At 37.1% G+C, this 55,020-nt stretch overlaps 9 protein-coding genes across 9 annotated transcripts; 1 reads left to right on the forward strand and 8 right to left on the reverse strand.

The window, feature by feature from the left end:
- Nucleotides 1-1,922: 1,922 nt before the first annotated feature.
- On the reverse strand, nucleotides 1,923-2,488 carry LOC106616946 (cuticle protein 16.5). Its single transcript, XM_014233881.3, has 2 exons — nucleotides 2,436-2,488; nucleotides 1,923-2,347 (listed from the first exon to the last, which is right to left on the reverse strand). The coding sequence occupies exons 1-2, from the start codon at nucleotides 2,445-2,447 to the stop codon at nucleotides 2,021-2,023; spliced, it is 339 nt and encodes a 112-aa protein (XP_014089356.2). The 5' UTR covers nucleotides 2,448-2,488; the 3' UTR covers nucleotides 1,923-2,020.
- A 3,819-nt stretch (nucleotides 2,489-6,307) lies between these two features.
- On the reverse strand, nucleotides 6,308-6,881 carry LOC106616990 (cuticle protein 16.5). The gene is made up of 2 exons (XM_014233943.3): nucleotides 6,810-6,881; nucleotides 6,308-6,730 (listed from the first exon to the last, which is right to left on the reverse strand). Exons 1-2 carry the CDS (start codon nucleotides 6,819-6,821, stop codon nucleotides 6,404-6,406), a joined length of 339 nt encoding a protein of 112 aa, XP_014089418.1. The 5' UTR covers nucleotides 6,822-6,881; the 3' UTR covers nucleotides 6,308-6,403.
- A 4,631-nt stretch (nucleotides 6,882-11,512) lies between these two features.
- LOC138855641 (cuticle protein 16.5-like) lies at nucleotides 11,513-12,067 on the reverse strand. Its single transcript, XM_014233944.3, has 2 exons — nucleotides 12,000-12,067; nucleotides 11,513-11,924 (listed from the first exon to the last, which is right to left on the reverse strand). Exons 1-2 carry the CDS (start codon nucleotides 12,009-12,011, stop codon nucleotides 11,598-11,600), a joined length of 339 nt encoding a protein of 112 aa, XP_014089419.2. The 5' UTR covers nucleotides 12,012-12,067; the 3' UTR covers nucleotides 11,513-11,597.
- Nucleotides 12,068-13,726: 1,659 nt separating this feature from the next.
- Nucleotides 13,727-14,430, forward strand: LOC106616987 (cuticle protein 38). The gene is made up of 2 exons (XM_014233940.3): nucleotides 13,727-13,868; nucleotides 13,943-14,430. The coding sequence occupies exons 1-2, from the start codon at nucleotides 13,857-13,859 to the stop codon at nucleotides 14,339-14,341; spliced, it is 411 nt and encodes a 136-aa protein (XP_014089415.1). The 5' UTR covers nucleotides 13,727-13,856; the 3' UTR covers nucleotides 14,342-14,430.
- A 3,955-nt stretch (nucleotides 14,431-18,385) lies between these two features.
- Nucleotides 18,386-27,505, reverse strand: LOC106616993 (cuticle protein 18.6). Its single transcript, XM_070111963.1, has 5 exons — nucleotides 27,353-27,505; nucleotides 26,923-27,282; nucleotides 22,496-22,730; nucleotides 19,005-19,042; nucleotides 18,386-18,923 (listed from the first exon to the last, which is right to left on the reverse strand). Exons 1-5 carry the CDS (start codon nucleotides 27,362-27,364, stop codon nucleotides 18,705-18,707), a joined length of 864 nt encoding a protein of 287 aa, XP_069968064.1. The 5' UTR covers nucleotides 27,365-27,505; the 3' UTR covers nucleotides 18,386-18,704.
- Nucleotides 27,506-30,141: 2,636 nt separating this feature from the next.
- LOC106616986 (leucine-rich repeat-containing protein 15) lies at nucleotides 30,142-32,107 on the reverse strand. Its single transcript, XM_070111140.1, has one exon. The coding sequence runs from the start codon at nucleotides 32,037-32,039 to the stop codon at nucleotides 30,324-30,326; it is 1,716 nt and encodes a 571-aa protein (XP_069967241.1). The 5' UTR covers nucleotides 32,040-32,107; the 3' UTR covers nucleotides 30,142-30,323.
- A 2,358-nt stretch (nucleotides 32,108-34,465) lies between these two features.
- LOC106616992 (uncharacterized) lies at nucleotides 34,466-34,977 on the reverse strand. The gene has a single exon (XM_014233945.3). It carries the CDS (start codon nucleotides 34,883-34,885, stop codon nucleotides 34,601-34,603), a length of 285 nt encoding a protein of 94 aa, XP_014089420.2. The 5' UTR covers nucleotides 34,886-34,977; the 3' UTR covers nucleotides 34,466-34,600.
- A 2,489-nt stretch (nucleotides 34,978-37,466) lies between these two features.
- On the reverse strand, nucleotides 37,467-39,782 carry LOC138857900 (uncharacterized). The gene is made up of 2 exons (XM_070111964.1): nucleotides 39,776-39,782; nucleotides 37,467-37,963 (listed from the first exon to the last, which is right to left on the reverse strand). Exons 1-2 carry the CDS (start codon nucleotides 39,780-39,782, stop codon nucleotides 37,467-37,469), a joined length of 504 nt encoding a protein of 167 aa, XP_069968065.1.
- Nucleotides 39,783-43,000: 3,218 nt separating this feature from the next.
- LOC106616965 (uncharacterized) lies at nucleotides 43,001-43,511 on the reverse strand. Its single transcript, XM_014233902.3, has 2 exons — nucleotides 43,409-43,511; nucleotides 43,001-43,341 (listed from the first exon to the last, which is right to left on the reverse strand). Exons 1-2 carry the CDS (start codon nucleotides 43,418-43,420, stop codon nucleotides 43,069-43,071), a joined length of 285 nt encoding a protein of 94 aa, XP_014089377.1. The 5' UTR covers nucleotides 43,421-43,511; the 3' UTR covers nucleotides 43,001-43,068.
- Nucleotides 43,512-55,020: the final 11,509 nt, after the last annotated feature.

The following is a 55,020-nucleotide window of genomic DNA, read 5'->3' on the forward strand; positions in this document are numbered from 1 at the left end:
AAAATGTGTGAAATCTGTCTACGAACGATTCCAAATCTCATTTACTACATATAATAGTTTTCTATATTTTAGCAGACTTTATGCTGAATCTGTCGGTCAGTGTATCAGTTATCTTAAAAAAATTGCTTTGAAACATGTTCTCGTGCATACTTGTGTAATTGCAAAGGTTAATGCATTCAGATCATCCCCTAATATATACGCCATATAGTGATTTTTATCCAGTTTGGCTTTCCATGTGACTTTAAAGCGTCTATGTCAGTCAAAATGTGTTATATCTTAATGAATATAATGGCCTTTTTAATTACGGTATGGTGTAGTGTTTCAGACTTTAGTCTAAAAACCATATCTCTAATATAAAGGCTTCCGATTATTTTTTCTCATGTACCCCATATATTAAATTTAACCCTTTTGGTTGTGGTTATATCACACATATCTCATTTTATTAAGAGTGTATTCTAGTGTAGAATTTCGAAAAAATCGATGTTTTTATATTTTAAAAGTTTAGCTATTAAGAAATATATCTACAAGATGATTTTTGAAAATTTAAATTATTTCCTGACATATAGACATTTTACTGACCCGGCCTCTAAACTGGTTCGGCTGGATATATTCGAACAAAAGACTTTACGCGAAAATTTAAATGCGTTTTTCTCAGACCAGTCTGTTTCAATACGACATCGATGATTTCTCCAGACTTCTACTGGACCGATTTAATTGAAATTTTCACATAATCTTCTTTATAGATCACTCGAGTATGACTTAGCCTTATCCCCTTATATTTCAATTTTTAATATTATATTTTTAAAAAATACGATAATATAAAATTGCGACATCATTGCAGATTGATAATCTTTTTAACTTCCCGCTAAGAAAATTGAAAATTTTCTAAAAATTGGGAAGTTATTGGTTTCACCCCATTTTGCAAAAATCGAGTTCTCAACAGATCTCGACGTTCTGAGGGTCGAGGAAGCTTCCCCGAACATTTTTACGATGATGACCGTATGTCTGTATGTATGTGTGGATGTGTGTGCGTGTGTGTGGATGTATGTAAACCTCTTATAACTTTTAAACGGCTCAACCGATTTGAATAAACTAAACAGCATTCCAAACGGTTTCATTGCACTTGCATTTCGCGTAAGTTTGGACCCAATCGGACCAGTAGATTTCGAGAAATCTCAAAAATAAATTCTTCCAACGACTTGGCCGATCGGCACCAAAAACTAATCAGTTCTAAACCTTGAAGAAACACATCGTTTGCCGCAAACCGGGTCGAAATCGGTTGATTTGCTTTCGAGAAATCGTTAACGAAAGAAATCACCAAAATTGATTAGTCTTTGAGAAATTTGGGAAATAGTGTTATATTAAACTCCCAGCAGTGAAAAAAGTGAAATTTGAACGTTAACGTATGAAATTAGCGGGAAGTTGCAGGGATGGGTCTTGAGCCAACCGTTTTCCACATTTTTTTTTTCATTTCAGATGATAGATTGAAATCATGGGGATGCTTATGTGCCAATTTTTGGAGACTCCTCACTTCATCAGCTGCCACCTTTTCTGTTTTTATAAATAAATCGATGGTAAAAATATTGATTGCCTTTTTTTTACGACACTTTAAAAATTACCTAAACCTCATGTCTCTAGATTAAAATACCCTCTTAAATAAGATGTTTTTTAATATAAATATTCCATCTTCCGAACTTAGCCCTTCCTTACTTCTTCAATTATAATTTAAATGAAACTGAATAGGGATACCTGAGCAACCATGCGTTAAGTTAAAATGAAAATTAATATAATATCGAGAAGTCAGCGCAAACGAACGTCTGTTACCTATGTTGATCGGAAGTGCCATTGGGAAAGTATTCTTATATTATCACTCCGTAATACAGAGTTATCATAGAAGATCAATGAATAGTCCAAAGTCATAGTTCAATTTATGTTTTTACATACAAGTATATTTGCTATATCAGGTTTTCGGTTGTAATTTAATCACAGTCAGAAAAGTTTCAGCAGATTAACATAAAGCTTATTTGCGCAGTACAGCAACAGCTGGAGCAGCAGCCACCACAGGCGCTGGGGCGGCGATCACTGGAGCAGCGGCATAAGCAGCTGGGAAAGCAGCGGAGTGGGCAATCGAATGAGCTGAGTAGCTGCTGGCGTAGGGTGCGACGTAACCTGCATATCCTGCGGGGTAGGCGAGAGGGGCGGAGTAAGCAGCGGCGAATGGAGCGGCATAGGCAGCGGCAACTGGGGCAGCAGCGAATGGAGCGGAGTAAGCCAATGGGGCAGCCAATACACCGGGTTTAGCAGCACCGAAGGCAACAGCGAAGACAGCCAAGAAGCAGACAGCGAACTGTTAGAAAGGATGATAAAATATTATATATTGTACGTATGTAAGTGAGGTAATTTCATTAAAACAGAAATGAAGTTTTCAAACTCACCAATTTGAACATTTTGTTAATTTTGAGTTTTGAACTTCTTTGCAAGCGAAGAGGTAAACGAATTGTGATATCTATAGTTAGGAAACGACTAGCTTTTATACGAAATTCGGTGTTCGCGCACAGAAATGCGTGAAGTACTCAAAAGTGTGGTAAGATAATGGTTTTTTAATACTAAGTAGATATTGGTGCGTCACTCTTTGCAGTTGACATCGAATACATATTGTGTATTAAACACAACAAACCTTTTCTGCTTAACACTTTGTTGACTGTGGATAATTCACCTTATTGAAAGGAGATGACTTGGAGGCCGGCGAATAGTATAGTTATGTTAGGTACATAATAATTATGTTGTCAACATGCTTCATTTTTGTAAGTGGAAATAGTAAATTCGATCCATGCCTTGACTTAGGTAATGTATCTGCGACAGTTTGAAAAATATTATAAATTTTGTAAAACGCAAATGTAACTTTATTCCGTACGTTATAAATGTATGGTCAGATAAATTTACTTTTATACAAACAATAAATAAACAACAATTAACAAAAGGTGGCTCATAATGATAAACTTGATATATTGTCCATATTGCACAAACTAAACATTGATGGTCGTCCAGAGCGCGGTGCGTCTTAAGCGCGTACTCGGCCCGCTTTGAACTTGCTGCACCACTCATAAACTTTTTTGCGCCATAATTTGATCACAAAAGGACTTTAGCAACACTTTCAACATGCCCGCACAAAAATATGTATTCGTTTCGCAAACAAAATTTGATGCCAGTTATTTGCTCAGCTAAATTAACCATTTTAAAAATGGCATAATTCGGCTTTGGTTCAACTCGGAGATAATTATGCCTTTTTACAAACAGACAATTGGCAATTTCACGTTACTTTCGGACCACAGTAGCATATGGTTATAAATCAAATGTTGTAAGAAAATCGTCGAATTAATAATAGGTTAAATAGAGGTTAGCACGATATTTTTCCAAAGGGTTGCTATCACTAATCGTCACATTATCATGAACACGAACAAAGTCTAACCTCAGAAACTTAACATGCGTTTCTGGGTACGTATTGACGGCGACAGAGAATATTAAATTCACATGAGCAAAAAAAATATATTTTTTGTTCTATAGTGTAATGCAGCAAATACAAAATTATTTCATTTATTTTCATTAAAACTTTATAACACCCGGCTCAAATTCAATTTCGCAATAGTTTTAAGGAATCATAGTACTTTAGTACGAGTAGCGATAAAAACATGAACACCGTTAGACAGGATATACAAGTTGAGTATTTTATTTTAAATTTCGTCAATTAAATTACTACCACAATTTCCATAGACATATTGTATTAAAGTAATTAGCATTTTCAACGATAAGTGAAAAGCCAAATACTAACTCCTCCAATATTGAATTCAGCGTTGACTTAAGAGAACAAGTATCTTATCGTACACTAAAACAAGAAAAAACGTTAACTTCGGTTGCATCAAAGCTATAATACCCTTCACAAATACAAAATATTCCTTACATGCACTTGATTCCGATTGTTCAGTTTGTATGGCAGCTATATGATATAGATGTCAAATATCGGCTGTTCCGACAAATGAGCAGCTTCTTAGTGAGGAAAGGACAGGTGCAAAATTTCAGACGGATAGCTTGGTTAAATCAACTCAGCTCATCAAGCTGATCATTAATGTATACAAGTAGATTTTATAGCGTCTCCGACATTACCTTCTGCGTGTTATAAACTTTGTGGCAAACTTAATATACCCAGTTCAGGCTATAATTATAAAAATAATATTTTATGTATCAACAAACCTAGTATTATAAACGAGCGCGAAAACACTTAGTGCTTAAACACATGTTAATTTTGATTGGTGGGCAGTATTGGGAGAAAAACAAAACAAAGAAAATCCAATAATCCATTGATGTGTTAGCTGTCAAACAAACAAAGAATATTTTCGGGATTCGAACATTTATTATTTCGCTAAATCTCTGCAAAATTGGCCATTATTCCCACTGTACATTAATGACCTGATTAAAGTGCAGCAGTGTAATTTTGGACCAAGGGAAAGCCCTGAATAAAAATCCATTGTTAATGTGTTCAGGTTAGTCAAAACAACATAAAATATCCGATGATGGTTGCCTCTCAGACGTTACAACGGATATCCGCATCATTCCCATGTCCTCAAAATAGTCTCAGTTGATATTGCTGTAAATCTATAAAGAATTTGAACAGGACCTGTCATGGTTGGTACAAAATTGCACACAATATGTGAGCAATTATTTTATGATCGATTTTTAAGAATTGCATTTTCATATCGAAACATCAAACGGTTGTGCGGGGTTGGGATTTTTGATTGTATTAGTGATTTCTTTCCCTTGTCTGTAAACATTCAGTGCTTCGGCATTTTCACTGAATTTACTTTTTTATTCACTGAGTCTGCAGGTGGGCTCTTCACTATTTTAATGCTTAATCTTTTTAAATAGCAAATAATGAAAAACAATTTCGCATTCTAAACAAACAAGTTGAAATAATGAATTTAACAGTACATTATCATTAGCATAACGAATTTTATTGATAATTTAGCGCCATTTATTGTGACAACTTGAAGGTTTATTTCTTTGGGCTACCTATGATAATAATTTGCGCATATATATATAAGGTACATATAATAGTATCAGAAAACAAGTATGGAAGGGCTAAGTTCGGATGTAACCGAACATTTTATACTTTCGCAAAGTCAAATGGTATACTCGTTTTAGATTTCGTTGTGGATCTTGCAGCCTTGTTCTATGTTGACCCATATTTTCGGTAAAAAGTCAACTATAGGCACTAGAGTCCACATATTCAGTACCATGTGTACCAAGTTTCATAAAGATATCTCAATTTTTACTGAAGTTACAGACAGTCACCCGGATATCAACTCGTCTCTTCAACCTTTTAGGTGATACAAACAACCGTTAGGTGAACAAAACTATTATATTCTGTAGCAACAAGTTGCGAGAAAGATATTACAAATCACCGTTAAGTGAACAAAACTATTATGCTATGTAGCAATATGTTGGGAGAGTATAAAAATAAAACGGTTAGCTTCATTAGTAAGTAGAAAAGTGAGCAATGTCGATCGATTACAACCAGTCACCACTTGGTTTTCCATTTACTGTAAAATAGACGGGGTTTTATCCTTTCTAGATTTGTATACCAATTCTGTATAACTTCACCCAATTATAATACTCTTGCAATATGTTGCACTAAAGAATCACAACGTCGGTGGGTGGATGAGGAATGATAATAGCCATTCATTCATTCATTGATTCTCAGACATTTAGTTAGCTAAGCCAAAGAAAACGAAACGGAATATGGTTCTTGACCTAAAGAAATCTAAATTATTTGCAAGGACATATACTTACAATACTTTCCTCTTGCATATCCATTATATTTATTACTCCAACAGCTCTGAACTCAACCCTTCTTTGTTTATTTACCTTATCAATTTACAGTTGAATTTCCACGTATTTTGTATAGGTAACATTATTCTGACCCGGATTTTATCTTTCGTCAACTTACAGCCACTTTACACCAAAACAAATATGTCAGCTGTGTTCAAATTTGTATGACAGGTTACTCATTTCATTTGAACTACTACTATTTTTATATTAACGATCAATAGCAAATGCAGAACAAAACGATATATTTTCCCAGAAGCATTAATAAAATACTCGAACTGCAGTAGATGTTTACCTATCGAATAGTATTATTAACTTTCTTTAGATTTTCTAGCAAAAGCTCTCCCTAATTCTTGGTTAGAAGCATGCATTGAAATTATGGAGATATCATAGTTGATTATTGAACGAAGAAAAGCCAGAGTCATAGTTTAGTTTATATTATCACATACGCAATTTAGTAATATCGTATTTTCAATTTCAATTTCATCACAGACTCAAATATAAAATTTCACCTATTTCAAGCTTATTTGCGCAGTACAGCAACAGCTGGGGCAGCAGCGACCACGGGCGCTGGGGCGGCGATTACTGGAGCAGCGGCATAAGCAGCTGGGAAAGCAGCGGAATGGGCAATCGAATGAGCTGAGTAGCTGCTGGCGTAGGGTGCGACGTAACCTGCATATCCTGCGGGGTAGGCGAGAGGGGCGGAGTAAGCAGCGGCGAATGGAGCGGCATAGGCAGCGGCAACTGGAGCAGCAGCTAATGGTGCAGAGTAAGCCAATGGGGCAGTCAAGAGACCGGGTTTAGCAGCACCGAAGGCAACAGCGAAGACAGCCAAGAAGCAGACAGCGAACTGTTAGAAAGAATGATATAATATTATGTATACATATAACGTAATTTAATTAAAACCGAAATGAATTTTTCAAACTCACCAATTTGAACATTTTGTTAATTTTGAGTTTTGAACTTCTTTGCAAGCGAAGAGGTAAACGAATTGTGATATCTATAGTTAGGAAGCCACCAGCTTTTATACGAAATTAGGTGTTCGCGCAGAAAAAATAAAGGTGCGATAAAATAACGGTTTTGTAATACTAAGTAGACATTGTTGCTTCACTCTTTTCAGTGACATTGATTACACATTATGCATTAATCACTGTGGACTTCCAAAGGTTTTCGGTTTAAAACTTTGTTGAATGAACCAAAGTTAAATTATTATATTATAATTATATATGATGAATTTTAATAATATTATTATAATTGTTTGAGAAAATAAAATTTCTCTATCACATATATATGGTACATATATGCGTTTATGTTAATTGACAAAAAAAATATTACTCAAAAAAGTATCTGAAACTAGAAGGTTGGAGCGATTTCTTCCACTTTCGGTAAAAAACTCCCCTGTCGAAAGTGAAACTTTATGGTAATTCATATTTCAGCACCTCCTTCGACATGGCTGAAATTGGATTATAACCCTGCCCACTTCCCATATAACAGTTATGATGAAAACTACTAAATACATACGTCAGAAACATTAAATTTGACGAGCTATATGATCAGTGACGGATCTTGAATTTTTTTCTGGCAACGGTTCTACAGAAAGAAATTTTCTTCCAACCCTTTTTTGTACTCTTGCTACATGTTGCTACAGTTTTGTTCACCTAACTGTTATTTGTAACACCTCTATCTAATCGAGATAGGTATAGAATTATATTATACATGTATATAAATAATCATGATGAGGAGACAAGTTAAAATCTGGGTGACTGTCCGTCCATGCAAGTCTAACTTGAGTAAACATTAAGATATCTTAAGGAAATTTGGTACACGTGTTTCTTGGCAAAAAAAGACGACGAGTTCGCCACTAATCGAAAACTTATAAAATACCATAACTTAGCACTAAATTGAGGCAAACAATTTTAATTTGGGATAGGTAATTACAGAAGCAAGAGTAAGTCCTTTAAGGTTTATTGTTCATACCTCCGAATCCACTAAAGCTACAGTAATTAAATTTGGTCAGAACAAAGCCTACAGGAACCCCTAAGAAAAAGAATTAAGACCTGAAAGTTTCCGGAAATTGTAAATTAAACGAAAATTTTGTAATCTTCATCAATATTTATTTTGTCGCCTTCAAAATATGCTTCTTCTGAGGTGATACACATATGCTACCTTTCTGATAATTTTCTTTTACGGCCTCTATCTAATAAAACGGGTTAAACGCAGTCGTACCTTGAGTTTTGGAAACAAAAAACATAAAAAAAAGTTGCATGGGACCAAATCCTGTGAATACGGTGGTTGATTGATGGCATTGAACGAGTTTTTGGTCTTCAAATCGTTCATTCTACTCTGTAGCAACATGTTGTGCCATGAAACCAAAAAATATTACTTATAGAGAAGAAACCCAAGAATTCAATTCAGTTGGAAGGAAAAAAGTGTAGCGTACAAACAAACATTTCATATAAAATCAAACTTATTAAAATATTAACAATTTATATGGTTACCGTTAGCTAAAATAGTCCATTAATACTATATTTCTGTCTGAAAAGAAACGCTTTGTAGGAGCTGCATTGTGTATCGCGGGGTTTTCTTATTGAAAAATCCATCTGAAAACTCTGTTAAGATGCTGTTTAATAGTTCTACATAATTCATAGTATTCATTTTATGTGTTAAAAAACAAATCAGAGTTGCACCATTGTACCCGAAAGCTGACCAAACTATGAGGGATCCTCCTTGTTTCTTGTGGGCGTCGAATATGTTTCCAACTTTTTTGTCTTTAAACCACTTTTTTCTGCTTGCCGTCCCACAACAGTGCCTTTGGGCATATTGCATCCTTGCAGTTTTGTGTTTTTGTTTATATCACTCTTTGGAGACTACTTAGTTTTCGCTAAAATGATTTCGCTCTGAATGAACAAGGCGCAAATTAAACAAAAAGTAACTATACTAAAAAAGTTCTGGTAGTACTAACAGGTCATCATCAAAAATGAACAAGTACGTCGTAATTGCGTACATGCATTAATTTTCTAAAAACGCATGTGTACTTCGATAAATTCCCTTTCATAGTTTGTACACTACTTGTATATCGTGGACTGTAGCACAATTTTAAATCCCATTCTTGATTCTTTCACTTTCCAGTACACAAATCAAGCACCAATGAATAAATTCAAATGAAACTTTGCACTTTGTGCATTCGAGGTATGCCATCTCGAATCTAAGAATTGTGAAAATCGGACCATAACTGTTCAGGCCCCCACTTACCGAATATGGGGACCACAGTGCGTATGGCTGACATTTTGCCGAAAATATCGGCCAATCTGAGAGATATGTTATTGAACTTCAGGGAAAATGATTTCTCGATAATACAAGTAATATACGCTTATGTAAAAACAATACTTCACTTAGTCCTCAATTTCCAGAACACTCTATAACACATATATCATCAATGTGGGATTTGTTTTAGTGAAATTGATAGAGCGTCTTTTTTAATAACAGTGTATCTTTCTGCTTAAAATAGATAAAATCTGACGAAAGCTTGCCTTAGCCCCATATAACTGATATTTAGGATTTTGAACTGACCTGACTTTACTTTACATATATATATTTGAAATATTTCTTGAAAATTAGTTATCAAATTTACCACAGTAATGTCAAAATATATCCTATAAAATTATTTCCGACTTTCTACTAGATTTTAAGCCGTTTAAAATGGTCGAAATATGTGATATTTAATGAAACATTACGTTTAACGCTATCTTAAAAGTTACAAAAATATATTTATGATTTTGTGCTCAATATAAATGAAATTGGTTGATCTAAACCTAATATCACTACTTTTATGAATTTCGATCTTTTGGTTGACGTTTTTCACACCAACTCAATATATAAAATTTATCCTCTTCGGTTGAGTTTATGTCAGATATATCTCATTTGAGGATGATTTTAGTATAATTTTCACAAACCGGAAGTAAAATATAATATACCATAGAAATAAAACTAATGGAGCCTATGACCTTCAAAATAAGTTAATCTAAAATGCATTCACGATTTCGTCGAACAATAAATATTGAATTCTTTCACAACATTTTAGTATAAAGCTTTGCTAACACCTGAAGGTACATGTTACCCCGGCTTTGATCTTGGCTCTAATGTTATAATAGTAGCGGACTCTATGAATCGGCCTATTAACTACTTCGTACATGCAACTGTTCCTATCAATTTTTTAAGCAAAAGTTCGTAAACTAAGTTCAGAAATACCTGTTATTTTTAATACAGACTGTGAGCAACGTGAAAGTGAAAATAAGAACATGTAGAGGAGATGATCTTAATCAAAATTAAATCATAAAAGCATATGTTGTGAAGTAATTTGAAATCATGAAATGCAATTTACTGTTCTATTTTGGTCGACAGTCTGACTAAAATAAAATAAAGAAACAATATAGAATGGTTAGTATGTTGTATTTAAAAAATTTTGCACTAAATATTTGAAATAGGGCAAAGTGCAGACAAAAACTTTCATTTGATCTTCGAACACGTTGAAGAAGTATGTACTGCACTAGACACAGAACGCAAGGTACCACCATACAGTTGTCGCCAAATATATCATTTTAATCTAAAAACGAAGGCCCCAAAATACTATCGCATTGCACTTTACATCCCTTTTCTCGACAAATATATTTCTCAATTGAAGAGCAGGTTTCTAGACCACTAATTAGTTTTGTATAAGTTTTGTTTTCAAATTACGATTTTGACTAAGAAAAAACTTCATATTTTATGTTCTATGCCATGAAATATTTCTCATGAAGGTTAAGATGTGGAATCAGCGAACTTCAGACAAACATTTAAGAAACGCTCCTGACGCGTTATACATTGAAAAAAAAAAACTTCTCACCCAAATGTATTCTTAAAACCCCCGAAAGTCTTCCGCAAATCCGCCACTGTATATGATAGAGAAGAGCTGCATATGAAAGAGTCGGTGACTAAATTTTACACTGCACTACATGATAACAGCTTTCTTTTATGTCATTAATGAATAAAATCGGGTAAATATGAATGAACTAATGAAGCGGATAAAATTGGGATATTACAAAGAATTTGCATTCAATTTTGTGTGAAAATATAATTAAGTGCTCAAAAACACTAGAAATGTGGACAGTGACATACGGTGAATGTATAAGCTTTTCAAAGAAGGCCGAGGAGATGTGTATGACGACGCTCGCACATCAACAACCGATAAAAATGCTGAGAAAGTAAAAAAAATGTTACTGAGAATCGAGAGAAAAAAATGTTATCAGAGAAGTTGCAGACGATGTCGGCATATCGGTTGGTTCGTGCCAAGGCATTTTCGGAAGTTTTGGACATGAACGGGTGACCAATCATAGGTATATGGTTATCACATCGGAACCATGGTCAAATCGTTCCAATGGAAGAGCCCAGGAGAGCCAAGGCCAAAAAATAATCGCTGAGAGAGCTCAAAAGCATACCAAAAAATGCATATTAGAACTGCTTCGAAGATTGAAAAAAACGCTGGCATGAGGGGGGACTACTTTGAAGGGGACAAAATAAAAAAACCCATCAACACAGTATTTCGAAAATCTAAGAAATATGATATAATCCGCTCGACTGTTAAAAACTTTGTCTATTATTTTAAGGTTTTTAGATTTATTTAATGTTTTTGATATTGGTTAAGGTCATCACAGTTTTCAAAATATTTATTTTTTTGCAAACTACTTCTTCAACACAGCAACAGATGGGGCAGCAGCAAGCACTGGCGCTGGCGCGGCGATCACTGGTGCAGCAGCATAGGCAGCTGGGAAAGCGGCAGAGTGGGCAATCGAGTGAGCTGAGTAGCTGCTGGCGTAGGGTGCGACATAACCAGCATATCCTGCGGTGTAGGCGAGGGGGGAAGAGTAAGCAGCGGCGAATGGTGCGGCATAGGCAGCAGCAACTGGGGCAGCAGCGAATGGAGCGGAGTAAGCCAATGGGGCAGCCAACACACCGGGCTTAGCAGCTCCGAAGGCACCAGCGAAAAGAGCCAAGAAGCAGGCAGCAAACTGTAACAACACAAAAGTAAACGCAGGAATATATACCATATATGAATGGCTTCGAAAATCCTTTTTTGGACTTACCAATTTGAACATTTTGTTAGTTTTGAGGTTTTGGACGTATTTACAAGCGAAGAGGTAAACGAATAGTGTTATAAAATATCGACAAAACGTTTGTCTTTATATCTGAAATGTATGTATGCTGACAAATGTTAAAGGGACGTGCTTATGCTACAAATTGGGCGTTAATACGTCACGGTTCTTTGCTGGCTTCACGAGTAACATATGTTCGGTACTACTACTAAAACTACCTAGTTCCTGCAGTTTGCTTGGACTTTATGAAGCTTTTAATAAATGTGTTTTTGGAAGTGTCGAGGGGTAGGTTATTATTAATCTATAAACTTAACATCGGAGCAGGCTCTAGAAGACTATTATCGAAATATTAATGAAATAATGGAAATAGTCGAGTCCGACCGTCATGTAAGCACTATTTCCATTGCCCAGGAGCTAAACATTGCACAAAAGAGCACTTTGCATAGATGCCACACTAGTTAGCGCATGAAAACCTCATGGACAAAGATTAGATTGATGATCAGGAAGGTTTTACTATGTGTTTGGTGGAATTAGCAGGAAATCATCTACTATGAGCTATAGGCGAGCGGTCAAACTCTTAGTTCGGTCAGGTACTGTCAACAAATTGACCTTCTGAAGGAAGCAAACTCTTAGAAACAACTAGTAACATATTTGACCAATAAAAAGAGAATTGTGTTCCATCAGCTAAACACCAGGCTACACACAAAAATAATGACTCACCAGAAACCCGGGAGCTTGCTTGGAAGGTTACTATGCATCCACCTTGCAGTCCGGACCTTACCTAATACTTATACTTGAAATACTTATATACACACTTATACATATATTGTAATGCATTAACCAAAGCTTGATTTTCAATGCCCGTTTCTATTTGAAAGCAGATCATCCTTACTTGTTTTAATGCCTTTTTGTTTTATGAAAAATTGTGAACTATTAAAAGGTAATAAACATTTATATTCTTTATACTTGTATGGATATGTCTGCCATGTACGTTATATGGTATATACATATATGTTGTGACAGGCATTTGCTTGAACTTAATTGCGTCCAATTGGGAAATTAAGTTCATTTCAACTATTGGAAGAACGCTCTACTTTATACGTGCCAACATTTGTTAACTCTACTAAACAGAAGACAGTTGTCGTTGCAAAAATTAACGATATCAGCTGGTGCGTAGGCTTTGCAATGTGTCACGTGACCGGCATACCTAAACCATATGCACGAGCATATATCATGGTATGCTTTATTTGTCAAGCAAAGGTAAAAAGGTAAAACGTGTTAAATGTCCAAAAAACCACATGCAATAACAACAAGCACAAAAATACTAAACACAAAATGGGAATGAGAGGTGATTTGCATAAAAATTGTATTGCCGCATGCGCAACGGCCAGCGAACACAGCCGTTGCCATCCTCAACACGACAGATGGCCGTGAATATTAGCGTCCACATACACATTCGCACATATGCATGTAAACAAGTACGTGATCTGCTTTGATTACCAATGCATTTTTAGATTTATGCTCTTCACTTGAACGCTGGAATTTCGGCAATTTACCTTTGGAATTAGCTAAATACTCAAAATTGTGGGGAATTCGGTGGCGAATTAGCTTGTGAATATGCAACTAGCATTTGCTAATGCTATAAAAAATCAGAAGGAATTTTTTAAATCACTGTTTATTTATTTATTTATTTATGCGCTCATTTGCCAAAAATGTGCAATAACTCGTGCGGCGCGTATAAAAGCCCAACCAAGGGAGCCAACTCAACATATTCGTCTACAACCGCACTGAAAGCGCACAGTGAATTTCAGCCTTTGCAAAAGAATCACTCCAAAAACTCTTAACAAAATGTTCAAATTGGTAAGTAACAAAAGAAAGTACACTGCTGAGCAGTTTCGCTAATAAGAGGACTAACTATTACTTTTCCCTTTCAGTTCGCTCTCTGCTTCGTAGCCCTCTTCGCCTGTGCCTTCGGTGCGGCCAAACCAGCGCTCCTGGCTTCTCCATTGGCATACTCAGCACCATTGGCCGCTGGCCCTGTTGCTGCTGCCTACGCCGCGCCGGTAGCCGCTGCTTACTCCGCTCCCCTCGCCTACACTGCTGGTTATGCGCCCTACATTGCTCCCTATGCTAGCAGCTACACCGCTCATGGCGTCGCCCATACTGCTGCTTTCCCTGCTGCCTACGCTGCTGCTCCATATGTTGCCTCATATGCCGCTCCAGCCGTGGTTCCCGCTGCACGCTTCGTCGCCTCAGCTGCTCCGGTAGTTGCCGCTTCTCCCGCCTTTGCCGCAGCCCCAGCCGTCGCTGCTGTTCCAGTTGTGAAGAAATAAGTTTTTATTTAGCAATTGGACTATACTATTTGAATTGATAAGGATAAAGCAAAAATAATAAAAAAAAAAGATTCAACGAACTGATTTAACGATGTTTTTCAAATTTATAAGGTACAGTAATTGTATGGAAAAATTTACTACTGGGCTCCATCAGGGACACGTCAAATTTGTACTTAGAACATACTAAACACAATCTCAGGTATGAATAACTCTAGCATGTTATCATTGCCAACTGTAGCGATAATATATATAGGGGTTTGAGCTTCAATCAAAGGTATCTCGCCGGGTTTGTTCCTTGTAAATCCGGAGATTGTAAAATGTCTGATATTAGTACTTTCTCACTTGTGCCACGTAGAATAAGATAGTAGAATGATTTTTTATGAAAAATTAGGCGACTTGGCAGATTTCTTGTATTAAGTTATATTTGAGGTGTTACTAGATAAGAGATTCTCACTGTAAAAGTGATTATTTCAAGAAGTTGATATAATTTTATATAATTATTTAAGTTAGTTACATGTCAGAAATACCATTAAATGTATTGATAAACAACTAAGAAGGGTTAAGTTCGGGTGTAACCGAACATTTCATACTTTTACAACTTGTAAGGAACAAATCCGGCTAAATACCTTCAGGTGTTGGCAATAATATAAAATGTAGCAAAATAGTTCAACTTTATTGTTCGACGAAATCGTGGGATTACAATCAAATTTGGTATAATATTAACTTATTTTGAAAGTCTATGACCTTAGTTTTATTACTAAGTATATGTTACTTCCCGCCAACGAAAACTGTATATTATATAAAGTCAACCGATGAAGCTAAATTTAATATTATATATTGAATTGATGTGAAAAACGTCAACCAAGGGATCAAAATTCATTATATTAGAGTTATGAGGTTTAGACCAAGAACAATTTCATTTATATTGAGTGCCAAACCAATAATATAATGTTATAACTTTCAATAAAACGTGTCCACCTAATTTCATTAAAATATAACACATTTTAATTAACCTAATCGCCCCTAATAGGTTTAATGTGCATATCTCGCTAATGCTACAATAACAAAATTCACTGGAAGCAAATGTTTTTAGAACTTCTACCTACAGTGTGAAAATGCGTGAAATCGGGTGGCAACACCGCCCACTCCCCATATAACGGTACTGTTAAAAACTACTAAAAGCGCGATAAATCAAGCACTAAACACGCCAAAGACATTACATTTTATCTCTGGGATGGTATAAGATGACTTTATAGGAGCCCCGTTCAAAATTAGTCAGTGGGTGTGGCACCGCCCACTTTTAGGGGAAAACCCATATCTTGGGATCTGCTTAAGCGCTTTCAACCAAATTCAGTGCGTACCGTTCTTTTCATATTTTTATGTTATAGTGCGAAAATGGCCGAAATCGGACTACAACCACGCCTATTTCCCATATAACACCATTTTCAATTCCATCTGGTTCTGTCACTTTCGACAATGCATATCAAGCAAAAAAGATTGTATCGGGGTAAAACTTTGCGTGAATAATGCGTTTGAAGTATGCCACCTTGTGACCAAAAATTGTCTACATCGAGTCAAAACTGTTCAAGTCCGTAGGTACTGAATATGTGAACCCCAGTACCTATAGCTGACTTTTTACCGAAAATATCCGTCAACATAGAACAAGGCGGCAAGATCCACAAAGAAATTTAAAAGGAGTATACCATTTGACTTTGCGAGAGTATAAAATGTTCGGTTACATCCTTTTTTAGATATACTTTTCTTACTTATTTTCAAGAAATTTTATAAATACATAAATATAAACATATATGTGGAGTAGAGTCAGCCGGATGTTTCAAGATGGTGAATTACATTTATATGGAGTCTAAGACAGGATTTTGCCTGATGTTATCCATTTTCAGATCAAAGATATAACATTATTAGAAAAATACGCTCTCTGAATTTCAATAAAATAATTCCCACGTTGGCCTATGTGTATTAAGTCAACTGAAAGTTCGAAAATCTTTATATGAGGTATATTGGGGATATGGGAAGTATTGATCCGATTCAACCCATTTTTGACATAAGGGTGTATTATTATCAGAGAAATATTTTCCTCGAATTTCTATAATATATACAATATATTTCACAGATTGACCGATATTTACGGCAAAAAATCTGCCATACGCACTGGAGTCCACATATTCAGTATCTGGGGGTTTGAACAGTTATGGTCCGATTTTGACAATTTTTAGACTCGAATTGGCATACCTCAAATGCAAATGAAAGAATCATATGAAATTTAAAATTGTGCTATATGGCAAGTAGGCACGTTTGTAGTCCGATTGCGACCATTTTTACAGCGTAACATACAATCGTCAAGATAATATCACATACCGAGGTTGGTTGAAAGCGGTCGAGTTGTTCCCGAGATATGGATTTTCCCCTAAACGCTCATTGTCCAAATTTGACACCTGCTATGTGGCGAAAGGATCCGATTTCATCCATTTTCACTGTCGGTAGAAGGTCTTAAAGAATTTGTTCTAAGCGATTTTATTAATGTAGCTTTAGTGGTTTAGGAAATATGTTCATTATCCACAGGTGCCCCTTGCTACTGCAATCCCCTGTACTAAAGTACTATTTTATACCTTCATGTAGTGTTTAGTTATGGCATTCATAAGTTTTCAATCAATGGGCGTGGCAGTGGTCCGATTACGCCTATCTACGAAATCGTCCTTTTTTTTTGCCAAGGAATACGTGTACAAAGTTTTATTATGATTTTTCAAATTTTACTAAAGGTGCAGCATGCACAGACAGACAGACGGACAGACAGTTACCCGGATTTCAATTCATGTCGTCATTCTGATCACTTATATTTTTATAACTCTTTCTAGATCGATTATTTTCAGGTGATGCAAAACCGCCGTTAGGTGAACAAACCTATTATACTCTGTAGCAGCATGTTGCAAGAGTATACCAATTTTTACCTTTTAGCCAGGATTAATGGGTAGTCCGTAATCCTCAAACGACCCTGTTTAGGTGGCATGGCGCAAGTTAATGGTCATCGAAATCAACCCAAGAAACCCAAGCTGTCTTGGGAGGGTCGGACCATAGGGAAAGGGGTTATAGATGAGTGAGATTTATTGGGCATGCAAAGATGTAGTTAGAATCATGCGAGGCCACATTGCACGCAGGACATATGTAGTATGTAGTCAGGGTCGATTCTGGATAAATAAGAGTTTATCTTGGTACAGTATCTAGAAGGAAGTTGCGCAGGGTCACTCTAGGTTCGAGAGGCTACTCGAAGTGTTCCTTAACCGGAAGCACGCAGGCCCCACGATATAATTGCTCGATGGGAGACATCAAGAGGCATCCTGCTATTTGGTTCGGGTCCGTACTTTGTCTATAATCGTGGTCGAATGCCGAGTGAAAGAGTGCTGTCGAGGGTTCTCGGGTTGTATACAATCGTCATCGATTGCGATATTAATATCCAGTCTGTACTCCTCCGTCCGGCCCCCAGGAGTGAGCTTGGGTTGTTCGTTGTCTTCTAGCAGCATTGTGTGGTTGACAGTGTCAGCCTTTTGAAATAGAAATTTTTGTTACTTTATTACATTTCGTTAAATTTCACAATTTATTGTTTACTGTTGCTAATAAAAATTGTTAATAAATAACATTATATTCTGTTAACTGCTATAAAACGTAAAATTTAATATTTTAGGAAACAAGAAAAAACGCATTCACCTTTCACAGATGCATTTCTTATAAGTATACAAGTGTATAAAAGATCTTTAAGTTGACTTTGATCGGTGGCCAGTTTGTTTGGTAATATGTTATAGAGGTTCGCTATCAGCGATTCCGACAAATGAGCAGCTACCTCAAATAGTGATGGACTAGTTTGCATATACTCTAACGCTTTCGACGTCTTCTTCCGGCAAACTTAACATACCCTGTTCAATAGAAAGAAAGTAAATCTGAAAATTTGGTAAAGTAACATTACCGTCACAGTTTTAATTTTCTTACACATGATGAATCATGTTTCTTACATAACAATTTAGAAAAACACTCTTTATAATTGTGACATTTTATTTTATTTAAAAGTTTTTTTTTAGTTTTTTCTTCTGCATATTATTTTATGTGATGCCATAGAAAAGAGGCGAAGGGAAAAGTACACAACAATAAATTTCAAAGTTGAAAACAAAAGTGTCAGCTCTATACAATGTAAAATCGGAAAAAGTAGAGAATAATGATAGTATTAATTCAACAAAATAACATTACATGTGCATATGTACTTATTTCTGCAAGCAAATAAGTCAAGAAATAATATTCATATCAGTAATCATGTGTCCGGAGAATTCGTCAATTATTGCCGCTGTCGAGATGTGGCTTACCGAAGGAAAGCGGTTGAATAAGGATAACTGTATGCAGCATAGGGATAGGAGTAGGCGGCGGCATAGGGCGAAGTGTAAGCGGCCGTGTAAGCAGCGGTATAGGGGGAGGCGGCCACTACTGGAGCGGAATAGGCGGCAGTGTAGGCCACTGGTGCGGCAATCACAGCCGGCTTGCCAGCAACGTAAGCGATCAAGGAGAACAAACAAATGGCGAGCTATATGTGAAGGTGGAAAAAATTTACCTTTGTGAAATAGCAAATTAATAATATTATTTAAAATAAATCCTTAACACTTACAAATTTGAACATTGTGATATTATTATTTGTTGTATGCGCTAAGGATGAACTGCTTTAAGTTGTTCTAGTGCAACTGATGACACCACCGTCGAGTCCCAGGTATTTTATACTCAAAAATTCTCAATACAATTCCATTTTGGAACCCTTTGTAAGCAATTGCGGCCTACTGACGTTGCTTACTGCCACTTTTGTGGAACTAGTCATTACAGCAATTAAAAATTCATAGCGAGTCCTAAAAATATTGAATAATAAAAAATAAAAATTTATATTTTTATATTATATATGTAAGTATATATCGAGCACAGCTGTTTACTTGAATTTGTGCCAATTCTGTCACAAACGCCTAAAATACACGCCAATGCCGGGCCAACGCCCAGAGTTTTGAGCTGGAGCCAATATTTACTATGCTCAAGGGAATTGTTTTAGAATAATAACAAACGCACACAGTTATATAGCATTTACAAAAATGTAACAAAAAGCTTATTTAAACATTGTAACATCAACACTTTTGTTTTCAATGTGAAAATGCTGTGTACTCTATGTAAATCAGTGTATTCTGCCTATGTGTCTATGTGTCACTGAATCAATCAGTCAATCGGTCACTTACTAGTTCGCACACACAGCACACGTACAAGTATTCCCTATGCGTTATAAAAAGGCTATTGAGTAATCGCAGCTATTGACGTCGTGCATACCAAACTCGTGTTTATTATAAAAATATTCATTAGTTCTAGACAATAAAGCTTCTTCAGTTGATATCTACATTACATATTTGAATAACTACGTAACCAAGCTGTCAAATGTTTCATCATAGTGTTCCAGCACTTTATGTGATTAGGCTCCTTTGTAATTAATATCCAGTAAATATTGATTAGTTCCTTAAGTGAGATTAGGAGTCGCTCTGAGAAAAACATCAACAGCTAAAAAGCACTAAAGCTATCCATCAATTCATGTTCGCCAAGTAATTATGATCCCAACGCTTGAAGTGTTTGTACAAGCGGACTTTATGGCAGCATTCGTTTCAAGGTAAATTTTAGAATAGCAACCTCATATTTTGTGTTTGAAATAGGTATGACAAATAGGTATGCTGTAGTGTTTAGGATTTCTACACACTAACATGTGACTAAATTTAAAATATGTATATTTTATGGTATGGCTTCAAAGAGAACTTTGTTTTTTAATATTACTCTACAACTATATATCTGTTTGAAGGTTATTATAATTGTCTTCAATAAATAACATTTTTATCACCCGCCACAGGATTTAAGTTATTTATGTATGCATCCCGTTGTCTATCACAAAGAGATTTTCACCTGCTGATGCTCATACGCGTGATCAGATGAAATTAATCTGCTTTTTAAAAGTCCATGCAAATACTTCTTCTTTCCGCAACATATTTCTTGATCAAGGGTATGAGCATCTCATCAAACCTGTCATTGTCAAAACATTTTGCAACTTCAGATCATCGCTATGCATTGACTGTTCTTCATCAGACGTATACATCATACATAATTATTGGCTTGACTATGGTTTCGTAGAGCCAAAACATCACCTTTGGTGAAAGTCTTCACCTTTTCTCTATAGCTCCTCTACAGCAAAGAAGGCAACCGATACCGTTCTTTACACTCTCCTCATTATTTGGGCTTCATTAAAGCTTCCTATCAAGTAAAAGCCCTGCTAAATAGAACCATTTCAGTTTTACGACGGTTAAACCGCTTCTATTAGCCCAGTTGGATACTACGTTGGGGAACCCTTCGGTTAGCTCGTTGACAGTATTTATAAATTTTATTTTTACCATACGGACTACGTCGTCAATACAGACTGTCACTCGACAGCCTCGTTCCTCGAGTTCTTTAAGAAGTCCGTCATCACCAAGCTCCAAAGCATTGCGGAGTGCTCTTGTTAACATTTTAGATTGTCTTAGCGCTACCCCACTCCGCTACGACCGTTCTGTCGCAAAGAAGACTATATATGAGATGCTTGAGGTTCGATTCCACCTAAAACTTTTCAAGCGCCTCCAGCCGCACATTGTTGAAGGCACCCTTGGTGTTGAGAAAGGCCGTGACACCAAGTCGTGCAAGTATCGACCGACCTGCCTTTGATGTAGGCATGCTGAGCCCTTAAGAGTTTAACCCTAGGTATTCTGCTCCTAATGTACAGATGCATGAGTCTCACGAACGTTTTCAACAGAAACGAGGATAGGCTAATGGGATTGAAATTTTGGCAATGAAGTGAGAGCTCCTTCCGGCCTTCGGGTTAAACCCCCCTTAACCAGTCTCCAGATCTACGTAACATGGCCAAATCTTACATAGCTCGCATCTATGGGGGCCAGCCAGCTGCATGACACCAGTTGCGCCGGACATAAAAAGTTTGAATGAATTCCGCACCCAGATAAAAAGACGTTCATACAAAATGTTCAAGAAGTCTATACAGCCCTCTCGAAGCCATCCCAGTGGCACTTCTTCAGCGGATTGGTTTAACGGAAAGTGAGCATCCAGGGGTAGTTGCAACGACTTCTCGCTCCTCACAGTCCAACTGTGATCAGCATATCTCAGATACTAAAGATTCTAAATGACAGGGTGGCGATAAAGTTCAAGGGTAGAAGCAGATCGATGGCTATTTATTTGTTTTAGGGTAAATGTTCGTTGTTAAAGCAAAATATTAGTGTAACAATGTCACTAAAAACTACTTACATATTAATTCTGACTTTGTACAATTTTTACCGAAGCATGAGCACTACTTAAAGGAACCTTAAAAACAGCCTCGAATGGGTTAAATAAAAATAAATGTAGAAAATCGTAAACATATAAGCAGAGGAACGCACACGGAATGTTGATTTATGAAAACAGAGACAAGTAGCAACAAGCGTAAGTATGTTTGCATATAATTTCCACTGATTACATATGAACAGGGTATATATGTATATTGCATATTTATATAGGTAGTATGACCATATGGTTTGAGTATCGATATGAGTATTACGTATGAATTCTATAAGCCGATATCAAAACCTGTATGCACATAATTTGTGCGTTTGTATGTAAATAAATGATTGCTTACAAAACACATTTATTTGTGTTGTTTTTGCTTTGTTCAATTTCATTTTGTTCCGTTTAAATGCTGGCGCATTTATTGGCTTGGCTGGCAAAAGGTTTTCTCGTTAACTATATTCGTTTTGAATTCCAGTCGCACGAAAAGCGCAGAGTGAACAAAACCGTATAAAAAATGCTTAAATTTGTAAGTTTTTTACATTTACAAAGTCGTCACGAGAAGCATACGAAAATCGACGATACCAACTATAAATACCAAACTAATCACAATCACAACAACAAAACACATAGAAACATTAAGAAGTTTCTGCATAAAACCACTGACGCGCACGCGCACACAAGAAAAGAGAATCCGCCACTTGTAAGCTACTTGAAATTTGACAATGCAGAGTACCATGCGGCAAATAATAGTCCTGTTGATGCCGCTCCTGCTGCTGCTACAGCGTGGTGTTGCGGCCAGTCCGGCGCCAGGGAATTTCGCCGATGCCGCGGAGACGATCGATGTGCCGCCGGAGCACCGTGCGCCGCCACCCGGTGCTGCCGCTGCTGCTCCACCGAGTGCGCCGGTGCCCGGATTTGGCGTACGTCCACCCTTCCTGGCTGCTGCTGCACCGCAGCCACGCGGCGCTTTCCCTTCTGTCGTCTTTCGACCGGCATTTGCCCCATTCGCCAGCAGCTTCAATGGTCTCATGGTGCAGCACTTGAACGCGTATCCGCGCCTGACTGCCTCAATTGCCGCCTACTAACCGGCTTAGCCGATTGCCAACAAAATAATTCCTCCTGCAACTCAACATGTTGCACCGCAGCTTCAGCCACCAGTTGCAGTAGCGCATCGAGTAACAACAACTGCTACGAATGTTGCCCTGCTGAGGCGTTGCCTTCAGTGCTCACAAAGCACCTTCCAACTACAACTACATCTAAATTATCATCCACAAAACTATTGTCGCTTACACCATTCCAAATGAAATTAAAACTACTGACTGGTGCCGCCACGAATTGTTGTTAATCAAGCAAAGTGAGGCGAACTTGCATAATTACTTATTAAATTACTTCTGTCAAATCTTTAAAAGTGAAATAAAATTTATCTTATATTTGTTGTTGGCAAGTGTTTCGTTCTCATTTGTGGCTTGTCGTGCAGATAATTTTGCCGGTGTATTTTAATTTGCTATTATCGTTCCGTAAAGTTAATAGCCTCACTTTATTCGGCTACTAGGCTAACTAGCAACGCTATGTGTTTACATGTGTATGTGCATTTTTTGTGCACAAATAGTATCTGTATCTCCACAATTTTGATTTAATGCGTCACTAGTAATTTTAAATATATTTTTATCTCCTTACTGGATTTTTCATAAGCCATTCCGATTTCATTATTATTACATGCATGCGTATGGGAATGTATTCGCATTCCAGACACACACGCGCCATTCACCTTTAACGTATTTTGATTCGCAATTGACGGTTGGTGTTTTCCAATGTTCTTTCGGGTCGGAGTGTTTTAATTTATACTGACATATGCATAAATTCATGCTGATATTGTACAAGGAAGGACTTGTTTATAACGTTCAACTTAACTGGCTTACTTTAGTGTTGCCACCTGCACAGTCTGAAATACGAAAAGCTTTCAAAAAATAACGCGAGTTTTTGTTTTTTGAAAAAATATTTATTCATTTGTCTAAATTCAAGTTATCGCCTCCAAAAACGTCCCTATTCGCTATTATGCACTTATGCCAGCGCTTCTTCCAATCGTCAGAAGTATTTTGACTCGATTTTTTGGATAGCCTTTAGTTCTTTCAGAGATTTTTATCTATCTTATAAAAGGACGGCCCTTTAAGCTTCTCTTTATTTTTTAAGTAGGAAAAACTCACACGGAGCCGTGTTTGGCGAATATGGAGGCTAGGGCATCATTAAAATACTGTATTCTGGAAAAGAATTCGGGAACAAATTCTTTGCACAATTCTTTCAACAAAGGAATATCGCCAAGCTCACAAGAACACGTCTAACCTTCGCGGTCGCTACAGGCTAAGTATGCAATGAAAATTTAATCGTACTTCAGGCGAATCTATTTCAAAATAATAAAAAAATTGACAATTGGACTCTCCTAATCCGCGAAATTTTAAATTTTAAAATTTCCGTTATTTTTCTCCACATCTCGTAGTTTCTATGTGAAACCAAGATAGAAGTCAAATAGAGTCTTATATAGATAATAAACTATTATAATATGTATATTTAAGGTTATTTTGAAAAGCTCAAGTTCAAGTAGAGAGTGCTTGCTTATGTCGTTGAAAATTCAGGATAGGAATGGACGAAATTTATAATAGTGCACCAAGTGGAGACTGCTGCATTCATAAAAAATAAAGTCTCAATGAAGTTCAGGCTCAGCCTTAAACGTAAATCAGACCCGAAAGCTTACATATACATATATAATTATTATAAAGGTATATTAACAAGAACGACGTGATATTAAAATTAAATAAAACACTCATATTTGGTCGAAATGGGTCTTTTTTTGTTCTGCAGATAATTTTATACCTTTTATGATTTGAACAAAATATCGGTAAAATGGCCACCACGCCAATTTTCGATGATCAAGTGCAACATATCGGCAGGAATTTCGGGGAAATTGTTCTGGATGTTGTCTTGGAGCTCCGCGAGCGTTACTGATTGATTAGCGTAAACCTTAGATATAACATATCCATTTCTCAAAATTAACGAATCGCCGAACTTTACACGCAATCAGCACGATTTTTTGTCGGAAATAGTGATCGTCCGCGCCGATTTCATCAAATTCCCGGAAAAAAATAGGTCAACAACATGTTATAACGCTTGCTATTGATGGTAACGGCATTTCTTGAATTATTTAGAAAAAAATAACCCAATACTGCCGCGCATCAAATGGTCTGTCCGCTTCAGTTCTGATTCCAAGACAAGCTTATATCGATGCAGAGCTAAACCCAACCGCAAAATTCGCTTTGTTGTCTTCGGATGGTCATCAACTGGGTCTTTAGTTGTGCAGAACCACGTTGAACCGACTGATGCGGATTGACCTTAATACATCCCTATTGGTATATGCTGTATAAGAGTGCCTGTTCGCTGACAATTACTCTTATATATACTTAAAAGAAATCTGAGGTCATGAATATTTCGAAAACGTTTACATTTACATCCAGATCCATTCCCAAAATGTCGACTTCAAGTTTGCTATGTATATATTTATGAGTGAAGGCACAAATCAATTCTAATTCTATTATTATGAAAACAGAGCTAAGCAATTTCAATGCTTTTAAACAGAAATCCTAGTTTCAAAAGTCATAGCAACATTAGCATGTCACAGAAAATTTAAAATCTAGGCTGCGGAGCATTAACATAATTTTCAGCGGGAAAATTGGATTAAGATATGACAGTAACGTGAACGAATCAAGTTTCTTGCGAAGCCTTCGATGAAACTTAAACCTTCAAGACTTTTGTAAACAAATTTTTTGCCAATAAATGAAGTTTAGTCTCTATATTCAGTGTGTAAATCTCTCATTAATTTCCAGATAACATAATGATAATTTTTAATTCCAAACAGATAACCTTTAAAATTAGTCAGAGAACTCTCAACTTCTTTTTGAATACTTGCTAACTGCACTGTTGTTAAAGCAATCTAACAAACATCAGAAAATGATGTCTGTAACGTTAACTCACAGTGGAACATTCTGATATCCGATGCTTATGTGGCCGGCTGACTAGTTTGACTTAAAACAAAATTACTACAAGTATGAGATCGAAGCCAAAGGCTGGTACTCTCACAAATTATTAGTTTTACTGGGAAAATTGTACTCGTATTTCGAAAACTGCATTCTAACCATCTGGACTGACTTTCTGTTCCTTCGATGTTAAAATTGGAAATGTAAGGACCAGTAAACCAAAGTCGACAAATTTACAAACTTAGGAGATTGGGGTTTAACCGAAAATCGAAGTTAGAAACTTTGCATTTCTTATTAGGTAAAATTGTAAATTTGATTGTCATTGAATTCAGAAAACAAGAAATCTTATTAACTTAGGCTGCACTGAAGCCAAAATAGCCTTCACAGGTGCATTTCTGATAGGAACTATATGTATAATTAAATCTGAAAACTTAACCGGCCGACGGTTTGGAAAAGCTAGTTCTTTCTTGTCAAGTTGTTTGGTATAAATAAACTTAATGTCGAATTACAGTTACTTAGAAAGAAAAAATATCTTTTATGAATATCCTTATCTTGATTTTGATTGGTCAGTTTAAAAGGCAGCTATATGCGTTCATACGGCCAGACATACAAAAATAACTAAATCGATCCAGCTCGTCCCGCTGATCATTTAATAATACATATATCTTATTCCAAAAAATTATTAGTAAATTAGATTAGACCATAGACTCTTACTTCCAACACAGTTACTATTATGGTTAAAACTAGCAAGTATTGATGGCACCATCCATTGTACCTAATATGTCCATTAAAAGGATTTAGTGGCTATCAGCTAGCAAATCCTTATATCATTTGGAATATAGTTCCTTAAATTATCACTTTTTAATTACCACTTAAGATTATTTACCATAATTTCTTATTTGGGATATTAACCTCGTAGTCACCTAGCTATTGCAGCTTTAACCTTCATAGCGAAATTAACATAATTAAAATGAGCAAACAACTTTGATTGAAAATTTTGGAAGATATATATTATTCCATTTAGATTAGTCAAATCTGAAAAATGATCACAAACTGTGCAAACATTTGCAAGCCGTACTTATTCCAAGAGTCCAATTTAGCTGCCTTATTCCTCTTATGCCCATTACGTTTTAGCCCTGAGTCGCATTACGGATTTACTTTTCGCATTCTATCCACCATTTAGTATGCTACAGTGTAAGCGCCGTTGTAGGGGTAGTAAGATGCGTACGAAGCGACTGGAGCGCTGTAAGCAGCAGCAACGGGGGCACTGTAAGCGGCAGCAAATGGGGCGCTGTAAGCAGCTGCAACGGGGGCGCTGTATGCGGCGGCAACGGGGGCGGTGTAAGCAGCGGCCACGGGAGCGGCAGCTACTGCGGGTGCGGTGTAAGCAGCGGCGACGACAGGGGCAGCAGCAACACCATTGTAATTGCGTGCGATGTACTGCGAGCTCTGAGCGGTCACCACACCTGGAGCGCTATAAGTGACGACGGCGGGCTTAGCTGAAGCGCAGGCGACCAAAGCGAGGACGGCGAAAAGAACACACTGTATGCAAGTAATGTAAGAAAATGTATGTGATGATATTATTATATTTCTAATTTAAAATCGCATTTACCGATTTGAACATTTTGATTGTTGTTTGTTTTGCTGCGAAGTTGCTAACTAGCGAAGTGCTGAAGTTGTACTACGATTCCTACAAAAAAATGTAGCTAGCTTATATACCAGACCAAGCATATTTTAGCAGTAATATCAACGCCTGTCAGTAAATGCATTGAGCATTATCCATCTGTCCGCCAAAATATTTAAATTTTATGCTTTGTTTTATATAATTTTTTAATATACCTATATGTGTATGTAGATCTGGTAACACTACGCATACAGTCGTAATAGTGTTTAGTACACTTTTAATTTCAATTGTGTTAATAAAGGCGTTGCAGCCAACGACATTGGTTTATTTTGCATTTCTACTTGTCGCTCATTTCGCGAATCGTTTCAGTTGCCTTCCACCACATGTCTCAACCTCTGTTGTTCTACAGAACAGAGCACTGAACCAAAAAGCCAGTTTGTTTGCCAAAAATTATCATGCACACATATGTTACAGCCGAAATAAGAGTACCCATTATGCCCTGCGGCCGAGGTGGGACGAAGTATGGATTGAGCGCCAGTCAAGGCTCAGCGGTGTGTTTAACCGGCGTACGTGTTTGCAAATACAAATTGTCGGTCAACTATGAGTACCGAGCAGATTGATAGCATTACTGACTGATTTATAACAAACCGAAGGGGTCTGAGCAGGCGGAGGGCGTGATGTATGTGGTTGCTACCGTCCATTGCTTACTGTTGCCGTTTCAAAGTCGAATATTTCCAGCTGTTAGCGGATATTATTGCAAACACGTACTGAAAGTATAGCAAAAGCAAGAATAAGTTCGAAGTAATATCGCAGAAATGGTTGCAAATTGTTGACACATCCACATCGGTGAACATCGTTGATCAATCGAATGTATTCAAAAGTAAACAAAATGTTCAAATTAAAATTGCATTGAGTATTAATAAAGAGACAGAGAACATCTGTTGTTCAACCATTAAGGAAAGGTATACAATAAGATATACTAAACACGTTGGAGGAACTGTGGCTTACTATCCTAGATACATAGCACGAACATGATGTATGTAAAATATGTGTCACGTAAGTTGAAAAGACGTTTAAAAATAATTTTGTTTGTTTTGTTTTTCAAAAATATTGTTCCATTAACACACAACGTCAAATTTCACCCACTTTATTTTTCAAAACACCAAAACTCGCGCCGCTCAAAATTCTGAAACTTAACTGCGAAAAATATGGGTTCGATTCCAGTCATTTCACAACTTGAACTTCTCAATATATGTGCTACATCAAATTTCAAGCAATAAAAAGTCTTTGCATATCCGTATTTATATATTTACAAGTATTACTAATTTATAGTCCGAGCGGAACCGTGTTAACTGATCGGACAAGAATTTGTGTATACTATCTTAAGGAGCACACGTGGTCCAAAAAAGGCGAAATTTGGGAACGTAAACAAAATGTACTAAATCGATCTTCGACAGCGCTTAAAAAAGATCCTGATATAGCAATTCCGGCCTTCTACGTGGATTAACTTAAAAATGTCCTTTGCTGAAAGGTATTGTCCGTACACTTACTCACAATAGAAAACAAATCAAAAATTCACAGAATGCCGGCGTTTAAAAAAAGTTGAGTTTCATCCAAAATTTTAGTCAGAAAACTGCTAAGTCAAGGTATGGAGAACTATATACGCATTGCGAGAAAAATTTGATAGCGGTCGGATTTGTGTCCGGGTAATAAATCAAGCAAATTTGAAAAACGCGTTTAAATATTCAATCAGCTGAACTGAGCGCCTACAGTTTTAATGGCTGTATGATTTATAAGATTTAATCTATAGTACGATACATTTTTCAGATAGTTTACGTAAAAGTATGCTTATCTTTGTTGATATCAATTTTAATATGCATAATATGGTATACCGACCTAATACGTATTACATTCTTGGATTGCTAAAGAGCATATTTACTAAGTTTTATCAAGTTGATCTCAATTCAATTAACTCCCAACCTCGACAATAAATTTTCTATTATTCACTGCATAGTTGAAATGATTCTAAATATATTTCATAGAAATCACGAGTAATCACAATGTCATAATGGTTGCGTTATTCGTGTCTTCGTACTCATTTTTAAAATGACTCCGGCGTTCATAATAGGATTTGTCTCCCAGGCACATGGACGAGAAAATAACATAGAATTCTAGGTTTCCTGACTATCAAATTCCCATAAATATCACAATCTGTCGAGAAAGTCTTGTTTACAAAGGTAAATGTAATGTTTACAAACCTTGGAAACTTACTTCTGCTTGTCATATTGCATAAAAGTTAAAAAAAAGTGAGTAATATATGTCCAAGATAAAGGGAGAGTAATTTTCTATACCATCAGAATTTAATGATTTACATAGCACATCACTCCCTGCTCAAGCAAACCGCCATGACGAAAATTTCAAAGAGATCTATTAAGCATATAAAAGCAAGATATGTTTTGATTTTTGAATCGTTAACGCCGAAGTTTTGTTCGGTTTGCTCAATATTATGATACATATTTTTCTTGTGCACTCGAGAAAGACGGACACTTTAGAAAAGAGATTCCTATCATGATACTGAGTATCTTAGAGATCGTTTATTTTATTCGCCAGCATTTTAAACTCGTCTCTGATAATCGCATTGGGTATACATAAAAAAACTTCGAAAGAGTTCTTCATACATTGCATAACGATAACTGAAAAATTATTATACAGTTAAGAATGAAATGCTAGCACAAAACCACTTTTAATAAATACAGCGAAAGAAATGCTAACGGGTGTTTTAATATTTCTTTTATATTTTGTTCCTTATCATTTATTTTTTATTTGAACTGCGGCACAGCTTTGTAACACACTTTATTTTAATAAAGTTTTCTTATCTTAAATTCCTAGTTTTATTCTCATTATTTATGGAGAGTATTTTTTCTCTTTGGTATTCTTTCGGCACCATTTGCCATATCACTCATTCGGCACAATGCTCTATATTTGAATTGACCGTTGCACTGGAATGGAAAACAATACTCGCTCCCCGTCTTGAGAAATAGTCCCGTCTTTTGATTTTCCACGCGTAAACCACTACAACGCCGACCAAAAGCACGATCATCGCCAGCAAAGCGATCTTCATCAGCAGCAAATACAACTCTAGGCGTTTCTCGTGCAGACGCAATGTATTCATCGATTGTTGAAGCACTTTTTGTAACGTGTTCATATCGTTCAGTTCATGCTCCACCTCTTGTAGCGCGGCTTTATCCACCCCTTTAGAACTGCTGACGCAAGACACATCGCGTATATGTGAGCGTTCGGCCGCATTTTCCTCCGGCTCAATGTGCAGCATCACCGAAGTGGAGAGTTGCGGAGGCACCAGTAGTGTATGCAAATAGGTACAGTTAAACTGGTTGCGCGATATGCCAAGTTTGGAGAGATTTGGAAAGACATACGAGAAGCCCCCTTTACCATGTACTTCGGTCAAATTATTTCCATCGATATAAAGATAACGCAGGTTGGATAGATAAGGCACAAAAATATCCAAGTTGACTTCGGTTAGATTATTATAAGACAAGTCGAGTGTCTCTAAATTCACCTGCTTGGAGAGCATGCCAAACGTGAGCTGGCGCAATCCGATCGCACGCAATGAAAGCACACGCAACCGCTTCAAGCGATCGAACGTTGTAATGTTGACCGGTCCAATGGGGTTGTTGGCCAAGTCCAGCTGCAGCAGACCGGTGATATTCGTGATATTTTTAATATCGCTCAGGTTATTCGAACCGAGTATTAATGTTTCCAAGAAGAGTGTGTTGATCATTTGCACATCGGTGATGCGATTGTGATCGGCACGCACATGCTTTGTACCGTTAACGTAAATACGCGTTAAATTATTATAATCCACCTGTAGCTGTGTTAGTATGCTCTTATTACCCATCTCAAATTCCGTCAAATTATTGGCAGTCAGCAACAGATTCTCCAAACCATATGCCGACTGAAAGCTATCCGGATGTAAGCGATAGATATTGTTGTAGGACAAATTGACGTCAACAATGCGTCGCAAACGATTGAATACTTCGGGTTCAATGTACTCCAAGCGATTGTTGTTAATCGCTATTGTCGACAAATACTGATTCTCCAACAGCAGATCTTTCGGCAACTTGCGTATGGAGTTATATGAAAGTTGCAACTTATCCAAGCTACCTAAGCCTTTAAAGGCGTTCTCATTCAGCAACTCAATACGATTGTGACTCAGATCGAGCCGCATCAAATTGCTAGCGCCCATAAAAACGGATGTTGTTATTTGTGTTATGTTGTTGTTGCTCATGTTGAGTATGCTCAAATTACTCGCTGCGCCGAAAGTGTTGCGTGGCACATCCAAAATCTCCGTAAAAGACACGTCAAGCGTCTTCAGATAGGCAAAGACATCGAACAGTTTGAAGGGTATGTACAATAGACGGGAGTCGTAGAATTTCATAAATTTCGTATTATTCGCTTTGGGATATTTTTGTATCTTAACGATTTGACTGTGTGACACGACGAAGCCGGAGACCGTGCAATAAGCTTCACTTGTGGACATATCGTACATGCGCTCGAATTCATCGCATTTCAATGTGATATCCTCGGTGGCGGCAATACCGTTTAGCACTACTTGCAGGATTAAAATTAGTTGAATGTTATTTATAAGTCGCGGCATTTTCGCGAACGGAACGAACTGACCAGGCGACGGCTGTAAAGCAACTAAAACCCTCTTGTAAGCTGAAGTCAATTCAGATGAAAGTCTGCAGTGTCTCAAGCGATTAAGGAAGTGGATGTTAGTGTGCTGATATACATTTGTGTAATACTATATATGCATACGGCATTACATATATCTATACTTTGTGCAACTTATAATATATTAGCCACTGCATAAGCCCACGCATCCTTATCAAGTACTGCCCAGAGTTTCGAACGGGAAGATAAGTTCAACGCCGCGAATAAAACGCCATATAAATTTTCATATATGAGGTAAATATACATTAATATATGCCACACAATAACAATTATAGCTCGAGCAGAGCTGGACCAACTTATATTCAATGACTTGTAGGGATTGTCGTCGCCTTGAACGACAAAATAATACTAAGACTTAGAAGAGCGTAGTTTTTAAAAGTTTGTATAAGATCATACTTTTTGATTTTACTCAAGTTCAAGATCCCCAAGATCTTTAAAATAACTGATTCGTGATTTCTTCTTTGACACAATTTCACTGAACGCTTTAACTTCTTGTAACCATATTATATTTTTTGTAGCATTTTCATATTTGGCATATTTCTAAATATTTTGGATCGGTGATGTTAATATTGCTTATAGTAATATTCAAATGGTTATATAATATCTTTGTTAAGATACAGTGGGATCGTACTCTTATATATATTCATTATTAATGGAATAATCTGATCTATTTGGTTAAAATTAGCATGTGCGACCATACCTCCCGATTGATTCTTTAGTCATCACTCTTCTATAATTTTAAATTATTGCCTTCATATCACTTTCCTTATACCAAAAAATTTTGGAACTGCCTTATTAATAATCGCCCCGATGTAATGTTAACTGGAAGGATGGATTCCACCAAGCCCAACTAGTTTTATCGATCCCAACTTGGATCTCACTTAAACAGCATATAACCGATCCGTTGTGGTACCTAGAACTCCTATAAAATTATGATAAAGACCCTCATAAACAGGCAAAGCGCTTTGAGAATATCTTAAATTTGTTAAGGCGGCTAATGACAGTTTTAGCTATGTATCGAGGTGTTTAAACCTCAGTCTTGCAAAAGCTGCACAATGAAAGAGAAAATGCGTAGATGTTTCCACCTCACCGTCTTCCATACAACTTTGACAGTTTGCGTCCGACTGGTTTTTTAGCCATTTAGCCTGAATGCATATTGAACAATCTCCTGTAACTACGATTGCGGCAAGTAGAATTTTGCTAAAGACAAGCAGTGCAAAAGATATTATACGTTCTACTCTAGGCCAGAAAGATCTCGCAGTCGCTAAGACGCTGGTCGTCATACAACGCATACTAAGCGCAAGCGAGCGTAATTCACTCGTTCCCATTCCGATGTGAGCGGGGTAAAGAGGGGGTACTCTTGCTAGCTCATCGATTGTGACCAGGCACCCAAATGAGTCTGAAGTAGCTTGCTGCTATATCTAGTTAGGTTAGACACACCTTGACTATCTCTGAACGCGAAGTTTGCGAGCTCAACGCTTGTATTGCCGCTTTGCTTGACCGAGAGCAGCTTACAGAAACTATGCCTCCCTTTGTACTTGCTCAATAAAATGCAATGAAAACGAAGGTTATTTAGACAAAATTGTTCGAGTTTTAGATTATAAACTTGAAAAATGCTAACAGGGGTTAACCATCGCTCATCGAAGTTATAACTTGTAACAGTTTGGATTAATATCATTCAGATCAATTATATAAATTTTCAAATCACTTTATTTCGATACCAGCCGAAGAGATACCGAACGAGGAACGAGAGGAGAAGAAGCTTTCTTCGAAGGTTTGAGGTTGACTGTCGAGAGAGTGAGCAAAAACTGTTCCACAATTTTAGAATTTTACTCGATCTGAATTCCGAGTAGCCTTCGATATGTACTCACAGCCTAATGAACCTTATTTAAAGTGGGATTCTCCTAAGTATACAATAGCCATAACTCTGAAAATAACTATTCAAAAGAAAGGCTGTTTAATAGAGAATTGTAATTTTTCAAATACGTAGCGGTGCATGCCTACAAATTAAAAATAACTGTGCATAGCATTTATAACGTGCTTTAGAATCACATATGTATATACCAAACGTTAGACTTAAAAGAAAAAGTGTTACTTCCGCTGCGGCTGCACCAAAGCGGTGATAAGCAGAGGGACCTTGAGGAAGGGCAATGATTATATCTGAAATTAATGCGAATAAACGAACAGCGCTTGAACGAAAATAACTGTTTATTTACCATATATAGAGAGCGGCCAGTAAAGAATACAAGTAGAGTTGCACAAGCATACTTGTATTAACATATAGTATCAAAGGTTAAGTGAAGCAGTGGAAATACACTGGCACTATATGAATATAAACCATATTAACAATTTATTTTATGTTTTCTTCCGAAAACCCACATTTTTTTGCATACACATGAATTTATCAACAATATCGTAAAGCTTTTTATCGTTAATATTTTTTTTAATGAAATCGTAAATCACTAAAGCAGCAGACTATTATATTTACTTCTTCAACAAAAGCGGTGCGGTGTAGGGAGGAGCGTACGGCGACGCGAAATACGGCGAAGCTACGTATGGAGAGACGAAGTACGGCGTTGGTGCGGCGGCGGCCACGTAGGGTGAAGCCAGATAGGGCGCAGCAAAGTTGCCGTGGTACTCGCGGGTGTAGATGGCAGCTGAGGGTGCGGCGGCGACCACAGGCGTTGTGTACGCGAATACACTAGGTTTGGGCTCAGCACGAGCGACGGCGGCAAGGACCAAAAGGACGAAGACGAAGTACTTGAACATTTTGCCAATTTTTTGTGTGTCTAGTGATCGAGCTTATGCTGAATATGTGTGATTGGCGGGTAGTTAAACTGATTTGCTGACGATCAATTGGGCTTGGGGTGATTTATATATGAACGCAGTTATATCACAAACATAACCCATAGTCAAGAACCTTGGGGCCGATTCGGCTAGTTGGAACTTGGTTATTACCCGCCGTATTGATAGTTGAAAGCAGAAACGCACGTGATAGCCATGACTGCTATAACCCGCAGTAAATTCCTTTTGTGGATCTAAGGCATACAAGCATATTTACATATGAGGCAACGAATATGCTTAAGTCGCAAAGCAGTCGAGCGTTGTCAAGTTAGTGACAGCTCTTTAAGGAATTGTCAAAATTATGCAATTTCACCAGAGCGTCATTATGCTTGTAAATATATAGGTATGCATATATGTATGTCAATTCTTTTATTTCAATAGCTTGTTATCCACATTTTTTCTTCGTTTTGCTTGCACGCTTTTCGTAGCCGGCAGCAATGCAACGTGACTGCCATTGCTGATTAAGTTTGTAAGTAATATCGCTACCCGCCGACGCAGCGCAGAAAACACGAGCAACCAAATCTTAAATAAATCTGCAAATGTGAAGCGAAATAAAATTTCTTCTGTCTGCGCAATATGCGTTTATGAAATTATATTTATACCCTGAACAGAATATATTAAGTTTTCCACGAAGTTTGTAACACCCAAAAGGAAACGTCAAAAACCCCTATAATGTGTGTATATAAATGATCAACAAGACGAGCTGAGACGATTTAAAGTAAAAACTGAGAACTAGAGTTTTTAAGTTTTATGTAGATGCCATACAAACTGACTGATCAAAATCAAGTTCTGGTAAGGTAGTGTAGGGTATTGTGGCCTCGAAATTCACATTTCTTCTTGTTTGTTTTATTGTTGTTCTTGATTCAGTAGAATTTGCTTGTTTTGTTCTCAATTTATTTAATTAAACTCCATCAATTTCCGATATTTGTCTTTGTGTGTATTTAACAATATAGATACTGATTATGATTATAATTATTGTTACAATAAATGCATAAAAAACTGTTAAGAAGTTATTCTTAAGAGGAAAATTAAATATACGACTATATCGCTGATTTTAATTTGCCTAGTAGTCCACCTGGAGAAGATTTCAAATCAAGACTAACAAAAATCAATTTGATCATATGAATTTTTGATTCGGATTTTTCATCCTTGACTTAAATTTACTTTCTTGACCTCCTATTGAGTGCTGTCTATCGAACTGATCAGATTGACACGAAATACTTATTTTTTGTCCTCACAAAAGATAGGTTAGATTCGGTTCTATGTCTGATCCCTAAAGTTGGTACCATGCTTATACAGCTAGGATAAGGAAAATTATTTAATGTTTCCGCGTGGACAGCTTATTAACACATAGTATCAAAGGTTAAGTAAAGCAATTAATGACGAAGAGCCTCTTTAACTCGGGATTTTTCGAATGTGCTAGTAGGTGACCAGCTTTCGCGAAGCGGCTCTCTCATAGGTGGGAGTGCAATGAAAATGACATCAGGATAAGGCTTAATGACGCGGTAATCCAAATAGTCCGAATCAAGCCAAAGTGTGCAAGAATTCCGAATTGTTCAAGCACATAATAATCGTAATACCCAGCTTTTTTGAGTCTAACCTTCTCAGCAATCTATCTTTAGATATGTTGAAAGGGGTACATGAAGCCTCAAATTACACACACACATTTAATTTAATAACCCAACGATTGCATGCTAATAAGAACCGCTAGTTGAACATTCTCAAGTTTCTTAGCAAGTGTATCATTTTCCAAGGCTGTCCACCATGCGAGTACTACTTAATATTTCTTTGGCTTAGCTATGATTTCATAGAACCAAAGGACTACTTATGGTGAGAAATCTCGTCTGAGGCAATATAAAGCAATGTCTTTTTTCCTCCCTCCTCGATATTATGCTTTTACTATAGCTTACTCACTGGGACTCAGCTTGTGTGACTGCTGGAGATAAATACGAGAGGTAAATGGGAGAAAACGCTACTGTCATTTGGTAATGCAATCCTAGTAAATCAAATAATCGCAGCCACGCAGCAATAGCTCTACAATCAATTAAGCTACAACACTCAGATACAAGGGGCCTAAAAGGAAACATATATGTATGTATATTCTAGGTATATGTGTACCATACACATAGCTTCATAGCACAGATATCAAAACAATTTCTATTTCGGTTCTTACTTTACAATAACTGAAGCGTCAACGAGGGTTCAGAAAAAATAGCAACCATATTATAATACATAACGGCAACAAACTAAAGATTTCTTGTTGCACTTAATGTATGACGGCACTGTAGTGGTTTCGTGACCGAAGGCGCCTAAATGCTCACCACACTATGCCAACGCTGATTTGTAAATATGCATGGGTGTGTTTGTTATTTGCATGACCCAGTAGGAAAGTTTAGACTATGTGGGTATTAAAACAATGTTACGAATTAAAAAACAAGGTTTGAAAGTTGTATATTTTCGTTTTACTCAATTTATGTCTTCATTTGAGGGTTTCTTATGAAAGGGTTCAAGAAAAATTTAAATTTCCGCTTGTTCCAAAATTAAATGTGAAACCAAAATTTACCGAAAAATTACCCACCGGCTTGAGTATTATATGATACCCAGTTTGCATTGGATTGGTAGGTAACAACGCCTTTTTAATCACCTTATATAATGAGTATCCTTTACGCTGAAGTAACACATAGTAGTATTTTATATGCTGATTAAGTTCATCGAATATATTAACGGGTAAATACTTTGAATCCACATCCGTTGCTGTCAGTAAAATAATTACTGAATCATCAGCTGACCAATTGGCAGAAATTTGTTCCAAAACCGCCGTTACATTCTCGTAATCTCCTCCAAGACTACTTATTTGGCGACCACTGCTGAAACCAACTGAGTTTTCTGTCCACGGTATTAGAGGTATTTGTGAAGGAGTATCTAGAAATATTGGTGGTAGACAAACGAATGGCCGACTGTCAGCTATAATAATATGAAATGATGTTATGATCAGCACTGCACCTGCGAAGTTCAAAAATACATATTTAAATCGGTCAGCTGACGCCGCTAACTGCCAACTTTTGTTTGCGTTCATATTTTGATTGCGATAAGTAGAGCACGTGCGCAGATTTAGTGATTACTACCAATTATCCAGATTCTGCATCTTTTATACCAAACTCCACCTGATATGGCTCAACATTTCAGAATTTGCCGTCAGTTAAGGTTTGTAATTAATTTTCATAATTAATATCATGCCAGTCAAAAGTCCTCATTCTGATGGAGTTCTCATACAGAAGGATTAGCATTCATTCCAACATATGAAACATATTTCCAGATGATGGGCTTTTATCATTTAGAAATATGTATGTATACCCTTAACTCTGTTGCTGTGCGCTGCCATCTACCTATTTTTTATTACATATATACATATTTGGAATATGAATTCGAGTTGCAGCATTTTGTTAGCGCAGTAGGCTAGTACAACTACTGTAAGCCTGCTTTACACTCTGTATTCGGTTGAGTAAAAACCAACAAACATGTTATCATCGGTGTCACCGAAGCAATAGTACTCTGCACTTAAAAATAGTTTTCCATACAATTTTTATCGTTTAGTTTATATGGCTAATGAGCAGCTTCTAGGTGGGAAAAGGACGTTTGCAAAATTTCAGATCGATATCTCAAAAACTGAGGAATTTTTTCGCGTATGTACAGACGGACAATCGTCGAATATCGATGATCAATTCAGTCACGCTGATTATTTATATATATATATATATATATATATATATATATATATGTATATATATATAAGGTCCTCGACGTTTCCTTCTGGGTGCTACAAACTTCGTGGCAAACTTACTATATATAGCCTGTTCAAGGTATAATAAGGCTGCTAGAAACGTAGCTATTAGTAAGTCGGTTTTGCCAACTTAGCTCGAGCATAATATCTACCATACCATAAATATATTTACATTCTTAAATTCTACATCAATTTGGTGTTTTGATATCTTATAGTCAATACGTAGAATCGTTTCTTTGACAGGTCTCAGTTTCGCCACTAAAGCACTCCTTAATGCTCAAAACTCGAAAATTCATTTATATTTCTTTCGAAGCAGTCATTTCCATTGAGCACTACAGCAAACCAAGACATAGATTTGGATAGCCACATTTAAGGACTAGTAATGACTTTTAAAAAATGGATGAAAAGCAATGAATGTCATGTGACTGTGAAATATTTTCCGACTTCTCATTATTGTACGGATTATTACTTTTTCTGAAAAAAGGGGCCGATGTCGCAAACGTCTATTAATCGGCTTTAGTAAAATATTTGTATGTGGCGAAAAACGAAGTCATGGACGAGCTATCTTGCAAATTTCGAAATCAAATTATTGTCCTTCAGAGCTAGTCATCGCTTTATTTTTAAAAATTGCAACTCTTAGTTTGCAATATTATATGTCTTCTTTCTAACATACACTTTTATTACTCTTCCTTGGCAATTTTGTTTGATCCCTTAGCTTATTACTCTTTATCGCCGGCTATTAGTCTGGTACACAGAAACCTACTACAACATTCACGCCGTGTTTGTCTGTATTGTTTAAGGCTTATTTTTGAAATCGGATATATATTTTACTCCTTAACTGACGAATTTTAAACTGGCTAAGCGTCGGATGAACATACATATACAGATAACTAAATTAGTCACGTCGTTTTGAATATTTTGATATCTATATCTATTTCGAATTCACTGCAGTTCTCAAAAAATGGGTGCTGTTAAACTCCAGACAAGCTGAAAGTCAAAGCGGTGCAACATTTGGAAATAATATAAAGACTTACAAGACATTCTAATAAGGTAACTTGAGAACTATGTCTACGAAGAGTCGACAAACATGCTTACGAGCAAGCGGAATAAAATATGATATTTCATTTTATGTTGCAATTTTTGACCAAAAACTGTCAGCGGCTGAACTTCAAAAACCGACGCACTGTTATAGAATTACAAATTATTCAATTGCCACCAACAACAAACATCGAAGACACAAAAGTGCAGCAAACACCTACGCCGGAGGCTCAAATATTTGAAATTAGTATATAAACACCGGCTGACAGCTTACCGAACAACATAAACTCATCGAGTGTGCATCTTAATACTTACAGTTCTTTACTTGCAAACAAATAATCACAATGTTTAAGTTGGTAAGCAGAAGATATACAGTTATATAAAAAACTTTTCAGCCAAAGTACAACAATTTATCATGACAACTTTATTTCAGTTCGTTTTGTTTTCCTTCTTCGCAATGGCTTTCGCCCGTCCCGGATTTCTGCACTCGGCACCACTCCTAACCACTTACCAGGAGGAGCCACGCTTGGCCGCACTGCCTGCTTCAGTACATATCGTCGAACCATTGATCACCACGCAACAAATTGTTACACCTTTGCTTCATGGCGCCATACTTAATCGTGGCCTACACTGAGTACAGAGCAGGAACTGAAAGACCAGCAGCCGCAAGCAATACAATATTTGAGATGAATTTCAATTTTCTGATTAATAAAGCGCTGCCCTGAAAAATGAAACAATTTCTTTTGATAATTTCAAAGATAATAAGCAGAGAAGTGATAAATCGATTCCAAAATTTTTTTGTTCAGAAAGAGAGACCTTTAATGGGTTAAGTTAATTCAGCGAGAGAGATTGAGTGCTGTACCCAAATATTTTATTTTCTATCGGAGTTGTGTTTTTTAGTCATCAAAATGTTTATATTTAGTTTTATATGGTTTTTTGATGAAACTATTTCAGCTATGGTTTTTAGTCACTTTCTTTTTGTTTTTACTGTTAGGAATGCAAATCACAGGAAAGAAATATTAAAACTAACCGATTGTACTTTCCTAACCCCTAATTAAATTTTAGTTGGTTTATACTCACACTCAAAACGCCCATTATAAAAGCGTGATGTATCACTAAATAAATACTTCAGAAACATAAAAATATGTACACACAATGGTACCGCTCACATTGAGGTGAAAAACCAGAATCGATCGTCCGATCTCAGTCAAATTCGGTAGATAGCATTATTTTCATATTTCTCCATTGGAGTGTAAAAGCGGGCAAAATCGGATTACAACCACGTCTTCTTCTCATATATCACAATTTTAAATTCTAGCTGATTCTTTCACTTCCCAGTACAAAATTAAGCACCAATGAATTTATCGAGATAAAACTTTGCACGAATACTGACTTTAAAGTTATGACCAAAAATTATCCCAATCGGACAAAAACGGTTCAAGCCTCCAGGTACGGAGCATATGAACCCCATCTCCTATTTCGAACCTTTTATCGAAAATTTCAGTCAATCTGTGAGATATATTATAGAAACTCTGAGAGAATCCTTATCCGATAATATTATATTTTAAAAATGCATGCTTGGGATACCGAAAAGATTGTTTGGATAGTGCAGCGGTACTATGCTTTGCAGTCCGTCATTTCCGTCCAAAGGGAAATCAGACGAGATTTTGGGAGCACTCCCCGAGTAGATGGACCATTATGAGGTTGGTAAACATGTTTGCATCGTCATCATCATCATCTGGAAATATCGCTTGAAGACCGTACCATCGAGATCCGTATGTCCGTGTTCAAGAAACAATCGCCGCTGTTGCTTTGTCGATTTAGGCAAATTTAAGAGTTTCGACTCGCAAGTTACCGCCGCAACTTGGAGTTAGTAGACGGTCATTAAAACGGATAATTCATTATTACTTAAACCTGTTTCCGTACAAAGTTCAAACAACAAGCCGGTTAAACTCTCTAGATTTGCATATTCGCCTAGAATTTTGAATTTTGTGATTGAAATGGTCGAAGAAAACAATAACTTGATAAATTTCCAGTTTACGTCTGATGAGGTCCATTTTGATCTAAACGGATATGTAAACAAACAAAATTGCCATATATGGAAGGAATCAAATTCAGAAATAATCCATAAGACGGAACTGCACCCAGAACCAGTCACTGTGTGGTACGCAGTTTCACCAAGATGTTTTGCCGGGCCATGCTTCTTTTAAGAAAACGTTGTAATAGTAAACATCTATGTATCAATGGCCACCGTTATTTAAAAATGTTGAATTAAGTTTTCTTTTCAGCAAGACTGAGCAACTGCACACATAGCCAGACCGATTATTCCGATTATCAAGAAACATATAATAATACAAAATAATTAATTACTTAAAATAATATAAAATTTTTTATACAATAAAAATAAATAAATGTAATGAATTGAATAAAACAAAACATTTGTTTTTGTGGCACGATTAATGCGCCATCCCTTTCTAATATAATATATTGGTCAATATGTGAGTTATCTTAATGAAATTGAAAGAGCGTGGTTTTCTAATAACAAGGTATCTTTGTGCATAGAATTAACGAAATCTGGTGAAATATTATTTTAAAATATCCGGTTGACATTTTCCCGCATATATTGGTGATGATATGTGAGGTACCTTAATGAAACTCACAGATCATCTTTTTCTGTTAATAACATGTGGTAGCGGCAAAAATAGATAAAAGCGGTTCAATACTACCCCTATCTCTCAATTACCTAATATCTATAAGATTTTCAAACTTTCGGTTGGCTTTATACCGTATATATATAGGTCAATAACAAAATTAACTGAACGTATAAAATTTGGCATACTTTAGTTTAATTCCGAAAATTCGTATGTGATATTGGACTACGAATTACCACTTGATTTCCGATTTCCCAAACGTCTTTAAACCGTTTAGGTTGGTCAAAATGTGTGATATTTTAATAAATTTAAGTGGACGCGTTTTTTTAAAACTTATAAAATTGTATAAATGGTTTTGCGCTCAATGGAAATAAAATTATTATAATCACTTCCGATACTCTGCTTGACGTTTTGCATATCAACTCAATGTATTAAATTAAGCCTTTTCGGTTGGGTTTATGTCAGATATATTATATTTTACTTAATATCATATTAGTACTTTAAGAAAACTCCTAATCTTTCTAAAAAATTACTTTGAATACCAAAAAAAACATGAAAAACTCTACAAACTTTATATGTATTTCAGTTGACTTTATTAGAAATCATATCAATTTTGAAATGCGAGCTCTCTCCGATATTCAATGTATAAACTCATAAGTGACTGGTTTGTAGTCCGAACGATATTGTTGCTGAAACGAGTCAGGTGTGTGAACGCTATTGTAAGTCTCCACAGTCGGCACCGGCACAGCTGCTTGAATGCGTGAATAAGCCAATGGCACAATTGCAGCGGTGCGTGCTGCCGGCACTGCGATCGGCAGTGGTGCATAATAAGATGCCGCAGAGCTGGCGGCGGGCGCGTAATATATCTCCGTAGCCCATGCTACAGTTCCCAACAGACAGGCGAAGACAAGCTGAAAATAAAACACAGAGTGAAGCACTCCGACTTCTTATTTTAAAATTTTATGAGATATATTTTACCACTTTCAGCATAGTTCTTTTGTAATCACAAATTATCCGCTTCCTCGAAACACCTCTTTATCTAGCTGCCACAGGCGCACTGATATGTCCATCGGTATTGCATTGGCACTTTTATATAAGCCATCCTCCGTCTGTTAGCTAGCAAGACATGCAACAGCAGCAATCAGACTGCAATGCCAAGGACAATCGGCTAAGGTCACTGCATTTGCCGGAGTTTTGCTTGCTGTCACGTTGAATGTACGAGCATCGCGATGCGTCGGTACATTCTTGCAACTGCCGTAATTATCAATACAAGTTAATATGTAAATGGAAGAGAAGTGCGCTCACTTTTTATTTGTTGGTAATAAATAGACTTGGCGTAAGTTTGCTTGTTACTCCAGGATGTTAGTATCAGAAAACTAAAGTTAATTTAAACGTTGATTCCTAGTGCTTTCGCTATACAGCTGTTTGGAAAGCAAGTAGAAGTAATTACCGAAAATAATATATTATGTATACTTTTTTATTTTATAATTATTTATTTAAAAACTAGAAAAAATGTTAATTTCTGCTGCACCGAAGCTATAATACCCTTCACCGATGCATTTTTATAACACAAAAGGGTATAAAAAGACCTTTATCTTGATTTTGATCGTTCAGTTTGAATGGCAACTACATGCTAGGGTGGTCCGATCTGAACAATGCGTGTATACTCGGAGATTGTAGCAAAGCCTTGGACAATACTCCATGCCAAATCTCTTGACAATACCTTGTTAAATAACAAAGTTTTCCATACATGGGCTTGAGTTTGTATGGAGCTATGTGCTATAGTTGTCCGCTTTCGGCGGTTCCGACAAACGAGCAGCTTCTTGGTGAGAAAAAGATATGGGCAAAATGTCGGAAGGATATCTCAAAAACTGAGGAACTAGTTAGCGTATATATAGAGTTCGACATGGCTAAATCGCCTCAGCACGTCACGCTGATCATTTATATACACGTATGTAATTTATAGGGTCTTCTTTCCTTGGTGTGTTACAAACATCATGTCAAACTTTATTAAACATAGCTATGATCTGTTATAAAAGTTGTCATGTGTCAGTGAAGTTAAGAACCAACTTTTTTTTTGGTATGTATTATTATACAAAATATCACGATCGAAGTCGGCTAGGTCTAAACAGATTATTCATCAAAAATTATTTAAATGTCCAGCGAAATGTTTTAACGTTCTAATTCGGTTTAAGAATGCTAAGGTAAAAGCCAGATCGATTTATCGATTTTTGATACCTAATTATCGATATTTAAATTATAAATCAATGTGAGGAATGAAAATTTAAACATTCGGTATAATCGAAAAAAAAAGTATCCCTCATTTATAGGTATATAGGCAATTCGAAGAGAAAATCGTGGCTTGGTGGCAAAAATTAATAAAAAGGTTTACATCCTCTAGGTTAGGTTAGGTTAGGTTAGCGGGTCGATCCTAAGAAGGATCACACTTGGACAGCTTAAACGCCGGTCCGTTGTGGTACCCAAAACTCCTATGAGCCGGATCAATAGACCCTTACATGTCGACAAAGCGCTTTGTGCCTATGACAAACTTGTTGAGATGGCCAATATCTGTTTCGGCCAGATCTCCTGGACCGCCAAAAGTATGATTGCCGAGATGTTTCAATCTCAACCTAGCAAAAGCCGGACAATGGAGGAGAAAGTGCCGGGATGTTTCCACTTCACCCTCATCCATACAGCTTTGACAACTGCCATCGGGTAGTATTCTAAGCCGTACCACATGAGTTCCCATTGGACAGTGCCCAGTGAGAACTCCTACCATGGCGGCGAGGTGAACTTTGTTCAAGGCGAGAAGATCCCCCGACCTCCTGCGAACCACTCTCGGCCAGAAGGATCGCGCAGTCGCGCAGGAGGTGGTCGCCGACCAGCGTCTGCTGAGCTCCTGCGAGTTCCATTGGTCCAGAGCGAGAATGCAAGACGTTAGTGGAGAACCAACTCGATCCCATTCCGATGTGAGCGGGGCAAGGGTACCCCCCCTGGCCAGCTCATCGGCCTTGCAATTCCCAGCGATTCCGCTGTGACCAGGCACCCAAACGAGCCTGATATTGAAGTAGCCTGATGATAATTCTAGCGAGGACAGACACTTCTTGACTAGCTTTGAATGCACGGTTCGCGCACTCAGGGCTTGTATTGCCGCTCTGCTGTCGAAGTGAATGCTCACCTCTCTAAACGAAGCTACACTAGGTAACAGTACTTCTACCGCCACCTTGATCGCGGCCACTTCCGCCTGAAAAACGCTACAGTGGTCCGGTAGCCTGAAGCAAAGATTGACGGAGAGCTCTTTACAGAAAACCCCCCCTCCAACTTTCCCTCCTAGCTTCGACCGATCCGTGAAAAAACTCACCGCCTCTTCTCCAGCGGCTTCTTCCCCTCCACATCTCCCTCGTCGGGATATGAGCAGAGAAAAAGCCGCCTCGAGAGGCCGCTGTGACGCAGTGATCCAAATTTTCAGGAATGCAGGTGAAGGAGGAGAGAATTGCGGCGTGTCCTTGTTCGGACCTCTTCAGCTTCTCTGAGCTTAATAGCACACCTCGCAGCAAAGCACCACCGCATATAGCGTTGAGAGCTATCGTTGGTGTGGTTCGCAGTGCACTGGAGATTCCGATGAGCGCCGCTCTTTGGACTCGCTCAAGCTTTTTAGCCAGGGTAGTCGTTTTGAGCGCCTTCCACCAGACGAACACACCATAGAACAGTATTGGCTTGACTACGGTTTCGTAGAGCCAGAACACCACCTTTGGTGAGAGTCCCCACCTTTTCCCTATAGCTCCCCTGCAGCAGTATAAGGCGACCGATGCCTTCTTGACTCTCTCCTCTATGTTCGGCCTCCAAGAAAGCTTTTTATCCAGGGTGAGCCCTAGGTATTTCACCTTATCAACAGGTTGAGGACGTGAACCCCCGAAGGAGGGGAGAGGCACATTTGGGATCTTATACCTCTTAGTGAATAAAACCATTTCGGTTTTACTTGGGTTGACGGCTAGGCCGCTTCTGTTTGCGAAGTTGGATACCACGTTTAGGGACCCTTCGGTGAGCTCATAGACGGTATTTAGGAATTTACCTTTAACCATAAGAACCACATCATCAGCATAGGCTATCACTCGACAGCCTTGCTCCTCGAGTTCTATAAGTATGTCGTTTACAACCAAGATCCAGAGCAGAGGGGAGAGTACTCCTCCTTGCGGAGTTCCCCTATTTACCTTTTTGGTTGACTTAGCACTACCCCACTCCGCTACGACAGTTCTGTCGCAGAGAAGTTTGAGGTTCGATTCCACTTCAAACTTTTCGAGGGCTTTAACCACTGCCTCTGGCCGAACGTTATTGAAGGCCCCCTCGATGTCGAGAAAGGTGCCCACTGCAAATTCCTTTTGCAATAGCGCTGTCTCCAGCCATGACACTACATCATGCAAAGCAGTGTCGACATCCTCTAAGTCACCTCACAAAATTACGAAATCTGCCACACTCTGTACACTATACTTAGATCAATATTTGAAATATCTCAATGAAGGTATTTAATATAATATATCTAAGCAAAGGCATTGTGCCGGAAATAGACGAAAAAGATTCGCACTTACCTCATGCCCCTCTATATCGGTCATGATGACCCCTGTTTGAGATTTCATCATAATTACTTTCAAGAGTAAGGTTAAATGAACTTTTTTGGCCGTTTCAAACACTAGATAAGTTCACCCATTGATATAACAATCCACAAAACGGTTCTCCAAACATTGCCATTTTATCTGTTTGTAAATGGATAATTACTTCCTGAAGCTGAAGAAACAGTATGCTATAGTATAGAATTATTCAGATATAAATAGATTTCAGCTATTCGGCGAAACAATATTTTATGCTTCAAATATAGAGTTCGTGATATCAGCTACCTCGGCGATCACTTTTTTGAGGAGTACCATTATTGACCGTTTCTATGTTAAAAACTATTGGGTGTTTTTTAAACTCTTACAACATGTTGCTACAGAGTTTAATAGTTTTGTTCACCTAACGGTTTTTTGTATCACCTAAAATTAATCGAGTTAGATTTAGGGTTATAAATGATCAGGATGATGAGACGAGTTGAAATCCGAGTGACTGTCTGTTCGTCCGTGCAAGCGATAACTTAAGTAAAAATTGAGATATCTCAATGAAATTTGGTACACGTATTCCTTGGATAAAAGTGAAGACGAGTTCGTAGATGGGCTTAATCATACCACTGCCACGTCCACAAAACGCCATTAATCTAAAACCTATAAATGGCCATAACTATGCCACAAATTAAGATATAAAACCGTAAGTTAATCCAACGAATTGCAATATGAAAACAATGAAATGTCTAGTACTGCGATTATTGGAAGCCAGTCACTTATGATCCCTACCACCAACAAAGGTTAAGCTTATTGGCACTTGTTGGTTTGTTAGACATATTTGAGTAGTTTTTGTTGTCGTGCCTAGGAGCAGTCGTCAAAATTGGCACCGCCCACATTTTGGTAAAATAACATGTCTCCGCACCCACTCCACCAATGTCAACTGAACTTGGAACATACTTGTATGATTCCCTTGACATTCTAATGTTATAGTACGAGAATGGGCGAGATCCAACTGCAACCACTGGGGTTGAATAGGATCAATAATTTCCCTTAACCCTCATATACCTAATATAAAGATTTTCGAACTTCCAGTTGACTATATACCACATATATTGGCCAATTTTCTAATAACAGGATATCTTTGTGCCTTGAATGGATATAATCGGGCGATTGTAAGAGATCTGGCTGACTTTACTCCATATATAAGTTTATATTTATATATTTAGAAAATTTCTTGAAAATAAGTTCTTAAGTATACCTGAGCATTGTCAAAAATTAATGCAATCAATGCTTCCATTTCTATGTCGGGAAGTCAAATTTAGTAATAAAACTAAGCGAGTCTATGACCTTCAAAATAATACCAAGTTGTTTCTAATCCATTCACCAATTCGTTGAATAATGAACATTTATTTCTTTCGCAATTTTGTAAGCACCTGAAGGAATTTCCCTGCTCTGATCCTTGCAAGTTGCAGGAGTATAAAATGCAATTCCTTACATGTTTAGTCAAGAAGAAATAAAACGCATATCATTTAATGTTATGACCAAGAATTTAGCTTTATTATAAAGACAAGGGTTTGCCATTATATTTTAAAAATGATTTACATTTTAGTAATTGAGACACCATATTTAATAATGATATTTGATATAAGCTCAATTTCGAACTTCGAAGACAAATATTGTAATTTTGGAGGCTAATTTCGAAAAACGGAGAAATTGCTCTTGTACAATACTTATGACTCAACCTCTAGGAAAAACTTGGTTTGGTCCAATACCCAAATTATTGCTCTATATTGTATTTAACTAAGACCATGTAACTGCTAACTATCACTTGCTATTCCAGTTTATGCTAGCTGGAAACAGCAGGTCAGCCATTGCTCATTCACATTAAAACACGAACCATTAAGTACGATTAAAAAGTGATATTTATTTACCGTTTAATATATACAATAGATTAACTAAATGCTTAAATCTTTTTTTATGGAATATTAAGTCATTTGTTTTTTCATCATTTTATCAATACATACCTCAAAACACTTCTTCGAAAGAATTTAAATTTCGCGTTTCCTTTTCCTTTATTTGTTTTGAATGTTTTCTTTCTAGTTTTGCTCGGTGGTTACAAATGTCTACGATCTCATATTTTTTCCTTACATTCTTACTAGTTGCTAAACGTCAAACCCACCCGATCTAGTAAACTGTCAAAGTCAGTATACGCTCTCAATTTCCAGTGACTGAAGAGTTGAACATCTCTTAATCTCTAATTCAAATTATTTTCTAAAGTTCATTCATTTTAGGTTTCGCTACATAAATATTTAGCTATGTGTTGCAAGATAAATATAGCGTGAGTTCTCCCTAGTCTTTTAGCATTAGTTATTTTATTTGGAGACGTCTTAAAAGTGAAATTTTCTCAGGTAGACCGTTGCAATAAACTTTCTTAAGTATTCTTAGTAGCATTTGCTTCTTAAACTATGTATAATGGAAAATGTTTTTATAAAGCCACTAGCCGTTCAAAATAGGCCGCAGTCAGACCTCTTCATTGTTGGAATATTTATACCCTGAAGAGAATAAATTATTTTTGCAACGAAGTCTCGCCGTCTGTATATACGCGAACTAGTCCCTCAATTTTTGAGATATCGATCTGAAATTTTGCACACGTTCTTTTCTCTCCAAGAAGCTGCTCATTATTTGGAACCACAGATAGCGGACCACTTTAACATATAGCAGTCATACAAACTGAACGAACGGAATTAAGTGCTTGTTTAAGGCAATCGAATCACTATAGCATATACATTATTTTGTTTTATTCTTATTGGTATATTTATGTATGTAGGTATATACATATGAACCATATCTGCGCTCTGCTTACCTCTGAATATCATGCTAAAATATTTTGCATTCTCGAAAGTTCAGTGCATCTCTTAATTCATTTCTGCAATATTTATTTATTTTTAAGCTTCCCGCTGGTTTTCATAACACTTCTGTTTAACTTGTTTACAATTCAATGCATTATCAGTTCATTAGACTGCAAGTCAACGAATTTGAGTAACATTGGTCAGGTGAATAAACCCCTCTCCAATAACTCATAGCGCTAACCTTATGCCAACACTTGCGTCCAAAATCATTGTTTATACAATTATTTGAACCGGACATTCTTGCTTTGACCGCTTATCAATGCTCATACATACATACATACTAACACGCTATATATGTATGACCACTGGTCCATGAACTGAAGCGCTCGTAAGCATGCAACTCTGATAAAGTTCCATAACAATGGATGCATTAAATGCGAATCGAGTTCAAACACGGTGTCGCGACATATGTACACCATCGCCACTGCCAGCAGATACATCCTTGAATACAATGCCGAGTGCGAGAAGCATCCAATTGAGCACATAGAACAAAGCTTTAAATTGAAACCCAATATTTGACGAAGCCCCATACAATAGAGCGTTCTATTCGCGCGTAAACAAAAGCAGAAAGGCAGACACTTAACCATACTGCGCGCATAATAGGTAAGCCAAACCCTGAAGAGATACGTTTGACCCCAGCCAGTGTTGTGTGGTCTTTAGAAGCTGATGAACTCAAAAACAGCAAGACATCTGGAATTTTTCAAAATACATGTACATACATATGTACATAGATACATGTAGTACACATGTACACGGCTAGACAAGAACAACACTAAGAAGCTTTATAAATACTACTGAGTTACTAATGTATCTAGCAACGTTTGCGTGTGTGTGTGGCTACCAAATTGGCAGGAAAGAGCTGCCAAAGTCATTAAACCACGCCAATTATTATATGTATGTAACACAAAGTGAGTACCAATTATCACGTTCGGTTAGCTTATGTTGGTTCATTGCAAAACATCTTAAATTCATAAAGATAACAATATAATTGATTTTTAATTCAACTGAGTTATCTTTATTTGCGAGAGAAAGGGGTTTTAAGTTTTATACTCAGTCCAGAGGAGAATTTTACGATAAGAATCAGTAATGCAGTTGCAGTTCAGTTTGACTTCATAAAGAGGTGTTAAAGTTCATACAAAATTTAAATTTTTCATAAACCGTATTTAGTATTAAAATATTATGTTGAATAATCAACCTAGCTTAAGTCCGAAATAATGATGTATCGAGAGATTTATTCACGAAAAACTTGTGAGGCCTTTTTTTAGAATTTAGAGGGGTGAATAAAAAATTATTTATGTACATTGATAATATTACGATGTATTTTGTCAGAGAATAGTACATTCCCTAGCCTTAATCGTTTACATAGTGTTTTCTCTATTTGATTGTAGACCTAATATTATAAATAAATTTCCATATACTTTACTAAATAGATCTACCCTTAATTGAAACCTAATATAACCAATGTGAAATGACCGATCTTCAGTTGATAAAGTTGCGGTAGACAAATTTCCGAATAATATAATAATGACACTTTTATTCGCATTTCTTTGTTTTCATGAAATGAAATACCTCTCGAAATATAGCTCGAAAAAAACCTCTTATTATTCGAAAATACTTATACTTGTATGCATAATTTTTCAAACAATTTTGTGCTAAGAGTTTCAGAACTTACTTTTTATACTCTCGCAACCTGTTGCTACAGAGTATAATAGTTTTGTTCACCTAACGGTTGTTTGTATCACATAAAACTAATCTAGTTAGATATAGGGTTATATATATATAAATGATCAGGGTGAAGAGATGAGTTGAAATCCGGGTGCCCGTCTGTCCGTCCGTCCGTCCGTCCGTCTGTCCGTCCGTGCAAGCTGTAACTTGAGTAAAAATTGAGATATCTTTTTGCAGCAGATGGGCGTAATCGGACCACTGCCACGCCCACAAAACGCCATTAATCAAAAGCAAATAAATTGCCATAACTAAGCTCCGCAATAAGAGACAAGACTGTTATTTGGTACACAGGATCACATTAGGGAGGGCCATCTGCAGTTAAAAATTTTTTTTAAAAGTTGGCGTCCCGCCTCTAGTAGGTTTAATGTGCATATCTCCTAAACCGCTAATGCTATAATAACAAAATTCACTGGAAGCAAATTTTTAGAACCTCTACCTGCAGTGTGAAAATGGGTGAAATCGGGTGGCAACTCCGCCCACTCTCCATATAACGGTACTGTTAAAAACTACTAAAAGCGCGATAAATCAAGCACTAAACACGCCAGAGACATTAAATTTTATCTTTGGAATGGTATGAGATGACTTTATAGGAACCGCGTTCAAAATTAGACAGTGGGTGTGGCACAGCCCATTTTTAGGTGAAAACCCATATCTTGAGATCTGCTTAACCAATTTCAACAAAATTCGGTACATAACGTTATTTTCATATTTCTATATTATAGTGCGAAAATGGGCGAAATCGGACTACAACCACGCCTATTTCCCATATAACACCATTTTCAATTCCATCTGATTCTTTCACTTCCCACTATGCATATCAAGCAACAATGATTATATCGGGGTAAAACTCTGCGTGAATAATACGTTTAAAGTATGCCACCTTGTGACCAAAAATTGTCTTAACCGAACCGAAACTGTCCCTAAGTACTAAATATGTGGACCCCAGTGCCTATAGTTGACCTTCTACCGAAAATATCAGCCAATCCACAAAGAAATCTCAAACGAGTATACCATTTGACTTTGCGAGAGTATAAAATGTTCGGTTACATCCGAACTTAGCCCTTTCTTACTTGTTTCTTTCTAAAGTTAATATTAAGCCAAGTAAGAAGTTCGTTCGGGTTTTATCTAAGAGATGGCGTTATTGTCCATAGTACTAGTGTTACGTGTCGCATCATGTCATACTATACGGCGCTAAAAACGTGCATTTTCGCGCTAAAAGTTTGCCTTTGACAGTTTTTCGATTGATTGACTCAGTACGTTGTGAGCGCTCGTCAAAGATGGACACCGGCAAAGAGAAAATTCGCTATATTTTACAATTTTTCTTCGATCAAGGCGAAAAAGCAGGCAAAGCGGCTGAAAAAATTAATTTAGTTTATGGGCCCGATACTGTAAACGAACGTGTAGCACAAAAGTGCTTTGCTAGGTTCCGTTCCGATAATTTCGATGTCAAAGATGCACCACGCGTCGGGAGGCCTGTCGTCGAAAATTGCGATAAAATCATGGAAATAGTGGGAAGATACCGTCACGTGAGCACTTATTTAATTGCTGAGAAACTAAAGATAAGCCAGAAAAACGTTTGGAACCATTTGCATAACCTTGGATTCAAAAAGAAGCCACATGAACTAACGCAAAAAAACATTATGGACCGAATTTCCATCTGCGAATCCAGAATGCCAGAAGCTCCGGGAGCTCAGATGGGAGGTCCTAATGCACCCACCTTATAGTCCGGAGCTGGCACCAAGTGATGACCGTCTTTTCCTGTCCATGGCGAACGCGCTTAATGGTGAGAAGTTGGACTCAAGAGAGGCCTGTGAAAATTGGCTCTCCGAGTTTTTTGGCAATAGGGACGCAGCCTTCTACGAAAGGGGTATAATGAAGTTGGCATCTCAACGGCAACAAGTTTACGAACAAAACCGCGCATATTTGACTTAATTCGGACAAATGTACACAAAGTTATCATCTTTTAAAAAATCAATAAAAAACCGAACTTTTTACTTGACCTAATATAGAAATGCTTTCGTTGACTTGTTTGAATCGGAAAATTAAAACCTATGACTAATGTTTTAAATTTCGATTTTCAGTGCTTCAAGGCCTTCCGTCGTACAGTCGTTCCCTCTCGAGTTTAACTAAGTCCGCTTAGTTAAGTGATAGTGGAGTGATAGTACATATTTTTACATTTTTGACTAGTAAGTATACTCTTCGTGGACTAGCACATTATAAGAGACTTTGTGGAGTTCTTCAAATAAGTGTTAGGTAAGCTGCCAACTAGATTGTTTTCGCTGAGTAAGAATCTGACTCCTTTCCGTTAATGTTAACCTAACAGTCGTGGCAACAGACCTTCTCAGTAGATATTTCGAGAACTAAAACCAACTTAAAACAGAAGACGAATTTCACTTAGGTTGGTATTAAATCAAGCACAAGAACGAAAACATAACTGCCTAAGTTCACATTCTCGGTTATTTAGTCATCATATATCATATCATCATATAAACTATCAAGTGTCGTTACATTCAGAATGATACGCGCATAAACGATACATATCTTCACGCTAAAAGCTGTATTTATCTAAATTTAGAATTCACTCATGAGAATCTTTCGATCTAAGTTATCCTTTCACAGTGCGCAGAGTTTTGTTTAGTCAGGTGAAAAGATTAATAAAGAAATCCAAGACACACATCTCACTAGACACATACGGGCAAACATACTTGGAACGAGCAGCTCTCGGATCTCTGCCATCCTTTTCAGTTGACCAAATCAACACCATTAATGAAAACTGTAGGTAGCGACACAATAGTCCGTACGTGTGCAAATCGTGTCGGAATATATATGTTTGTGTGTGCGTCTTAAATGTTTAGCAACACTGGAAATCCAACTCGTTGACGCTTCGCATCGCAAACTCAGCGGAGAGGATGATTGTTGGCATTTGCGCTTGCGATTGCAATGTGACCACATTGTTGTAATTAAACGGAAGAAAATACACACAATAATAACCGCAAACTGAACGCATCATCATCACAGCTGACTGCTTGCAATTTCTAGCATTTCTCTTTCATTCTTTTTTGTTGTGGCTGCTTTTCATTTCGCTGACTTTTACTTTGGCGTGCAGACGTTGATAGTTTATGATTCCTGATGCATTGCTAAAGCACACTTGCAACCGCACGCACACTTCAACCCCAAGTGCTGCACTCGTTCCAAAAACGTGACCACAGTCACATGGACCATTTTATTTGTTTTAACAACGTCAGTGCCCCAGCGTTGCCATCAAGTTTACTCACACACTTACGTAGTTGCGAAATCTAATTTGGCTCGTAAAGAAATTATTTACCGCATGTAGGTGGAGCAGGACCAGATATCAGCGTGTACT

Source organism: Bactrocera oleae, chromosome 6 (assembly GCF_042242935.1).
Source record: "Bactrocera oleae isolate idBacOlea1 chromosome 6, idBacOlea1, whole genome shotgun sequence".
Lineage (NCBI taxonomy): Eukaryota > Metazoa > Arthropoda > Insecta > Diptera > Tephritidae > Bactrocera > Bactrocera oleae.

What these genes read in the sequence shown, in the direction of transcription:
- LOC106616992 (XM_014233945.3), bottom strand. Translation starts at nt 34,885, where the DNA reads ATGTTCAAGTACTTCGTCTTCGTCCTTTTGGTCCTTGCCGCCGTCGCT.
- LOC106616986 (XM_070111140.1), bottom strand. Translation starts at nt 32,039, where the DNA reads ATGCCGCGACTTATAAATAACATTCAACTAATTTTAATCCTGCAAGTA.
- LOC106616993 (XM_070111963.1), bottom strand. An exon ending in ACTGGCCGCAACACCACGCT is followed by an intron (nt 19,043 to 22,495) that starts GTAGCAGCAGCA and finishes GTTCATCCTTAG; the next exon opens with CGCATACAACAAATAATAAT. An exon ending in ATATCACAATGTTCAAATTT is followed by an intron (nt 18,924 to 19,004) that starts GTAAGTGTTAAG and finishes CTTCACATATAG; the next exon opens with CTCGCCATTTGTTTGTTCTC.